Raw genomic sequence first — 72,089 nt, 5'->3', positions numbered from 1 at the left:
TAATGTATGTACAGGCAAGCAGGAAAAAAGAAAGTGGAAAAAAAATATTTTTGATGTGCAATCTCTAAATAAGTATTATAAAATATGATATAGCTCCCTTTTCCGACCTTTAATTGCTCCTTTTTTTTTCCTTTTTTAAAAGGAATCCACTTTCTAAATTAAATGTTCTTTCCTGTCATGTTGGTCTGACACCTAACAAGCGAATCCACTCTCACTCGTGTCTGTTTTTCACCAGTAACAGGTTTATATCTCACTCTGTTTCTGCCTTTTAGCACCTTGGTGCCTCGTATCCGCCTCACTCACATACCGGTTTAGACAGCCACACACACACACACACACACACACACACTATCACACAGAGAAACACACACAAACACACTTGACTTCTCGCCTGTGCCGTGCTGAGCTGCAGAATGTCCTTGTAACTTTGTGTTTGTACCGTATTAAGTGTTATTCTGTGTTTCAAGGTTATATTTTTGCGACCTACAGTGATCCGACAGTCGATGAATACAATCGTGGGGAAAGTAGGAAGTGTACACGAGGGAGGACCTCCTCACGTTGAAGTGGAACAGATGATCTGGAGTTAAACACTCCATCCCGGCTGAATTGAAGAAGTCATACCGTGGATGTAGGGTCGAGGCTAAAGCTAAAGGCTAGGAGATGGAGATATAAGCCTTTTTCTACCATCGATCCTCATGAGGATTGTCAAGTCTTTGTCCGACAGAGGTGAGGAGTTTGAGGCACTTGTGAAGAACCAGAAAGCGTACAGCGAGTGTAGTTACTGAGACCTGGTTAAACAACATCCCTGACTGTGTATGGCAGCTGTTTTTACATTTATTAACTAAGGTTCCACAATTAACATTACAGATATTAACATTGTCATTTGGACTAGTCGTAATTACATTGTGACTAGTCAGAATTATCTGTAATTCAGTTTTGACGAATCCAAATAACGGCTGCAGATATCTCAAACGTCATTATGACTAGTCTGAATTGTTGTGCGTGACGTTGCTCTTGCGAGGCTTCCCATTGGATACGAGCCCAGCAAAGCATTTGAACAGTGTTAGCAGAAGCAACGGCGGTAGCTGTTGTGAATAAGAAAAAGCTTGTCAGCAATCGATTTGTGGAGAAGGAGAGCTCAGAGTTTTCAGAGTTGTGGTAGAAATTTACAGCGTATTGTATATTTATTGTCTTCAGACACACTTGTATGACAAAGTCTGGATCTCAGAACACTGACATCCCGTTACCGGAGTAACGTTAGCTGAATATGTGAGGTTTTCAACACATCGAATTAATTCAGGTGAGTTTATTTCGCTTTGTAAAACATGATGTAACTTTAAATTTGAATAATCAGACGGATCAAACTTGTGAAATGAGCTGTAGACAAACAAACCAATAAATAATGATGAATTAAAAAGTGCATCAGCTTAATTGTGACCAGTGTTGGGATTCTCTCATGACTCCAAGTGTATTGATATTCATGTGACGTTTACTTTAAGGCTTGGTTTGTGTGTGTTTCACACTTTAAATAGTTACTTGTTTATTAACCACAAGTATTTGTTCTGTCTTTGTATTCACTGTTTCAGATGTTGCTCCGTGGTTCATGGTGCCATAGATGGATAAACTCAGCTGATCACTTATTGCAACACTGTCACCACTGTGCTGTCTCACGTGTCTTTATAGACTACCCTCTAGAGTCAGATCAGATTATATGGTGGTGAGAACTTGCAGGAGGCCTTATTCATGAATCTTGTGCGAGGGCAACGAGTGCCGGAGTCTCATTACAGAGGAATCAGTCCACTGATTCCAGAGAATGGAGCGTCTTTGGAGGGATGTATTTTTTTTGCATGTGTTGCAGCACATTCTACTCTCAAGGATTCACAGTTTCTGGATCCCAGTAATGACATCCTTCCTGAGATTCAATAAAAACCCAGAGCGGCGCTTTAGGGAGGCCTGGAACAACATGGCTGAGTGTACAGAAAACCACTGAACACCAACTCAGATCTGGACGGAAGGCTCTTAAATATGACCCATGGACAGTGAAGCAATCAGTGTGTTTGGGGGAAAATCCCTGCAGGCCACACAGTTTGGAGGCAGTTCTTGGCAAAGCATGGGATTTACCCTTTACCCACTACTGATGATGATGATGATGATGATGATCTCCCAGTTGTAACTGTAGAGCAATCTCAGTCAACAGCAACAGGAGTCAGTCTCTCATGCCATCGATCACATTTCTGATTAAAGATAAAGGACAAAAACCATTTTAATTACTACTTGGTTAATCCTGTAAGACACAACTTGATGCTGTATTACAACAGTGGACATACAAGTTGAACAAACTTAATAGTCGAGGTTGAAACAATCATTTTATTTCTACATTTAATGTTCACACTCACAGAGTTGTACCAATAGTAAACAGCAATTCTGTAAAACATTGCAAAACTTTTCAAGTATGGTCTGTAGATCAATCCTGCAACCAAAGAACAGCTTTAATTTACAGCTCACCTGATTAAATATAACAGGACATAAACATCATACTAACTTTGGGTCATTGTGATATAGATAAAGAAAAATCTACACACAGACATACAAAAAAAACAATATAAAGGCAAGTTTAATGAGAAAAGATGGTCTCTGCCATCTGCGTCGATGTCAGGCTCAGGTGGAGATGAGGGTGGGGCAGCTGAACAGGTGACTCTGCCAGCTTTGCTGCTGAATTCCCACAGTCACCACCTGACCTGACCTGACTCATCGTCATCATCATCATGATACAGACGCAGCCAGCAAACCAATCATAATATATTTTCTCATTAGCAAACAAAGTAACTCTGCATTCATTGGTTCATGTTTCAACACACACACACTTTCAATTAATTTAAGGCCAGGATGAGGCCACAGTCTGTGGGGGTTTGGAGGCCCCCTAGAGGTTGGAGGCCCCCGGGCACCGGCCCAATTGGCCCAGTGGATAATCTGTGCCTGGCAGAGCTGGATCTTTTTCCTCAGGAAGTTTAGGTCCTTTGACGTCTGCAGAAAAATGCTGCACTTGTTTTATCAGTCGGTGGCGGCGAGTGACCTCTTTTACACTGCGTTCTGCTGGGGAGGCAGCATGAAAGGCGAGGACTCAGGATAAGCTGGTGAAAAAGGCTGGCTCAACGCTTGGCAGGAGACTGGACTCACTGGGGACTGGGGTGGAAAGATGCACATGGAGTAAGGTGCAGGCCATACTGGGAAATGTCATGTCATCTCCTCCATAACACTCTGGCAGGCCAGAGAAGCAGCTCCAGCAAACGGTTCATCTCACTGTGCTGCAGGACCGAACGGTTCAGGGGATCATTTGTCCCCAACACCTCCAGCCACATGACCTAGGCTCTCCTCTATCTATCTATCCATCTATCTAAAGATGAGTGTTTTCAATACTTCAGGGAACATGGTCTGCGTGTGATAAGAAAGAGAAAAGATAAAGAGAAATCGTTCTTCTCTACATTCACATCTTTCCGTATTTCTCACATTGTACCCCCCCCCCCCCCCCCCCCCCCCCCCCAGCTTCTCTGTCTTGGTGAGAATTGATACATAATGGCAGTGGTGGGACTGTGAAGTCAAAGCCTGCAAATAACAACACGTATATCGCCTGGGTTGCCATGGCGACGGACTCAGAGCTCCACAAGGTGCGACTGGGGAGCTGCTGCAACAGTGTAATGGGTGTAATGTCAGTCGGCTCTCGTGGCAACTTCCCTTTAAGAAGTCCAGCTTTATTACTACTCCACTCGTACTTTGGAATGATGTCTAATTGTTTCTCAATATATGGATGACGTCACTCAGAGGAATCGCTCTGAAAGTTAACTTCAGACTAAAAATACACCTCAGAGTTGGATTTAAGACTGAAGCATCGTGACTGTGAGGAGGACTCAGATAGAAACATACACGACATTCAGCCTTCTTAGACTGTAAACAAGCTATCAGCAGCTAAAGTAAAATGTCAGAAAGTGTCTCACGAGTATAAATTATGTTCAAAATAACTAAAAGCCTCCTCGGTTCAAGTGTTACTCGGCAGACGATGACACGAAGCGTCTCACCTCTTCACCTTTTAAACGATGCAATAAGTCACAGACAGGAAGCACAGAGACGGCGAGCTTGTCTTGTTCATTATTAAAAAGGTGCAAATAAAATAATTTGTCTCTTATTGAATGATTATCGCAGCGGGATGGTTCACTCGCAGGTTTTTTTCTTTCCCCCTCCACCTCTCTGAGTTATGGCTTTGTCATAAATTGATTAACATTTCAAAATAGGCCGTTAAGGAATGTAATTCAGTGGGAGTCTGACTCGGGCGGCTTGATGTGATCATTAATTTGTATTACAGTGATCCTCAAATGCGGATAATTCCCCCGGTATTGTTTTTTTTGACAGTGAACTCGGAGGCAATCATAAATCATACTTTTCTCGTATGAGGTGGTACAAGATGTCCCGTCCAAAAGCAATTCATCATATTAATAAATGTGTCACCGCCGTGCTTCTTTATATTCTCACTTTTTTTTCCCCTCTTTTTCGCTCCTCAAAAGATGGAAGAGTTAATCTGTAGAATTGAAGTGCACAGATTCAAATGAACAGTGAGAATTAAAACAGTGAAAATGTGAAGATTTCAGCAGCTTCTCAGAGTTACGCTGGTTTAAATCAAAGCTCCACCAGTGTGATGTCAGCAGGAAAACTCAAACTTTTTTTTAGGAACTGATGTTCTTAAATGGTTTATTTTAGTTCCTGTGGTACATCATTAATCTACGGTGTTATCTTATTGCATATATTTTGTTGAATGTTTGTTGTAATGGTTTTTTTTGTATCTTGAACCCTATATAGGATGTTTTGCTGTTTTTTCTTTTCCTTCATTTATAAGCTTATTTATTTATTAGGATCCCCCATCATAAAAAACACAGAAACAGTCAGACAACACGACCATCTCAAACCAAAAACCTTGATTCCCCTTCAACCCGCCCAGCGACCAACAGATCACCTCACAGAACTCTCAACTGTAAAAGAAAATCACTCCAATAACAACAACAACAACAATGATCATAATAATACGAACAATAACCAGAGAAAACTAAATAAAATAGAACAAAGGAGGAAGGAAACCGTTCAGGCACAAAATTGAAACAAACAGAGCAGAACAGACTCAAGAAAACGAAAAGATCAGTATGAAGGTTCATACTGGAAAACAACGAGACCAAAAGACACACAGTCAAACACCAGACAACAGCTGATTGGTCATTTATCTTAAAAGAATCCACTTTTTTAAGTGCTTTTTTTAGTTTTTAGTTTTTTTTTTTAGGGAACATGAGAGCTGTTCCATCAACGCAGCTAAAAAAAGCTGCGCTTACTTGAAAAAGTCTGGCTAGAATTAACATCAACTTTCACTTGAGGCTCAAGTTGTTCCACTAACACAGTTTAGCTGCGTCTAGTTAACGCTAAGTCTATCCAGACTGAAATAAGCTTGAAGTGCACGCGTGCATGGACCACATAAGCAGCCCAGAACAGTCGATTGTAGAAAAGACGATACCATGTCGCAAAAAGAAGAGAAAACTAGAGCAGCAGAACAAACCTGCTGATGAAACTATATGAAGAATATAAAAGGAGTTTTCACCAAAAAACTGCTACAATTAACAAGGTGAAGGAGACGACTTTAATGACAGATTAAATATAGACCTGTACGCAGGTAGTGATGGTTTAAAGGTTAGAGGAGTGAACTTATCACCAGAAGGTTGATGGTTCAATCCTCTCATCCGGCTTCATGAGCCTGTGTGGGGAAAGTCCCTGTTCATGGTTTCATCTTTATTTATTAATAAATGAGCATTCAGTTCAGTGACTGTGATTATGTTATCACTAGACTGGATAATATCAGATGTATAATTAAAATTACATTGTCGGCAACTGAAGAGAACCAACTTACCAACATTATCAAACTCTTTGTTGATTATAAATACAGTGGAAACTGCTTAGTGATCACGTCTGTCCGGGTCAAATATCACTATAATATCATCACCTTTTCTTTTTCTTTATTTCTCATGCCGAATAACATCTATCTGACATGTGTATATTTATTACCCTACATGAATACAGAGTTACTGAAGTTTATTGACTGTTTCTAAATACAGTACAGCTGTTTCAAACACATTATGAGCATTTTTGAAGCAGCAGGTTTTGACTTTTGTCAGCGACAAGTTCCTTCTTTTCCCGGCAGCAGAACAGGTGAAGAGAGCGGTGAATGTTGTTACTATAAGCAGTTAATACTGTAAACATCTAAAACACAGCAGAAAGACATGGTTTGGACTTTATTTTCTTTATGGCACTTTTATTTCTTAAATTATAAAACGCTGAGCTTTTGAATAAAAGGGTCCAGTCCAACACAGGAGTGACCACGAATAAAATGGGGATTTACTTCAGTACTTTTGTAAAAGTTCCTCACAGTTCTTCTATTTTATGTTTCTTGAACACAGACAAGTGATGCGAGTGTGAAAAGACACTTGATGGAAGCGTCTGTTTCCGTCTGTCGGACGTTCTTTGACACGCAGCTGAGTTAAGCTTGACCTTTAACCTGCCACAGAGCAGCTAGTTCTGCTGACTAAGTTACCATGGTTACCATGGTTACTGAGCCGGGACTCATATAAGCCAATAAGATGTAGTTCTGTAGAAAACCGTTCTCTGCATAGCACAGGTTCTAGCTGCAGGTACATGACCTCGTGTTACCTGTCTGATAACGTGACTGTGTCTGTTATTGATATATGAAATCTTAGAGTTCAAGCTTTTAGGTTTGGACACAGTACGAATTTAACGAAAGAAAACTGGGAGACTGCTTAAAAATAGATACGCATAAAGTAGATGCGTATTCAGTTTGCGTCTTTATAAATGTGCTAGATGGCAGCTGTCTTGTTCAGCATCAGCCAGCAAGGATTAATACATTTACTGATCATTCTGATTGGTATCAAGTTGTGATGTCACGTTTCACCACCTCTGATTTCCACACAGACATGGATGAAGCTGTAAAAACTTTTACTGGAGAAAAAGTCAGTATGAATCAAGATCTCAAGTTATGAGGAGAATCTTTGAACACATCACAGAGAAACACACATCTGGTTTGACACAGTTCACATGAATTCTGACATAATTATGTGTCTTCATACATCTGCTTTCCTTGTTCTGCATTTTTATCTTTAATTTAGTCTTCTTGGTGCTTTTTAAGCAAAGGAGAAACATCACTTTTAATAACAATGTGAATAAGATCTTTATTTTTGGAAAAGCAGTCGTCCTGTCACCTTACAGGAAACATTTACTGAGGAGCCTGAATCAGTGAAAACTAAAGTATTTTACTGTGTCATAATCTTACTTTGTCCTCCTGAACCTGCCGTGACTGACTGAAGGCTAAGTGACTTCCTTGAGGTCAACAAGGTCCTTTATTTCCTCTCCCAGATTCTTCCAGTCAGTCTACAGATTCAGACCAGTCCATCTCCCACTCTGACGGCTCTCTCCCATTCACAACCCGGAGGAGGAGCGTCACCCGGAGGTGTAATGCTGAGAAGAAACACATCTTTATTCATAACCAGGGGTGTTATCTCCAAAGTGTTAAATACATCAGAGGTTTCCCTGATGACTATGATTGTCATTCTGCGTGTAAGCAGCAGTACCTCAATGTAAAAATACTCCTGCATTTAAAATGTTACTTAAAGCTGAATATTATAGACATAAATGCCACATCGGGTGCTGCTGGTCATTGAATCAATGTGTCGTTGCAGCTGTTATATTGGCTCTGTGTATATTGTGGGAAGGTCGATCTGCTCTTACAGCTTCTTAACTAACTGAATTGTCAATCAATTAATCAATTTTTCCAGCAGGTTGTTACAATATACTAGACCTTTATGTGTAATACAGAATACTTCAAAAATGATCAAATCAAACCAAATGTGTTTAATGCAAAGTAACAGTAGTAAAGCTGAGCTCTTAAGTATTTTATTTGTTTTCATATTGTGTTGTTTTATGGCTACTATGATGATTTAAAAAAATACAGAATAGAGACTCTTTTTTTTTTTTTAAAGTTATAACAATTAAGATTAAATGTCAACATTCTTCACAACTGTGTTTTAATGAAATTTATATTTTCATACACGTTCTACTGACATTTCCCACTAGAGGTGTACTCGAATACAAATACGTTATTCCGTACATTTTTTTTAATGAATATTTGTTTCATACAAATATTTAAAAAATATTTGATTATAAAAAAATAAAAAAACCATGTCAAATACCAGAGTGCAGGTCGGTTACATCACTATCTCAGTGTCTCTCCTCTGCTCTGCTGTGACGTCTATCAGCAGGTCTTAGTGAGGGGAGTCACATCCACCTGCTACATGACGCACATTTTGGACATCAGTCCCAGAGTTGGGGGTGTTCCCCAGAGATAAAGCTGAGCCACTGAGACACGTGAAGTGTTCCCAAGGGACTCTCCATAACCTGTTTTTCTTCTCCTTTCACAAAGTTAGGTTGTAAAAAACAGGCAATAAATGAAAAGTGCAAAGCAATAATCACCTTTAAAGTTCCTCCCTACATGTTACAGGCTGTGCTGTCTGTGTGTTATGGGTGTATAAATAGGTAGAGGTCTGTCTGTAATGCGGCGATGAGTAAAGTTTTAGCTCAGTAGTCAGCGCAGTCGTCTATGATCTGGGAGACTCCAGTTTGAGATTTCCTTCATAAGGTAGTTTATTCATGAACACTTATTGTTAAACTTTAATTTTCTAAAATCAAAAGTGTAATAAAAACAAAAACAGCCTCTTTCCACTTTTGTTCAAATACAAGTACAGATAATTTTGCTGCCTCAACAAATACAGATACAAATACAAATACTGGGCTCCCTGCACATCCATATCTCCCACACTGGTTACAGAAATGCTGCCCACAGTCAGTTGTATCATCAGTTCCAGTGTAAGTCACACTGCTGCTCAATCAGCTGTTTTGTAGAAACAGAACAAAGTTGAGCAAAGCTGAGTTTTTGGCTGCATGTTTGTGTCTGAGAGACATGGTCAATATAAATTAAATCTCATAAGAGTTTAGTCAGCATGAAAGCAGCATTTATCCTTTTGAGGGAGATCATCAGCTTAGTCCTTGGACTCTGGTCGTGATTCTGGCATTTCTTTCTTTAGAAAATCCAAATGCAGCACAAAAGTCTGGTGTTCTGTAATGCAGAGAGAGCACATGTCACAGTGTTGATGTGGTATCTGCGTGTATATATATATATATATATATCTCAGTTAGTTATAACGAGAGACTCTCGAAGGACAGCTATGACTTGCAAGACGAGGGTCATGTGACTGCGGGGGTGAGGTTGCTGATTTGTTTTGTGAGGTTTTATTTGAAAAAATGAAAAAGTTGAAACATGCTTCAGTTGCTATGAGTGGATATTTCAAGAAAGGAAATTTTCACAAAATCATGAAATACATTGTAAGTGAACATTTAAGTGATGCATTCAGTGTCAGTATTTCACAACTTTGTTGACATGTTTCCGACAAAACATATTTGCTGTTGCTAATTAGTTTAATATATAAACATCATTTCTAGCGTCATGTATGTGTCTGTTTGGAGATTTGTTCTACCAGCAGAAACCTCACTGATTCTTTGAGAGATACTTTGAAGAGCAAAACTTTCTCTCTTTAAATCTAACTGTTTAACCATTTTTATAAATGTTCAGTTCCTTGATGTTCAGTGTGTGTAACTGAATTTGTAACTACAGCTGTCAGATATGTAGTTCAGAAAAAAGTACATTGTTTTCCTATGAAATCTAATGCATGTACAATTTAGGGTTTAATACCGGGAAATGGAATTCCCAGGAATACCCATTCAAACCGTTTCCCGAAAATATATTAATGGGAAAACAGGATTTTTTAATTTTGCATTTTTTTTTATTTTAATTTAGAACATATTGGAATATATTTATAAAATATGTAGGCCTACTTTTGGGGAAATATCACAGGATTTTAGTCTGAATTTTGTCTGTTTGGCTCATTTCAGCGCTGACTGTTTCATCAGCCCGGCCCGATTCAATGCAGGTTTTGTGAAGAAGCTACTGATCAGAGACACTACAGTCCCCACATTGTCGGGCCCAACTCCAAATCTGCAACCTATAAATAAACTAGCAATATACTTTATGTTTCCTTAAGGAGGCAGTATAATTGGAAGTTATAATTTTTGCTAACGTTGCAGTTAAGCTGTGCTAATGTAAACATGTTGCTACTACTTTAAATATTAGCTGTTAGCTAAAAATAACTAGCCTAAAGAGTTTGACCCTGAATGAGATGAAAAGACAAACACATGCACTGTCACACTTTTGGTTCTCAAAGTACTTTTCCAAATGTATTTGTACAAAGTTAGCTATCTAAAATGACATTGTTACACTGCTGCTGTTTGTATGATTTCAGCCGTCCCACAGCTCAAGTAAGGTTGTGCGTGCGGCTACAGTAGTTTATGTAACTTAGCAAAACAAGACACCAAGACTGAATGGTACCCAACACTTAACAAAGCAAACATTTCTGTTGACACTGCAAAATTGTTAGTACTGACTCCGACAAAAGAGCAGATACACAGCCAATTTCATACTGTAAAGTTGCTTTCAGCATGATTAGCATGCGTCTGGTTCTGAAACAGCTTACCTACTTGGCATGGCATTATTTGGGTAATGGTAGCAATACAGTACAGTATGTTTGGCTCCAATAGTATTTGGGGTATTGTTCTCCTCTCATTCCTCTCTTGTACAAACTCTTGTCCCAGTAATGGTGGATCCATAACCCTGCACAAAAAGGCAAAATGATAGAGGACAAAGAATCAATGAATTCTTTGTATTTTCTTTATGATGAGTAATTCTTGAGATTTGTTATAAAATTGTAGAGTAAATGCATGTGCACTGCTGGGATAATTTTGTTAGCATATGCTTTTGTATCCTATTGATTACTGTACATTTTATAAATTCAAATCAGTTTGACATGGTGTATGATATTGTTTTTGTAACTTTGGGGACATCACAGCAGGACGTCACCTTCAAACATGTAGGCACCCAAACTGACTCCACCAGTAGGACAACAGATGGCATAAAGCTTTCCATTGAGACACTGGGACAACATGTAAGAACCAAAGGTGAGTAAGATCAGTTTATAAACTAGAAACACATGAAGATATATTGGCTTGCATCACAGTATCACAAACTATATCTATATATTTTTTTTATCCTTTTATTAACATAGATGTCCAGGCAACAGTGTGTTTTCTCAGTGCTGGCACAAAAACCACTTCCAGTTAATCATATTTCATGCTGTCTTCAACACCTGTAAGGGGAGAGGGAGACACTTCCACAGAGTTCCATGCTGAGCCACCCGACTCAAACATATAACCCTGGTGACTCTGTTGTTACACAGGAATCTAAAATGTGGCAAGTTTCATTTTTGGAAATTGGAAAGCTAAAGCACAAATGTATTATATTTGAGCTAAGGTCCACGTATGGTGATATGAAATGCATTGTTTTTGAAAACTGCCTCAGAGAGCTGTTTGACACCTGTCCAGTGTGCATGAGAGAGTGTGATGTCCAGCGACAATGAATGGGTACTTATGTGGCATTCACTCGGCTTTGCCAAAACTGTCATTACTCCAGACAGTGGCAGAGCCAGCCTTTGGTTGGAAGCATCCCCGTTGGCACCCTTCAGATATCAGCAGCCACATATTTCACTGGTGCATCCTTCTTCCAGCTGGAAAAGGTATCCCTATTACCATTCACAGCATATGAAAATTGCAATCAGTTGACCTTTTCTACAACTTTTCCTTTTTTCCATGTATTAATAGATATGCAAAGTCATGCAGCTCCAGATTTTCTAGTTTGGCACCTGAAGGAGGCTTGCTAAGATGTACCTGGAGGCTGCCACAAACGGAAGACGGATCAGCAGAATGTCTGTGAAGATCCTCAGTCCTCCAGGTCAAGGTTATCCAAGGAGGGTTGAAGCGAGGGAAACTGGACTTGGTTGTAGATACTTGAAGATGTTTTGCCTGTCATCCGAGGGACTTCAGTATCTCCCATTGTGACCAACCTCTACATGGAGGAAGTAGAAAGCAGAGCCTTGAACTCCTTCATAGGAACAGCACCGAGTTCATACGAGAGGACGTCAGGAACAACAGCTTGGCCTTTTTGGACTGTGCCACTGAAGAGGACACAAGCTTCCACACTGGAGTATACAGGAAACCCACATACACAGACCAATACTAACTCTTTGACTCTCACCACCCACTGGGTTGGTGCAGGGTTATCGGAACCCTGCACCAACCAAGTTGATAATGTACCAACAGGTGCCCAGGCCCAAGAGAGGGGGCACTAACACCTGAAGGATGCACTTAAGGCTTGTGGACACCTAAAATGAAACTTTGTGAAAACAGCAACAAGATCCAGGAAGAACACAAACGCTGCGGGTGGTGAAGAACATCATCATTCCATGTGTGTCTGGAGTATCTCAGAAACTCAGGAGGATTTTCAATAAACACTGCATCCCTGTGTTTTTCAAAACCAGCGACATACTAAGACACACTGGTCCACCCGAAAGACCGCACACTCAAACACAAGAAAAGCAATCTAGTGTATGCAGTGAGGAATGCACAGGAGGGCCAACTCCTCCTACCTACACCCAAAAGATAAGGGACACTCTTGCAAGGATTGGGGGGACACACCTACAAAGCTGTCCTTTCATCCCTGTAACTGAGTTACAGGTCTGTTATTAAAAGCCTCCAACTTATACATTAAATTTGTGTTGAAAAGCCTTGCCACATTCTCTGTTATGTTTTCTTTAGGGCATTCAGCAAAGTATGGCAGCTACACTCTGATGCACCTGGAGAGCAATGCCATTATGGACCTTCAGCTTGCTCAGGTGTGGTACACTTTTTGGGAAATTATTTTTTACTCTTGCAACATATTGAAACATGCTTTAGTAGGTTTATGCTTCACTTTTATGTCTTTGCAATTTTGTCCACCCAACACCAGAGCAATGAAGTAGGTGGTAATTACTACGTGGAGAAGGAGGGCCTGAAATGATGCCTAGATCTTCTGGAGTCAAATGGTTTGGCTGTGGAATACATTGTTACTGACTGTCATTCACAGATACAGAAGTTTCTGAAGGAACACAACATCACACACTTCTACAACATGTGGCATTTAGAGAAAGGTAAATATTTATCCCTGTATTGTTCATAACTTACTGGCTCATTGACATAATCTGTGTATTTTGTCACTGTAACAGTCATCATCAAGTAATGTCTTGAATATTCATTTATTGCATACATACTTTCTATCAGGTTTGTCCAAGAAACTAAACACCAATATCACCAATGTTAAAAAAATCACTAAAAATCACTAATATCACTTCAAATATCTCTTTTGTAATGACAATGTATTGGTGTCCTGACCATTTTAATGGGCTACTATTTTACAAAATCTTTTTGTAATGTAACTCGAGGGTCAATGGCAGCTGACCCACCACAACCCGACATCATCGCTAGAAGCCTTTCACAGCTTGATCCTGCATTTCACACCCAAGAATGTGGTTTTCCCTTTCACTGGTATGTTGTGCAGGTAATATACTTTATAATGGATTCTGTAAGAACTTATTACTGATTAGTGGCTAATAAGTTTTACAACAAAATTAAGTTCTGGGTCATTGAGTTGAGTCAGTCTGTTATTGTAGGTTGTAACTAGTGGTAATGCATTACAATGAAAATGCAGAGAACAACGTCTGCAGGACAAGGTGTCTTCAAGGTCGTGTTCCCCAAGTCCAAGAAGGGTGAAGGCCTTGCAAAGCCAGTAAAAACAGACCCTACTTACAATAAGTAACGTTGACCATTTTCGGTCAATGTTAGTGCTAAAGGAGCTATTTTAAACCCAGCTGAAGTGTCTGTTAATAGCCCTTAGCACCGACTGTTTGGCTGGGAGGACGGGTATAGAGGGAGAATATTAGTCAAGCAGCATTTCACCAAAAAACACGGCGTGAGAGGCAACTTTTGGGGAAATGGGTTACTGCCACAATGAAGCCACTTTTCAGCAGAGAAGTGAGTAACATTAAGTGCACCACACTCCATTGAAAAAAATGACAATTTAAGATAGCAATTAGTGGTTCGCTTGTTAACTAGTAATTTAAGTTAAATTTTTACTGGAAGTCCACATTTACCTACAAAATATGTGCTGAATTAAACAGCGCCTCCTAACGTTACTTCATCTTTAAAATATCATCCATGTTGCTTTCCTTACACCTACAAACAAAGCCTATTTTAAATGGTGTATTGTTATACAGGAGTTTGCTTTGAGCAGTGTTAACTCAGAGGTTGTTCAGTTGGGCCGTGCTTTCAGCGCTTTCAGCAGACAAGCCCCCAGCGTTTCAGAGCAGAGAGTACTGCTGAAACTTAATTTATATAATTGGCGACTTTTTTTAATCATTCAAATTTGGCTGGGTGGTTAATTACACATTTTTCTGTGGCATAACAAACTCAGAACACATATTTATTATTGCTTTAGATGGACTTTATATATGTACAAGGAAGGTGGAGTAAGTGACTATTTGAATGCAGTATTTTACAGATGTGTGAATGACCTGATGAGACTCGTCTTTGATGAGGTATTTGAGGACCCAACAACATTTGTTCCCTGAGAACTAGTATGAGAGACCATCAAAGGAGGAAGTGTTTGCCTTCCAGGTCTCCCGCTTCAGTCAAGGGGCGATTGGAAGCCAACATATGGACCAGCTGGATCAGGAAACTCCTGGTGTATCCAGAGTACAACATGTGACGGGATGACAACCCTGACCCTCCGTCCTAAATATCCCCAGCACCAGCTGACAAAGCTGAGATGAAAGTAACGTCTGAAAGGAGAGGATCGGACAATATTACCGTTATAGTTAAATGCTGTATTTACTGTGTATATATTGACATATGCATGTAGGCATATTTATACATTTTTTACATTTGCTAAAAATAAAGTTATTTTGAGGAAAACATTTATTTCCCATTTCTGCATTAGTTCTGAGGCTCCTGTGGTATAATTACACTTTATGGTTCTGATTTTATTTTACACAGTTTTATCTCATTACAAGTGATTAAAACGCTTCTTCTAGTCTTTGCCTCAAAAGGTCCGTAGTCAGCTCTGTAAATGTTGTGACCTCTTTAATAGAATGACTTTGAAAATGTCAGATTACTTGCTTTAATGAATTTCGTTTGTTTATACGATGAAGAATAATCAAATATCACTTCCATGAGGCTGTTCTGGGCTGACAGATCACAGGCAATGAATTTGGCATTTCATATTCCTCACAGCTATAGTGAAGTTCAAGCTGCATGCAAAGTTTATATTATGCTCATTCTAATGTTGATTAACTTAAATGGCATTATTTTGCCTTAATAGTAGCACAAAATAATACACTAAAGGTACACTCAGGTTGGGAACCCATAGGTTTATGCATATTTCTCCTTGTTGCATTTAGTGTTGCTTGAAATGTGACCGATGCGTTTTGACTGTAGCTGAAGTTATACCTGAAAAACAATCCCGGCGATAATGTGCTTCCCGGGATAGGAAACGTCTAATTTTCTGGAAAAATATTAATCTCTAGTACAGTATGAAGTTGTATATTTATTTGAGTTAATGTAAATGTACCTTTGACCACTGGACTATATGGACAAGAGGTGTGCTTGAATACAAATACGTTATTCGGCAAAGCACAAATATTTGTTGTTTTTTTTTAACGAATATTTGTTTCATACAAATATTTCAAAAATTATTTGTTTTTGGGAAGGAAAAAAAAACATACCAAATACCAGAGTGCAGGTCAGTTATAGTCACTATCTCAGTGTCTCTCCTCTGCTCCGCTGTGACGTCTATCAGCAGGTCTCAGTGAGGGGAGTCACATCCACCTGCTACATGATGCACATTTCTTAATTTGAATATCACTTTAATTTTCATCTTTAATTTTCTAAAATTATAAGCATAATAAAAACAAAAAACAGGATTTTTAAGCCTCTTTCCACTTTTATTCGAATACAAATACAAATAATTTTGCTGCCTCAACAAATACAAATACTGGGCCTTCTGCACATCCCTAATATGGTTTTGTGTCTCATCACATCAGCACAGCCCTGACATTTACAATATCTTTCTTACTGAACACCATTTAGCAGATTTGTTATAAGTTATTTTGTCTTTAGTGTCAGAAGTCTCAGAGAATCATAATGACCTCAATTCCCAACAATACACCTTCGAGCCAAACAGTAATTTCTTGGCGTAATGCGTTTAGGAGACATTCAGAGAAATCACAGTGACCCGTTCACGTCTCTCTCTCTCTCCTGCTTTTCTTCTCCTGTGTAAAGAACAGTGCCAGCCACATGTGCAACAGAAGCTATAATCAGCAGCGGCAGCCGTGCTATTCTAACCAGATGATTATCACTCTGTCATTCTAATATTGTATTTAAAATGTTGGAACGAGTGCCCTGCAATTAAAGCCAACCCGTGTAGGATTATTCCCAGTAAGTCGAGTGAATTGTGTGAATAGTGGTGACGTGCTGCCGCCTCTGTGTGCTTCTCTCTGAGGGCTGATTTCATTCCCCCCCCACCCCCTAACTACGATTTTCAGTGTGTAACTTCCCAGTGTGCCGCGGGTGGGTGTTTTTCATATTAATCACGGATTTGAAGCAGGAGAGAATCACTAAATTACCAAATGAAAGGACAAAGCGGGACATTTTCTCTGTGATAAGTCTTTTTTCACAGTAGTGTTATCTCTGTGGTTTCTAAAATTGAAAATCCCCCTCCTCTCTCCCCCCCCCCCACCAGTTCTTCTCAGTGTTGATAATTAAACACATGAAACTTTATTTGCCATCAATGAATTTAGGCTTATAAAAGGTGGTTGTTGGATTTTTAACAAACTATCACTGAATTTAAGTAGGATTAATGGTAATCATGTAAGAAAGGTTCACACAGCAGTCAGGTGTCCATATGAACAGTGAAAGAGGTTTTCCTCACTACTGGATATTAAAAGATCCTTCAAAAGTGCTTTCAATGGAAGTGATGGAGGCCAAAATCCACAGTGTGTCCACATAGTCATTTAAAAGTCTGTGTGAAGCTTATATTCAGCTTCAGCAGTCTGAGTTAGTCATATCAAGTGGATATCTGACACATTTACAGTCTTTTTAGCATCAAATTCCCTCTTTGTGTTTCCTCGGACAGTGTTTCCCTGTTGAGCTGCAGGTGGAAGTATAGTAACAAAACTTTGGCACTAAAAAGACTGTAACGTTGAAAGATATCTACTTGATTTGACTCATTTGGACGCTGAAGCTTCATATTAGCTTCAGATAAACTTTTAAAGACATTTTTGAAGGGATCTTCTAATGGTCAGTATGAACAGGTTTCAATGTTCATTTGGGCTCCTGACTGTTGGTTTAAGAAACATTTTATTTTATTATTGACTTACAAAGATACAAACAGAGAAACAGCAAATACAAAATTCTGACAATTAATGAACAAAGAAGTGAGTCCTCCCATCTGTAACCCTCCAAAACCAGCTTGCAAATATAATCCATCCCTTCACCTGCCCCTCAAACAATATCAGTCAAACATTATTACTGTCCTTCACTTCTCAGTGTACAGTTAATACTGTAGAGCAGCACTGACAGAATAAAAAGACTCAATTATTAACTTAATTTTAAAAAAGAGAGAAATAAATAAACAAATAAAAATTGTTTTTTTGTAGTGACATAAAGTACCTTTCCACTGGTGCCCATGTGTGTCAGCATAGTCTGTCTCATTATTTTGAGTTGGTGTATTTAAAACAATCCAGTTATTGAAAATGACTTTCTCTGTGATCGTACATAGCGAGAGAAAAAGATCTTTTTGTTCTGTGAAGATACTCTGCTGATTGTGGTGTCAGTGGAATGACTGTATTAGTTTGGATCATGCTTGCTTTGTTATACCAAACCAAATATTTTATTTTATTGCAGTCCTACAACAGATGGAGCAGAGTTCCTCCAGCAGCACCATCCCATCATCCCCATCATCCCTTATGGCCGTTCTGTATAGTTGTGATGGAGTATGATATATGTCCTATGAGGTGAGCACAAGGTAATAATTGAGGTGGACTTTGGATTTTAGCAGCTGGACAGTCAGAGGACGCTGTTAAGAGAGAATTAAGAAGGAAAATTAGAATTTGGAAATGGATGGTTATTATTGTAATACTGCAGTATTATCATTATCATACTAAAAGTGATATTTATTTAGTGTTAAAGCCCCAAAAGGGAATTTGTGTCAAAAGGTCTTTGCAGGACTCATTAGACATAATTATAATAATATTTTTTCACTAACTCTTCGTGCCGCAGCTCTCTTTTTTCTTTTAGACTGACATGGATGGAAAAGGAGAAGTAAGGAGGACAGAAAGTGTCTTCAGGTGTGCCAGCCATGATGTCCCATTAGTCAGTAAGCAGCAGCAGCAGCAGCAGCAGCAGCAGCTCAGCACAGAGCTTTAGAGACCAGCACCATCTGGCTCGGTGTCACTGCCACACGATGGATGAAGGAACGCTGCCGCCTGCTTCAGGACGGCGTCCTCGCCGTCAGTCACAGTCACACATGTGCAGACCACGTCGTTCCCGTCGCACCAGAAGTGGAAATGAGAGTGTGCAGCGAGGCGAAGCTGGGAAACCAAAATTCCCCACATTTTTAAATATGCTGCTGTCTCCCTACACAAACGTGGAGTTACAGGAAAGAGGAAGCGGCTGCTTGATATCATACCTGTAGTTTCCACCATGACTGCAGGGTGCCCTTAAGCAAGTGCAGTAGAGAGTTTGATTACACTGAAAGGGTACGTCTAACACGCTGGGATAAAAGAGAACCGTGTTGCATACAAAATACTCCAATTAATTTTTGATTTTGTGCAGGTTTTCCACACCTGCGTCATTCGGCTCCTGCAGCAAACTGCTGAACAACACAAGATGTAGGGGGAGCTGCGGCTCTGCTTTTCTGTGTTCCTGCGTGCCGATCCAGCTCGTTAGAACCTTCCCAGATGAGCATTTAAAGCCTGAACACAGTTTAGCAGCAGAGCACTGATAATGCATTCTGTGTCGCTGTGAGGAAATGGAAGACAGCAGCAAAACCTTTCAGATTTTTTAATTATGTATCTGAAGCGTTGGTGCTGTACACTCATACCCATGTGGATTCAAACCTCTCTCCATCCTTTTAATGTGCTGCAGAGGATGAGGTCATGTTGGGGTTTTTTTTCCTCTCCTAGTGGTATTTGTGTTTCATCTGTGCTTCATCTGTACACGGATGAATAATATGTTTCATGTCCATAGAGAGCCGGAGTGAAACTCTGCTCCAGATGTAAGAAAACCTGATTAAAAATCTCATTAACATGTATAACTCTGTATAACTCCAGCCTTGGAATAGAACCTTTCTCAATCATAGGTCACGTGGCTCGCTTCATATGCTTAGGTAACATCTAATATCATTGTTTGTTCAATATTTATGTTCCTTAGCGGCCTTCAATTATGGGCCAGACATTAGGGATGTGCAGAGAGCCCAGTATTTGTATTTGTATCTGTATTTGTTCGAATAAAGGTGGTAAAAAGCTTAAAAATTCTGTTTTTGTTTTTATGACACTTTTAATTTTAGAAAATTAAAGTGTTACAATAAATATTCATGAATAAACTACCTTATGAAGGAGGTCCCCACACCGGGGCTCTAACTGGAGTCTCAGATCAGAGACGACTGCACTGATTACTGAGATAAAACTTTACTCATCACCTCATTGCAGACAGACCTCTACCTATTTATACACCCATAACACACAGACAGCACAGCGTGTAACATGTAGAAGAACTTCAAAGATAATTATTGATTTGCACTTTTCATTTATTGTCTTTTTTTACAGCCTGACTTTGTGAAAGGAGAAGAGGAACAACAGGTTATGGAGTCTGTTGGCAGCACTTTGCTTGTGTCAGTAGTTCAGCTTTATCTCTGTAACACATAACAACACATAACTTTAACATATTTGTATGAAACAAATCGGGCCTTAAAAATCATTGTATAAGAAATAAAACACTTACATGAGGCAGAATTTGTTGTTATTAATATCGACAGATATCATCAGACTTCTGACAGATCCGTGATGGACTGAATAAGAATATAAAACCATAACAATGTAAAGTTTGAGAAAATCAGCTGCAAAGTTTTTTCTCAGTTTACTTTTTGAAATGATCTGAAACCCATTAGATCATTTTCAGAGTCATTTCATTTAAATATCCAAAACATATCAGTGCTTTTTATTGATCTTATTTATTGTTGTTGGCTCTCTTGTTTATTTGTATTTCACTTTGATTCACTGTTTTTATCTTTGAGCAGCTTTTGTTTAATATATAGCTGATGTCATGTTACTGTGAGGTTTTATTAGTGGTGCTACAGTTGTGTTGGTACCAGTGTTGTCATGTTTTTCATGTCTCTTTAAAAACCAGTAGAATAACAGTGGAGATGAGTTTGGTTTCTTGTGTATTTTTTCCATTTGAGATGCAGACAGCTGACAGAGCTTCATCACATCATCATCATCTTCTCTTTGTGCTCTTCCCATGAAAGTTATGTTGACATGATGATGTGATCTCAAAGCAGCGCGACGGATCGTATTCATCATATTTATCATCTGTTCCTTTAATAAGCTCCACCTCTTACAGGATATCATGTGACACAAAGCAGGAAACAGGTTCTTACTGTTCAGCTTCACTGGAAGGAGGCAGACAGACGGTAAGATTTACCTTCATTACAAAACTGTGATTTAAACTGAGAGAGGACAGTTACAGCAGGAAGCACTGAAGACCTGAAGTAGTGAAATAGTTCAACTTCAACCTGCTGCTGACTGAAAAAACACGAGTCAAAGTGACTGAGAAACTTTCAACAGCAGGAAACACAACTGACTTCCTCTTTTAACGTCTCGTCCGCTGTGTTTTACTTTTAAATGAAACACACTCTGTTTTAGTCTGTACAGGCTGTAAAAGAGGCTTTTTGTGTGTACTGTTGGGTACAGCCTTTATAATCTGATGCTCTGTTGGTTGAGCATGTTTGATAGACAGTGTTTTACTGTTATTGACTTTGTGATGCAGAACGTTGTGAAGTCGTCGCTCGTTTTTCAGTTTGTCTGTTTGTTCTTTTTTTCCTCTTCTAACTTTTCATAAGTCAGTTTTTCTGGGAAAAGATGGCCCACCCAAAATACAGTTTCTGCCTACATCACTGCTATGTGAACCTTAAGTTCCTGCACAATAAAAGCTTGTTCTGTACTGTACAGATAGAATCAGATAAAACCTGTTAGTCATTAATCTTTAGAGGAGTTGGTAGGTGTATCTTTGAACTTTTAAATGAAACACACTCTGTTTTACATGTGAAGCAACAGCATTTATCAGAAGAGGTCTGACAAAGCTCCGCCCCTCAGCTGACTCACCTGAGACAAAGCAGGAAACAGCTTATTCTTCGTCTCTAAAGAGACACACAGACTGAAAAACAGACGATCAGATTCACCTTCAGACCAAACTAACAGCTTCCTCTGAGTGAGAACAGCTACAGGAGAGAAAAGTGAAAACTAGAACTCTGCTGCTTCAACCTGCTGACTCTCCACACACTGAATGTGAGTTTGACTAAAAACTGGAGTCAAAGTGAAAGTAAATGTCAGTGAGGTTAGTAGAGGAGGGAGGGGAGCCATGACTGACTGTACTTTCTGTCTGCTGTGTTTTCAGCTTCACTCGGAGACAAAATGGCTTCCAGATCAGAGGAGGATCTCTGCTGTCCGGTCTGTCAGGACGTCTTTAGAGATCCTGTTGTTCTGTCATGTAGCCACAGCTTCTGTAAAGACTGTCTGAAGAGCTGGTGGAGACAGAAACAAACACGTGAGTGTCCAGTTTGTAAGAGAAGATCTTCAAAGGAACAACCACCTGTTAGTCTGGTGTTAAAGAACCTGTGTGAGTCCTTCTTACAGGACAGAGATCAGAGAGCTTCAGAGGCTCTCTGCAGTCTGCACTCTGAGAAACTCAAACTCTTCTGTCTGGACCATCAGCAGCCAGTGTGTCACATCTGCAGAGATTCAGAAAAACACACCAACCACAGATTCAGACCCGTTGATGAAGCTGCACGACAACACAAGAAGAAACTTGAGGAAACTCTGGAGCCTTTAAAGAAGAAGTTAAAGGTTTGTGAAGAAGTTAAAGTGAAGTTTGATCAAACAGCAGAACACATTAAGGTCCAGGCCCGACACACAGAGAGGCAGATTAAGGAGCAGTTTAAGAAGCTTCACCAGTTTCTAGAAGAGGAAGAGGAGGCCAGGATGGCTGCTCTGAGGGAGGAAGAGGAGCAGAAGAGTCAGATGATGAAGGAGAAGATGGAGGCTCTGAGCAGAGAGATAGCAGCTCTTTCACACACAGTCAGAGCCACAGAGGAGGAGCTGAGAGCTGAAGACGTCTCATTCCTGCACAACTACAAGGCTGCAGTGGAAAGAGTCCAGCGCTGCCTCCTGCTGGATGATCCACAGCTACTCTCAGGAGCTCTGATAGACCAGGCCAAACACCTGGGCAACCTGACCTTCAACATCTGGAACAACATGAAGGAGATGGTCTCCTACACTCCTGTCATTCTGGATCCAAACACTGCTGGTCGAGGACTCATCCTGTCTGAAGATCTGACCAGTGTGAGAGGAGGAGAGAGACAGGAGCTTCCTGATAATCCAGAGAGGTTTAACTTCTACTCCTCTGTTCTGGGCTCTGAGGGCTTTAACTCAGGGACTCACAGCTGGGATGTCGAGGTTGGAGACAATACAGGCTGGAGACTGGGTGTGTTATCAGAGTCTGTCCAGAGGAAGGGAGGCATACAGTCTGGATTATGGGGAATATGGTTCTATGGAGGTGAATACTCAGCATGGTCACCACCAGCTCCCTCCACTGTTCTCCCAGTGAAGAAGAAGCTCCAGAGGATCAGAGTGAATCTGGACTGGAACAGAGGAAATCTGTCGTTCTCTGATCCTGATACTAACACACACATACACACCTTCACACACACTTTCACTGACACACTGTTTCCATACATTTACACTTGGTATAAACTCCCACTGAAGATTTCCCCACTGAAGGTCTCTGTGACAGTGGAACAGAGCAGTTAGAGACGATGATGATGATGATGATGATGATGATGATGATGATGACGATGATGATGGTTCTTATAATTACTGTCATTTATTTCTTAAAGGGAAAAGTGGCTGAATTTAACCTCTGAAGCTTCTGTCCTGCTGCTGTCTCATTATTCCAAAATATGTTCATGTTGTTTTAGTTGTTTTATTTTCTGATCTTTATAGTTTATGTCTTCAGCCTTATTTTTAGTTTTTTATTGATACTGTATCATTTTCAATAGTTGTTAATGTTTTCTGATGTCGATGTGGATCCATGAAGACCAGCAGCCAAGAATCAATGACTGTATGTTGAAATTATAGTTTTCAAATGTTAAAGGAAAAACTCACCGCTGTCAATATGAGGATTTCTTTAAACTAGATCACCTGTGTAGTAGAAATGTGCAATTATTTTTGAATTAGGTGCCCTTTGACTATAGAAAACTAAGAACAAATGTGTAGATTATTTATACTGTTCTTAGGGGGGAATCCTACAACAACCAGAATGCATTGCAGACATCACGTCCAATCAGACTGACTCACGATGTGTTTACGTCCAGCAGAGCACCAAAGACAAAGAAAGCAGAGACAAAGTTAGTGAGCAGCAGCATAACATCTCTTTCCTGAGGCTTATTTTCATTTACAAAACGTTTACAAATGGGGGCAGTGGAGGACAGAGGAGGACGGGCTCCTGCTGTCCTCCTCAGGATGAGATCTCCTTCATCAATTTAATGTACTTTGTTTTTTTCATGCTAATCTGTGACACGAGGGATGTGCAGAGATCCCAGTATTTGTATTTGTATTTGTATTTGTATTCCAATAAAAGTGGAAAGAGGCTTAAAAATTCTGTTTTTGTTTTTATTACACTTTTAATTTCAGAAAATTAAAGTGTTGCAATAAATGTTCATGAATAAACTACCTTATGAAGGAGGTCCCCACACCGGGTCTCAGATCAGAGACGACTGCGCTGACTACTGGGATAAAACTTTACTCATCACCTCATTGCAGACAGACCTCTACCTATTTATACACCCATAACACACAGACAGCACAGCGTTTAACATGTAGGGAGGAACTTCAAAGGCAATTATTGCTTTGCACTTTTCATTTATTGCCTATTTTTTACAACGTAACTTTGTGGAAAGGAGAAGAGGAACAACAGGTTATGGAGAGTCTGTTGGGAGCGCTTTGCTTGTGTCAGTAGCTCAGCTTTATCTCTGGGGAACACCCCCAACACATAACTTTTAAAATATTTGTATGAAACAAATATTTGTATAAAACCCACTATTTGTGCTTTGCTGAATAATGTATTTCTATTCGGGCTCACCTCTACTAGACATCATATCTGTAATAAAGTCTTTGCACAGCTCAGATTACAGCTACAAACAGCAACAATGACTGCAGGAGAAAGCATCAAGAAGTTTTATGGATATGGACGAGACCAAGTGATGTAAGTACCCACGCTGCTCCGTTTGTAGTTCTTTTAATGGGAGCTGTAGTTTTTTCTGTGTGTACAATGAAAATGTTGTTTAACTTTGTTAAAATAGCAAAAGGTTTAAATGCTGATGTATGCTGATGAAAGAAAAACTGAATGAGAGATTGTGTCGAGTTACAGAAGCTGGACAGGAAGTGACATCATGACTTCAGCTGAAACTTTGAATGTTTGGAACAGAACTTTAATTTAATTCAAAGATATGTTCACTGTGTTTTAAAGTCACTGGACTCTTTTTGTGTTAAGTGTGATAATAACTGCACTGTGCTGTGTGTTGATTCAGTAGAAGGAGAAAACAGATGAAGGACGTAACACAAAGCAAAGTATTTAGTTAAAAAATGAGGTGGTTGGCACGACGTTGATGTGAGACAACAAGAAAGTAGTGCAACAATCAACAAATCACAGATCTACACAATCTAACTGGTTGCGTAAGCTGCCCGGGGGGAATCCCTCGGGGGACGGAGTGCAGGCAGCTCATGAAAAATGGATGACAAAAAGCGGTGGGTAGCGAGATATCACAGAATGAACCAGAAATCAGTCTGAACAACGACGTTCTAGCAGCTCTGTAAGTTGGCCTCACTTATATCCTTTCATATGAAACCACACAGAGTGCTTCTGCTTTTGAGTCACACAAAGGGAACGCATTAAATATCATCGACTGAATTTTATTATTGAATATTGTCCCAAAGAGCCCAGATACCGAGACATCATAATGTGTTATAATTTATATTTTATACACTTCATTTCATCCTCCATAGCACGGTCCATATTTCAGTTAAAGTTTTATATCCCATTTCACAACTATTATAATTCTATTCTGTAAATAGACTTTGAATTTAAATTTAATATAATTTTTTGTATTTCATTATTTATTATGACTTTTTGCTCTATTTTTATTCTTTATTCTTCTACGTTGCATTTGTGAGAGCAAACGCCAAGACACATTCTTTGTTATTTAATTAACTCAATTATATTTATTTCACACAATCAAGATCAATACAATCAATTTGCCAAACTATGTACAACACATGATCATCATTCAGGTCGGCACAAGCAGCAACGTGCCGTCATGTGCCGAATTTAAATAGAGAGGAAGCTGCATGCAAACAGGATACATCCCCATTCCCTTCATTTCATCCATGTTTCCCTCACTTGCATCTTTTCCTTCTTTTCCTTCTTTTCCGAGGAGAAATGAGATGAACTTAGGCCGAATGTTTCAGGGAAAGTGGAAACGATGTAACAAACCGGACTGAATGGAAATGACTATAAAAGATGTAAAATATAAATGTTTCTTACTGACAGACTCTTCTTCTGTCTGAATGTCATTTTATTGATAATAAAAAGGTTAATGGGGGAAATAACAGATCATGAAAACACTTTAATAAATTAAACTTGTTTTTGGTTGCTCTGTTGATCATAATTCACACATATCCTCTATTTTAACTAGACGGTGAATCAGAAACCTAATCAAGTATAAAATTTGGGGCTTGTGTGTCCTCGATCCTCGATCCTCAGAGCAGAAATAAGCGCTTTGGGACGGCCTTCATGATGGTGGACTGGAACGACTTTGTCAAGCGAGGATTGAGGAATGATCAAATAAGGGAACTGGGACGCAACTCCAGACTAGCGCTCCTGCTTCGATGCTCCCAGGAAGTTATAAAACTCCATCTTCAGGCCTGTGACTCCCTTTTCCCTCCAGACAATCATCGCATCATCAATCCTTTCAACTGTTTTTTTTTTATATATATCATTTTTAACTGAGTTTCATTGTCTTTATCTTGATATCCCTCTCAGCCAAGCTTTTTCATCAACAGTTTGCATGTTTTTCTGTAGGTAAAGTGTCCTTGGGTTATTCATTATTAAGGATAGAGCCCAAAAGGCAGATGACTACTGTAAAACAGTAGTCCTCGCCTAAGGGCGAGGACCCTATTGTTTTTCGTGTGTTTCTTTCTTTATTATTACGCCACTTAAACCCTAAATTTGACCCCCTAAACATGCTCAAAAACTCACCAAATTTGGCACGCACATCAGGTCTGGTGAAATATTTGATAAAATGTAAAAATTAACCCCTAAAGTGCCAAAATGTGATCTCTAGCGCCACCTATGTAACTAAAATGGCTGCCACGGCCCGTAGGAATGTTGTAGAGAGATCAAACCAAAACTCAATTATTTGTCTCACCTACAAATCATACACTGACACCCCTGACCTAAATCCAACAGGAAGTCCACAATCAGACTTTCAAAGTAAGACTTTGCTCCGATTTTGGACCCCAAACAAACGCTATCTTCTCCGAGGGTGTTAATGGTATCGGCTTCAACCTTTAATAGGTGACTTATGACACTATGCTGAAAAAAGTTGTTACAAACTTTGTAATAACTTGAACGGTTTAGATTTTATAAGCCCTGAAAGTTGCAGTGCCACATCACCCTTACAATGTAAACCAATGGGGAGGCAATCTATGGGCATGAACTTTGTGTCAAACAGAGGCTTCTGACATCTAAACTATAAGTCTGACCACTTTCAAACCTGTATCAATGGATTCGCCACAAAATTTCCTACTAAAATATGATTTTTAATGTAAGATTTGGCCAAAGTCATGGGATTTATGAGGAGATTTCACAAGAAGCGTACTCTAAAATCCTCCTCTCCAACTGCTCCTGGTGATGTCACTCCCTCAGTGCTGTGAAACATTCCGCAATACACACTCATTATAAAATCACAGGAGGAGCAAGAAAAGACTTTAAAACTCACACTCTAATATCTCAAAAACAATAAAAGATAGAAAAAACATGTAAATTCAAGATTTGTAGGTCAAAGTCTCGTGACTCATTTAAAGTTCAAATGAAGTTTGTATCTAAAACTATGTGGAAGCAGTAAATGTTCAAAAAGGTGTGGGTTCGCTCACACTCTCCATTCAAATATATGAGTATTTTTCTGTGTCCAGCTGCAGTTACTTATTGTCTCTACACACCTGACAGTACACATGTCAATCAAACTTTCAAAATAAAAGCACACACACAGGAAATATCCCTCATTTTTAAAAAGCAAAATGATCTGATCCCGACGGGCCAGAGTGCGAGGTCCCGACCAACGCTGCTTGCAGCTTTAATTATTCATATTATTAATTTTTTGAGATCTTACAGATTTCTTTTATCGATGCATTTCAAAGATAGTATACTAAATAACTTGCATTATTTTATGCTCCAGCAATTGAACTTCAAAACATTCCCACAGCAAGACACATCATCACCATTGACTTTCTATATTTGTCAAATGAGTCGTAATGAGAAAATTGTGATCACAAACAGGATCATTTAGCCGTAAATCAGCTGTTTCTGCTCCCTCTCATCTGCCGACTGCGTTGACCTTTAATGACGACCCGGCATGTGGTGTGAGGAGTCCTTTGATTAAAAGGAACAAGAGAAACAGGATTAATTTGCCACCCATTGAGGTGAGAGAGAGAGAGAGCAGGCGATGGAGGCTGTGATAATGCAGGAAGGAGTATTGATGGAGCGAGTTAACACAGAGATCAAAGTCGAAAGGGGCGAATCAATTCCGCCTGGTTAGAATACAGAAAGGGCATAAAAACATCAATATCCCCTTCCAGAGTTCATGACGTAAGTTCACAGCAGGAGAATTTAGAAGATATCACTTCATATTTTGTCTTTAATGATCATTTAATAAAACTGACCTAATATTATTATATATATGACATCATTAGATTATTAATAGTGAAGCATCAGTGTTAGAGCAGCATGTTACTGTTGTAGCTGCTGGAGGTGGAGCTAGTTTACACTACTTTATATACAGTTAGCTAGTTTAGTCCAGTGGTTCCCAACCTAGGGGTCGGGCCCCTCCAAAGGGTCAGCAGATAAATCTGAGGGGTGGTGAGATGATTAATGGGAGAGGAAAGAAGAAAAAACAAAGTTCTGATAAACAAATCTGTTTTCAGTTTTTGGACTTTTTCCCAAGCAGCAACCTCCGGGGCTATAAAATGAAGCCAAAAACTGCAGTTCCTTGAACGACCACTTGAGGCTCCAAAAGCGGGTCAATCCCCATAGACCCTCATGTTAAAATGCCCAACTTTACAGCAGAAATAAACAGTCTGGTACAAACAACGGTTTTGGTCTCTGTAGCTAATTTCCTCTTTCATGACAACTGTACGGGGGGTGAATTTTTTTATAACTCACCCATTTAAGTTTTATTAAGCCGTAAAGTTCTGCATAATGAAGGACATGGCTGCTTTGAGTGACAGGTCCGCCAGCCGCTAGGTGGCTTGTTTCAGCCGTTTGACCCGCCTCTTTGCCCATTTTTGATTGGCTGGGAGTTAGGCAGCGTCACACACTGCCAAGATGGCGACGGCCGGAGCGGCTCGCTTTGAGCTTCAAAACCACTCTTCAGAAACCAACGAGTGACGTCACAGTAACTACGTCCATATTTTTATACAGTCTATGCCTTTTCTCTAATCTTTGATTTTTGCTGAAATATTGGATCATTTGAACATTTATTGAAATGAAAGCATGTGAGAAGTTTAGAGGGAAAAATCACTATTTGGTGGAGCTGTTAACAACTCATAGACATGTGAAATGTGACCCCGACTACACACTGCTTTTTGTAAGACGTCAAAAGACAAAAAAAGGTTGGAAACCACTGGTTTCATCTTTAACAATGTGTTGTATTTTAAAAGCTTGTTATATTATCCATTGTGTCAAATCTTCATCTGAAAAGTAACTAAAGCTGTCAAATAAATGTAGTGGAGTAGAAAGTACAATATTTCCCTCTGAGATGTAGAAAGTAGCATCACATGGAAATACTCAAGTAAAGTACAAGTACATGAGTAAATGTATTTAATTACTTTCCACCACTGGTAAATAAAATCCTGTTGACTGAATATAAAACTATCAATAACTGCCTCATCATATGAAACACACATCAGCTCCAGGTGTTTATATTTCCTCACAGAGTCTCAGCATCAGAGCGAAATCATAACATTTGGCTCCATCCGGTCAATACTGCAAGATTCATTACTCTCTAACCTTCCTTCCTTCCTGGTTCAGGCTATTATCGTAAAGTTGATCTTTTTATGGTTGTAAAATTAAGTATTTCTGAGAACAAATCAATGCTTGACATTTGTTTAGCTGCAAAGAATCAATATCTGGCCAATGGGATGACCCAAATAACCGCAGGTTAACACTACACGCTGCAGAGATAATGCTGAGGAGATTCTTTTACCTGCTTTTAATCTCCTTTTAATCTCATATGTGAAGCATTCCTATCAAGTGAATTTAGTGTTTCACAGTTTTATCCCAGAAATGTGTTGCAGAGAACTCAAAGCCTTGTTTTCCACTGCTGGACAGTGAGCATATATAGTAGAAATAAAGTCATGTATCTCACTCAAAAAGGCACCTTGAAAAAGTAAAGCGAAAAAATTTAATGTGATTTATAATTCTGTTTTGTGATGCAAACTCAGATGTATAGGTTCAAGGCTCAAGGTTAATTTTATTGTCATTATACAAAGATATAAAGATGTATGAAAAACCTCTTAAAACTGACCTTTAAAGTTAAAATGAGTTAAAAGTGATCTGACCTCAGCTGGATCATAATATTTGCAGCTCTTGACATTTTCCTGTAAAGTGAATCCAAAGTTGCACAAATTAAGTCATGAAAATAATTTGGACTCTGTTAATCCTGTCATGTTATTTATAATAATTAAACACATGCTTTTAAATGTTTAATATATATGTGTATATGTGCATGGACTTTAGGATTTTCTGAGAAGAAATACATGTGAACAAATGACAGAAAACAAATTTTATCTTAAACCTACAGTAACATAATAATGAAAAAAACTATCATGGTTCATGTGGAGTCGTGTTTCTGTCCAATATTCACTCTCTTTTAGCTGTTTTTACTCTCTACCAACTCCTGAGGGAAATATCTGGCTCTTTAGCTGCTAAATGCTCCACTATGTTCACCAGCTAGTCTACAGCTAACTGTGAGCAGGTAGTGTTCAGCGGCTTTTTACAGCTTGAGCTTGAGACGCTGAGAGTGAACCAGAACAGTGAAAGTTGCAGCCGGACAGATAAACAAAGAGCTGAAACTCACTATAAAGCTCCGTAAAGCCGAGAGGAGCTGCAGAGTCGAAGTCATTTCATACAGTGTTATAAAAAAATATTTATTGTAGCTGCTTTACACTGAACTCTACTCTTCTTTTGGACTTGTAGTCTGAAGCATGAGCGTATTAAATGTAATGTGCCACAGAAGACAGCTGCTCTCAAAGTGTGTGGATTAATAAGAGAGGTGAAAAATAAACAGTGTTCGCTCTAAGCTGGCTGCGGTGGATATCCGTGGAATTAAAATCCCTGATGAGCATGTAGTATTGCTAATTACAGCAGGGGTTTAGGGATTTCACATGGACATGTAACATAAACTCCTTAGTGTTGTGCTGATGACTCAACATCTCATATCATCCCCCTCGTCCAAAAAACTGTGTGTGTGTGTGTGGATTACGAGGGATTATATGCGGTCCAATCATCTCATGTATACAGATTCACACCTTGTCGAGGTCGCGGAGTGCAGCGCCGCCGCTTCTGCTTCTGCGTTTTTACACTGATTACATTTGTGGACGACGTTCAGACTGCAGCCGGTCGATGATGACGTAAACTGAAAATTATAACTGAGCCGCTGCACCTGAAACACACAACCCAGGAAGAACTGGTTCAAAATCCCAGTAGACTTTATGTATCACCCAGTAGCCCATTTACAAAATGAGTCCAATGTTAAGAATATCAACATGTAATAGGTCAGACATAAATAACCCAAAATGTCACGCATCTGTTTTTAATGACAAGAACACTGTCAAAATAAGAGCTTAATTATTGATTTTTATTATTAAAATAGGAAACTAACTGTTACTGAGTCCAACTGAAATTAAACTGCATTCAAGGGAAGATCACATAAATAACAGGAGGAGACATGTAAACAGTTAATCATGTATTCTGCTGGATTTACTGACCGACACACACTGATAAAGAGCATCAGTGAACTGTTAATATTTGTTGTTAAGACATTTAAAACATTACTTTTTCATTCTTTATGCTGATGTTACTTTTTATACACATTTAAAAATGAATTTCAGGCTTCAGAGATGTGAGCTTCTGGACATCAAACTTGTTTTTGACTGTTTGTATTTTTACTTGACAAAGTCAAAACTGTAAATACTGTCATTTTTTTTTTTTTTTTTAACAAGACATATTGTCCACAGAGCACCGAGGACAGAGCAGGCCGGGACATTCACACAGATAAAAAACCAGAAGGGACAAACACATTGCAACACTTTAATAATTGATACCAACAGGACACATTTTCATCAGTCTTCCTGCTGATTCAGAGGCTAAATGTACAAAAAAAAAAGAAGATTTCAGATGTGGACGGCTTCCTCTGAAGAGGCCTTTTCAATCAGCAAACACAACAAAAGCTGCTCTCCCTCCTCTGAGAATCCCTTTTCTTGGTGTGAAAGGCCGTCTGGCCCTGACTCCCTCATTGTTGACTTTCTGAGAGCCTTCACAATCGACAGCGCCGCTGCCAGATCTCGATCACAGCGAAGCCTCGTAATGATGTGATTATTTTTCAAATTGCATTTTAAGCTTCAAAGAGCAGCTGGAGAACGGAGGTGAGCTTCAGTGTCCTTCTTAACAACTCCCATAACTCCCATAATAACCTGGACAAAACTAATAGAAATATCTGTTTATTCATCAACATTAATCCATTTATCCAGCATCCATGACCAGTTTATGCTGCTTATATAAATGTCACACTGGTGCTGTCATGAAGTGAATAGAGCAGATGACAGCAGACAGGCAGGATCAGATACAGACATTAAAACCAGAGGGGTGAAGCAAGTTCAACATATCCAGGCTTTCTTTGTGTGAGCTGGATCGATAAACCCTAAACTCGAGATCAGAGATAAGTGGTATCACGACTCAGGCTTCCTGCGCGTTCCCATGAAAGGGGGCGTTCGGTGCATCATTTGACTCTTTTTCCTGCACAAAACGGAGCGATCGCGCGTCTCCTGCTTCAACCAGGAGGAACAGGTCATTATAACGGAGAGTTATGAATAATATAAATACATTATCACTGCATAAAGCAACGCTGTCGCTACAAATAAGGTGAGAGAGGAAAACTGGCAGAAAATTGCTGATTGTGTAAATTTGTTAATTAAAAAAACTAATTTGTAATTAGTTAAGATATTTATTTTACCACTCAGTGCCTCCCACATCCAGAGCTCTTAAACTTTAAACTTGATGCTGCAGATTTAAACATTAAACTCAAGAAGTGCATTCAGGTCTGACTCTGTCCCATAATGAAGGATTAAGGTTAAGTTTGCAGTTTAAGTTACCATGGTGATGTAGCAGGTTAAGAGAGAGAGACCTGCATGACATTAAAAACCCTGCAGGCTCAACACACTTCACTAACCCACTAATCTCACTTCATAGTAAAAACTCCTCAAGACTGAACTGATAACTGGACTATAAATACACAGCGTCTGATTACAAACTCAACACAGGTGAGTGAAATAAGACTCAGGTGAAACACATGAGGTGTAAAGGTAACACTACAAGGAGAAAACATTTCAAAATAAAACAGGAACTAAAGTAATCAGACAACGAACAGGTGGCAACACAAAGGCAGACTGGGAGCTGATAGACTGGGGAACTGGACTGGGAGCAGGGCTGGGCTCGTCCACACCACACACACACACACACACACACACACACACACACACAGAACGAGAGGCAGAGGAAACACTGAGAAGACAGAGAACGGAGCAGCCCATAAGTCAGAAAGGCCCAGAATACAAAACTCAAGTATACAACACTACAATCTAACTGAGACTGGAAGTCAAATAACAAACGATCTTAACCAAATGACAACATCAGTGTATCACAGAAAACCAGAAAGGACAAAAACACGGAGGAGTCCAATAGGGATGTGCAGAGAGCCCAGTATCTGTATTTGTATCTGTATTTGTTGAGGCGGCAAAATTATTTGTATTCAAATAAAAGTGGAGAGAGGCTTAAAAATCCTGTTTTTGTTTTTTTTACGCTTTAGAAAATTAAAGATGAAAATTAAAGTGATGTCTAAATTAGGAAATGTGCGTCATGTAGCAGGTGGATGTGACTCCCCTCACTGAGACCTGCTGATAGACGTCACAGCGGAGCAGAGGAGAGACACTGAGATAGTGATGTAACCGACCTGCACTCTGGTATTTGACATGTTTTGTTTTTTTCTTCACAAAAACAAATAATTTTAACAATATTTGTATGAAACAAATATTCGTTAACTATTTGTGCTTTGCCGAATAATGTATTTGTATTCGGGCACACCCCTAGAGTTCAAACACAACAGGAATTCCTGGCAGGATGTGAAGCGTACAGCCACGAGTCATTTCCTGTCTACATGTATTCTTTGTTTTCATGTCTGGATAGACTTCGGCGTGTTGTCCCAGCTGATCCTGACTTTGATTCTCTGGCAAAACCTTAAACAGAGTTCACTATAAGGGGATAAACCCCCCCGTCACCTGCAGCTGAGACCTGACGCTCGTCAATATCAGGATTCTTTTTCCTGCACCGTTTCTGGTTGCATCATGAATCTAAAAACATTTGCAGAAGCTTTATTTGTCTGAGTGAAAGTAATGTGAAGATAAACTACAGAATGCTTTTTAAAACTTCTGCTCCTTTAGTGTGACCGTCCTGTTGAAGCTCCTCTGATTTCTTCATCCCTGCTCGCAGTTGTTAGCGTCACGTGTTCACTGAATGAAGCCTCAGTAGATGGAGATCACACTGAGCAGCTGCTGGCTCCAGACGTGTTTTCCCACATTCTGTATTCACATTTAAATCACTTAGTAGAAACTCAGATCGCATAGGTTTCTGTTTGGACCACTAGTCTTCATTATTTCAACTTTGTTTATGAGAAATCACGTTTTGTGGGAGGAGATATTTCTGGCGCCACTGGTTGCAGAAGTAAAAATGCCATTTATTCTTCCCCCATAGATGATGTAACGTGACTCACAGTCAAAGCTTTTCTACAGTTTGGATAAAGTCTCCTGGTTGAATCATCAGGACACAAGATGAACAACTGTGTTAGAAAATATCTGCTTCTTTGGTAAAAACAAGTCGAAGCTACAACATTTTATACTTTAAGATTTCGTGGTAGAAGTGAACTACGGCTCCCAAGGTGCATTTCTGCAGGAAACATCCAATAAGAGCTTTAACGGCGAGCAGAAGCTAAAGATGTTGAGAAAACAGATTTTACAATCTGCAGCGTGAATCTGTTCACTTTTAATATCTGGGTCACTTTTGTAACTATGGCGACACTTTTTGTTTACAACTTCAGCGACGAAGCATTTTGAAGCAATACGCTCTGATTCACACTTCTGACTGGCTTCTTCTCCATAGCAACAGCAACTGAGGCTCATGGGTAATGTAGTAGTCTGAGCCGCCAGTTCTGAGTCTCTGTGTTCAGTAACATTGACGAGATTTAAAGAAATATTTGAAATTTGAAAACAGAAACAAGAAAAACACGTCAGGAACAAGGTGAGACTGAATGAAAAGTAACATCTGAAAACAAGAACTATAACAACATGCATAACTTTTTTTTGTCTTATATTTTTCCTCAATAAACAAAAACTAAATGATGTGAAAGACGCCGTCAGTGTAAAGTGAAGACTGTTGAGAGGACAGAAGTTAAAATGATCTAAATCAAACTCAGGTACCAGAATTAACACTGTAATATCTTTGCTGTGTTGACGTTACTGACATTTGTCTTCATGATGGTCAAAGTTTGACCGTCTGGCATTTCTTACATTTCTTTGGACGAAGCGCATCAGTCTGTTCAGCAGACTAACATCCACAAGAAGAAGAAGAAGAAGAAGAAGATGATGCGTTTAGCTGTAGTGCTGTCGGCAGTCTCATCTCAGTCTGCAGGCTCAGTGACAAAAGTCAACGGAATAAAAACCTTTTGGCTCCTCAAGGCTGTTCATCATCTTACAGCCGCTGCTGCAGGCAGACGACGCAGAGAGAGAAAGATTCGTTTTAAATATACGGACAAATGATATTGAAAGTTTCTCCGATGTGATTGAATTATGAGTCACTACCTTCCTTATATTGAATTACAGTTATTAAAACATTTAGTGTTTATATAACTGAAACAGATTAAAAGTTTTAACATCATCACAGTTTTACATCATTTACACCCAAAAGCAAGCAAGAAGCACACAAAAACCCTCAATAATAACAATAAAAACCAGAAATAAATCATTTCAACCAGAGATTCCATCTTTGTCAGACTCGGGGAAGCAGGAGTGGACCCAAACGCAGAGGCCGGAATGCAGATATGATGAAAAAACTCTCCTTTAATCGTGGATGGTCATGAACAGTCAAACAGAGCAGAACAGAACTGGCAGATGCAACAACACAAAACGATCCAACCAGGACTGAACAGAAAACCAGAACTTAAAAAGAAACTGAACTAACAAGGAGATGAGGTGCAGGTGGGGAGATGGGTGGAGAACTCAAGAGAGGGGAGTGAACATACAGGGAGCTGATTGGCTGAGGACACACAGGGGGCGGGGCAGGGCTGACGAGTCCAAATGCAGGGCAGGTGTGGAGGAGCACATGAACACACAAGGGAAACAGAACAAAAACCCAGAACACAAACTCAACGCCATCTATACTAACCCATCCAAAACCAACCACAAACACAAACCCAAGCACACAACCCAACAAACCAGTGATGCAGTCCTCTAAAACCCACCACCCAAATCATACAAGAAAACCCTTATGAACCGAGGGACTAAACAGACGTGCAAAACCAGGAGACCCCACAGAACACAACATTAGACCAAAAAACACCCAAAGTCCAGGCAAGATGTGACAATCTTATTTCTAGACTTGATTTATTTTCCTTCATGTCCTCTAGAATAAAATGATGCTTCACAAGTGAACAATGAGCCACAAAAGTCAAAAACCCTTGTTCATGTGTTACATATCCAGACTGGACCTATAAAGATGAATTAATACATTCATTTCACTGTGATGTTTTACTTTGATGTTTTATTGATTCTGTTGTTGTTGTTGTTGTTGTCTGTTTGTCTTTGAGTCGTGTCAAAGAGGAATTTCTGTTACTATGTGACAGAATAAACAGTTGAATTTGCTTGTTTTCTTTGTCTTACATCATCATAAACTGAATATCTTTCATTTGGCTGGACAAACAAAGACTCCGGGAAAATGTGACGGGCATTTTCACGATTTCCTGACATTAATTAGACCAAACAATGAACTGATTAATGGAGAAAATGGTCTGCAGATGAATCGATGATGAAAATATTCATTAATTGCAGCTCTACTTTAGTAATCTAGTCTAGTCCCAGGTCTTGTTCCAGTGTCCTCAGGCTGTCCCAGTGTAAAATGAGCAGGAGAGATCTCTCTTCTGTCAGTCTGCCTGAGGGAATATCCCACGAGTCATAGTGCAGGGATGTTAAAAACAAGGTTGACATGCAGCCCAGAGGCATCCTTCAAAATAAATGAGTAAAAAGATAAATAAATAAAACATGGAAGCAGCCAGTGAGATCATGTTTCCATGTGCGTACTGTAGCTCGGAGCACATGTGATACGTGTGCCGGGATAACATCACGTTACACGACGACGTTACTTCTTGTAAACTGGGAGTGAGGAACATCTGACGCTCAAGTTAAACTGATTTATGAGATATGAGCTTCACATTAAAAGCCTCCGGTAACATTACTGATGTCACAAAGCGCTGCGACGTTCCTCATGCAGATTTTGAAGCCTTTTACACCCTCAGACATGTCCTCCGAGCCGGCAGGTGACATCAGTTAAAGTGTGTTCAGGTTCAGAGCTTTGGGCGCCGTGAGGCTGCAGTTTCACCTCCACTTCCTGTGTGTGTGTGTGATCCAGCTACACTGAGCACAAACTGTGCAGGAGAATAAAGGACTGGAGGATGTTAAATGTGTCAAACTACACACTAGCTGCATGCAGTTTACACTAATCTTCATAGTAGATTGTTTTGTGCAGGAATCGACATGCTGTGTTGTTTTATGATGCACAAAGACAATCAAACCTGCGACTTCAGAGTTACAAAACATTTTTTCAAACATTCAGTTTCTGAGGTGTTCATGGAGCTGTTTCAGTGTTGTCAGACAACTATATGCAGCGGAGAGTAGCTAAAGGCTGCTCATCACTACATGACATCACATGCTAATCTGCATATTCATGACGTCACGTAATGTAACTACATATATACAAGATTTTTTTAAAAATGACAGTAAATAAAATGAAGTGATGAACTCAACTTAACTAACTCTATTTGTATTTTGATCATTATATTATTATTGTTTTCAAGCATTAGTTGCTGTTTGCATCTAAATCTGCCTTTAATATTAAAAGACTTTTATGCAGGTTGTCGTACATGAATAGTGTGGTGGAAAATCATAATGTAATGCCTATAAACTCTTTAATACATATATAATACATATTCTTAATGTACTAGATATATGTTCTTCATTTGATTGCTCTATACATGTCTTTTAAGGCTCTCCTGTTTTGAATGATGTTCATCTGATATGACAAACAGATCCTGTCTGTGGGTTTGATGCTCCAGCTATCAGACACAAATCCATAGTCTGTTAAAGCAAATAAAGCAAGTAAATAAACATGTGAGACATTCTTTAATTTGACTACAGCCTACGATATTTTAGGGAATTTTCTGTGACAATAAAAAGAATAACTCAGATCTTTGCTACTTTGTCAATTCAATAAAGACCTTATACTCCTCTGACAGACTTCACCTCTGAATGTTTTTCTTACAACAATAGAGAGATGATCCAAGAAACATTCACCTGGCAAAAACTGATGAAAATATATTGGCATATAGTAGGAAATATAAACCAAACATGTACAACAACGCTATGACACTTCAGCAGCTCTCCATTATTTTTCCAAAATGACACATCTCTTTATTAAATGATTACAAAAGCAACCCCTTTAAACTGCAGAGACAGATTGTGGAACAGTTGTTCCATTGAAATAAGTATAAATATTCAAGAGCCATCAGAGAAAAAAAAGACTGAGGCAGCTTTTGTCTGCACCACAATAACGCTGGTATTTTTCGAGTTATTCCACACTGATATACTTTATAAAGTGGTATTTAGTAATGAAGCAAACACTCAATTCATCTACTCTGCTGCTGTTCATGCATTTCTTTTTTTTTTTTTTTGCATTTTAAAATGACACAGTAGGTGGAGAAAAACTCAAACTGGCAGCAAAATTACTTTGACTGAAAAGTATTATGTGTGTGTGGAGGGAGGAGGTGCCAGAAGATGAACGCGTCTCATCTCATTTTGTTTTTATGAGCGTCTTCATTTAATGGGACAAAACCAGTGGAGAGTGACAGCAGCAGGATGCAACATGTGATACAGGATGTATCATAAAGATCCTGATGTGTGAGCAGCCAGACTTTTGATTATTTCATTTTATTTTTATTTTCAGGAAGAAAAAAATCTTTAGCGAGAAGAATTTTTAGTATTTTTATATGCACTTCCATATATTTTGCACTTTTATCTGTTTTATATTCAAAGTTTGCTCTTTTTTACTGGCTTTCTGTCTGCTTCACATGAGCTTGTTTCTTTTATTTTCATTTTATCTGCTTTATATGAGCGCATTTCTTCTAATTTGAACTTTCATCTTTTTTTATGTATGAGCTCAGTGCTGCTGGATATCTGTGCTCTAATGTTCCTGTTTCTTGTATATCATACATTCTGATTATTTATGTTTTAAATTCTATATCTATATCTATCTATCATTTTAATCTGGAAAGATTTATGCTTATGCTTGAAATATGCTGAATAAATATGGTTATTATTATTATTATTGTTATTATTGGTCACATTCTGTGTCATACTGGTACCAGTTTGTCAGATTGTGAGATAAATGTTGTTGAATTGTGGTGTTATGATGGAAACTGCAGCAAAGTCACACAAAAGTCTTTTTTATTTCACCACAGACGTATGAGTGTGTTTTCTCCCATAAACTGCATTTATGAAATGTCACACCGGCCAGTCGTATTCTGATTGGCTGATTGATCTGGTTGGTTTGTAGTCGTGGCTTGTAGCAGAAGTCACACTGTGAGAATTTGGTCTTAAATTTTAAAGCTCCACATCGGTCACTGGTAGGGATGGGAATCAAGAACCGGTTCCAGTTGATAACTGGTTCCATATTGTCCAATCCATTGGAATCATATGCCTCCGAGCTTATCAATTCCTCTTATTGATACCCAGACATGTGATGTTGACGGATGTGACATATACTGTGAACGTTCTACGCCGTCACTCACAGACTGATGTTAGCAGAGCAGCGATCAGCAGCAACAAACGAGACCAGCTGACCAACACACACTGCAGCATTAAACAACTTAAAGCAACTCTGAGGTGAGAAAAAGAAAAGAGAAAAGAAAATAAGAAGAAAATAACTCAGTGCTCAGTCTGTTTCACCTCAGAAACCCTGCGGCCACTAATCCTAACCCTAACCTAATCCTACCCTAACCCTAACTCCTAACCCCTAACCTTAACCCCTAACCCTAACCTCCTTACCCTAACCCTAACCCTACCCTAACCCTCTAACCCTACCCTAACCCTAACCTAATCCTAACCCATCCTAACCCCCTAACCCTAACCCTAGCCCCCTAACCCTAACCCCCTAACCCTAACCTTAATCCCTAACCCTAATCCTAACCCTACCCTAACCCCCTACCCCTAACCCTAGCCCCCTAACCCTAACCCATCCTAACCCCCTAACCCTAACCCTAATCCTAACCCTACCCTAACCCCCTAACCCTAACCCCTTAACCCTAACCCTACCCCAACCCACCCTAACCCTAACCCCACCCTAACCCTAACCCCCTACCCCTACCCCTAACCCTAACCCCCTAACCCTAACCCTAACCCTACCCTAACCCCCTAACCCTAACCCTAGCCCCCTAACCTTAACCCTAACCCCCTAACCTTAATCCACCCTAACCCTCTAACCCTACCCCTAACCCTAACCCCCTAACCCTACCCTAACCCTACCCTAACCCTAACCCTAACCCTACCATAACCCCTAACCTTAACATTAACCCCTAACCCCCTAACCCTAACCTTAACCCCCTAACCCCCTACCCCTAACCTTAACCTTAACCCCTAACCCTAACCCCTAACCCCCTAACCCTAACCTTAACCCCCTAACCCCCTAACCCCTACCCCTAACCTTAACCTTAACCCCTAACCCTAACCTCCTTACCCTAACCCTAACCCTACTCTAACCCCTAACCTTAACCTTAACCCCTAACCCTAACCCCTAACCCCCTAACCCTAACCTTAACCCCCTAACCTTAACCTTAACCCCCTAACCCCCTACCCCTAACCCTAACCCTAGCCCCCTTACCCTAACCCTAACCCTACCCTAACCCCCTAACCTTAACCTTAACCCCTAACCCTTCTTCTTATTCTCATACAGACAGGAGACTTTATGATGCTTTCAAATGAATTCATTTATTAATTAATGCAGTTAACTTTTGTTTGCGGCCCATTTATCTCATCTACCTGTTATGTTTCATATATTCATCAGCATGCAAGATCACTGATAAACAGTGGAGATAATAAAACAGTTGACACTGAAACCCTGTGTAGGCCTACTTTTTTTCTACACAGAATTGATCAGGAATTGATAAGGGAATCAATAAATAATTGGACCGATAAGCAGAATCAATAATGGCACTGGTATAAATAAAATCTTACTAATTGCCATCCCTAGTCATCGGTGGATGAGTCTCACAGTGAGATCTACTGTAGAAGCAGCGTTTTGGATTGACGACCAAATATTTCACCTACTTTCAAAATCACACAGGTTGAAAGGACCTTTGTGTCTTTTTCCATTCAGTTTGTGTGCAGTTGTTCCATCAGTGGAAGTTTCTTCATGTTCTTCTCAGGATAACATGATACTGTGCCGAATAGTCATTCCTAATAATTAGTCTGCATGCTGGAAGAATATTTTACCTTTTAGTTCAGGCTAAATTCGTAGCATATTGCTGCCACCATGACAAAAATATATTTGCTCAGTTTCTTGTTATAACATAAAAATAGTCTTGTTTTACATTCTTTCCATGTCACAAGATGAACAACATAAACTTTCCTTGTCATAACAACAAATCTCTTTATCATCTTAGGTCACAATTATCTTCTTATAATAGGAAAATGTGTCATATTAACATGAAAAACATCTTATAATGTGAAAAGGATCTTGTTACCCAAGAAAGGTTTCTCATTATAATAAGAAACTGAGCAAAAACAAGTTGTCATGGTGGCAGAAATAGAGAGCCGACGTGAAACCAGAACCTCTGGAGTCCGCTCCACATGTAAGAAAACCTCATTAAAAACCTCATTAACGTGTAACTCTACTAATAAGTGAAAATCCAGCCTTGAAACAGAAGCTTTCTCAACATTAAATCATGTGGCATGTGCATATGTTTAGATAAGGAAGGGAGTTTTCTGGAAAACCATCTAATATTGTTGTTTATTCAATATTTATGTCTTTCAGTGGCCTTTAATGAGCATCAATTCCCATAAGTCCTGGAGGTTTGTGGGCTAAACGTCACGGCTCGACAGTGGAGACGAGTCCATGAGCGAGTGGAGGGCGGCGGCGAGTTCAGACATGTCGGTAATAACAGCAGGACAGACAGACGTCTTCACACAGCTCAGATTACAGCTGCAAACAGCGACAACGACGTTGTTTAACTTGAGTTACAGAAACCGGTGGAACAGATGACACAGGAAGTGTAGAATTGGTCCAAATTTGCACCTTAAACTTAAAATGTACTCATGTGGTCTCATTATGTTAAATCAATTAACAAAAAAAAAAAGCTTTTCGGTACCAAAGCAGGTTTTCTACCCACAAGAAAGACTCTAATAGTGAGCATAGTTTCCCTTTTTTAAAACTGAAATAAATGTAATAATACCGCGGCTCCAACAACCCACACAAACAACTCCTCTGCTCTCCCTCGAGGACACGAGTTAGAGGCTTATGGAGGGTTTTCATTCAGACTCGGGAGGTTGAATAATCTGTGTATAATTATGTGCAAAAAAGACAGGAAACCGCAGTAATTGGCACCTGATACTCCCCTCTTCCTCTCCTGTAACAGAGCTTGAATTTGAATAATCTTGACAGTAGGGCACACACACGCGACAGATAAGTGCTTCACGAGGAAAAAGAACCGGAGGTCTGGAGATATGAGACACACATTCACTGTCATACACACATTCAGGCTCTGACAAACACGAAATCCCTTCTACTGTCTGTGCAGCTTTTATGTTTATTGCTCGTGTGAATACAGAAAAAAAACGGTTGGAGACTTCAGCTCTTTAGTAGCTACTGCTTGTTGGTTATTGATAATCTAGGAACTGAAGCTTCCTCTGGATGCTGAGTCACATAAGTAATCTAAAGAAGTCTAAAATACGAATGAACAGGCACAAAGTTTCATCTCATGTCATTAGTTTTGCAGGTATTTGGCCGTAAACTTAAGTATTTTGACCTTCAGTTCAGGGATCACCACAGTTCATTTAAATTTCTTCTCTTGGGAACATGAATATCTGTAGTTAATCTCACAGTAATCCATCCACTAGCTGCCAAGATATTTCACTCAAAACCAAAACTATCAACCTCATGGTGGCGCTAGAGGAGAAGTCAGAGGATCACCCCAACATCAGTTTCATTCATCATCTGGAAACCATGAACGTCTGACCCATCTAAGACCACGTCTACGTTAAGCCAGACAGACGAGCAGGTCAGCCACAGAAAACCAGCGAAGAAGAAACAGTGTACTGTTTCCTGACATTTAGTTTATTGCAGCAGATTCCAGCAGTTTGAGCAGAGAAAGGAGGCAGATAACTACATTTTAATTTACATTCAGCCGTCTGCTATTGATGTTATTGTGTTTCTTCTTCTTCTTCTTCCAATGAAACGCCGCGCTGCTGCCCCCATCTGTTCTGTCAGTGATATGACGGCTCTGATTTTCACATTTACACACTTTGGAGGACGTTTGTAAAAGGCTCTTTGTTTTAGTCTGGACAGAAGAACAAACGGAGAGAAGAAGAACGTTTGAAACAAACAGAACACCGGCACTCACAGATCAATAGTCGTCTTATTTATTTTAGGCGTTTCAGCTAGAAGCCATTATCAGCAGAAATGGCCATTTATATACAAAACAGATGAAGTTCAAAGAGAATTTATAATTACATAATAGGATCCATCTGTGAATGAACCGGTGAGCGCTGGTGTGTGTTTGTTTTTGATCGATACAGTGTTCTACATTTGGAGCTGTGAGCTCTGGTACTTTTCACAATAAGATGCGTTTAACCGGCTCAGTGTGGACGTTTCAATAAAAGTCATGAATGTCAACCTCATGGTGGCGCTGGAGGAAATACACAGACCTTTCTTTTTAATGGTTGGCTTTTCATTAATTGTGATGTATTTATGAATTGATATGTTTCTGGATTATTGGTATTTATTTTTGAGCTTTTGCTGCCAGGACCCCAAAAAACTCTAGAATACACTTCCTGTAGAGCTCAGCTGTGTCAACATTAAAAAAAACATTCAAAAAACCTACTTCTGTAGGATGTCGTTCTTGTATTTATGTTTTTGTGGAGATATGTATCCATGTGTGCACATACTTGTGCTACTTATTGACTCACTTCAGAGCTGTTCTGTCTTATAATTATTCGACTGTCTTTTCTGTTTTTATACTGGTTTTAAAAAGTACTATAAAAATAAAGATTAATGTTGTTATTATTTGGTGGGTGAGTTTAACATTTATTTGTTATCTTAAGATTTTTAATGATTAGATGTTATGATTCATTGTGTTATTATATGTTGTTACTTTCCACTGCTGATGTTATTGTTCTCTTCTGTTGCTAAACTGCCTCAGATTTGATAAATGGGTTAAAAAAAAAAAAAATCAGGCTTCATGTAGTTTGATAAACACGAGCAGTAACAGAGAAAATCCATTCTGGCCCGTTGGGAAAGATTATTTTGAAGTGGTTTAAAATGTCAGTTCATATTTTATATTAAAACGGTTTTGGATCAGAAGAATACAAATGCATTTAATACAGATTTGCTTGGTTGCATCATGCTTTGGATCCCTTAAGGACCAAAAATATTTTATATCACAATTTTAAAAACTCCCTTCAGTACATTAATCTGCTTTTCTATGAATATTTGTTTCTGCGCTCATCACTTTACTAAAATGTCGATATTTCCCCAACTGGAAATCACTGTTGTGTTGTCATCAAAATTAGTCTCCGACGGCAACGTCGTTGTGTTTACTGTCTGGTGTCCAGCAGACACCGGAGGCGTCCTGGTTTTACAGCAGGTCATCACAGCTCGGAGCGTCACCAGGAGACTCTGCTGTGAGACGACTGAGGAGAGGAAAGAAAAGACTCATGTAAGAAGCTCTCGTATAAACTCGTTTGAGTTGTTCTTAAGAGGCACGTACAATTTAATAGATTCACCAATTTTCTCTTAAGTATGAATTAAGAGTTCAGAGCCGTCGTACGAGACCTGAACTGACAGTCTGACTCTCTTTTCACCTCAAATCATAATGTCTTAAAGGACGGGCTCATCATTTTTCAAGTGTCTTAAAACAACAGTCAGGAGCCCAAATGAACATTAAAGCTGTTTTTCTTGCTGTAATCATTCCTCCTGTTCATACTGACCATTAGAAGATCCCTTCATAATGACCTTACAATGGAAGTGATGAGGGACAAAATCAACAGTCCTCCTTCTGTGCAAAAGATGTATTTCAAAGTTTATCTGAAGCTAATATGAAGCTTCAGCGTCCAAATGAGTCAAATCTCAGATTTCTGAGATGTTGAACAGGAGACGATCATCAGGCTGAAACCAGAGATTTACTATGAGTTTAACAAACCTCACAGAGAAAAGTCAGAGAGCTTTAGGAGAAGGAAGTGTTCTTGCAGGAGGCTGATCTTTGTTGATTGATTGATGATTGATCAGTTTTTATCCTTTAACACACTTCGACGCACTATCCTACAGTGTCGGTTTGGCGTCTGCTTTCTGCTCTCATCACATGAACAAGAGATGTTTTAATAGAGGGAGGCTGTTGGGGCATCTGGAAGATGAAAGAGGAAGTTGTTGTCTACTCTGTCCTGACTGGCAACACACACACACACACACACACACACACACACGCACGCACACACACACACGAGTGCACTTTGACCATACAAGTTTCATGGCTTTTCAAACTGCACGTCTGCATTATTCAGGATGTTGTTTATATGCTACTTTGCTTCAAACACTGATAGGCCGTGCTGCTCTGAAATATTCATCGGCGCTGTAAAAAAAAACAAACAATCAATACAGGAAAATCCACGAGAATACACAAGTGGAGCGGTGTTTCCCTGTAGAAGCAGACTGTATCTTTAACTACTACATCTTTGAAAGAGACATGTTTATTGGATTTTCTGAGATGGACGACAAAAATCTGAGGTTCAGTGGTAGTAGAGGTACTGACTGTTCTTCCATCTGCTCTGTGAAGCTACAGCTAATATCCTCTACTAACTTTAACTTATATGTTGAACTTGAGGGAAATATTGGATCCAATATTCCAATTGATCTGATTTGTTTTGAGATATATTTGATGGCCTTTCATATGAAATAACATTGAGGTGTGTTTTCAAACCACATAATTCTCAAAATACACTTAATAAAAAATGTTTTGCTGTATCAACCTAAAAGCCTCGGAGCATCTGGACATCTGTGTTTTACAGCAGTGGTTCCAAACCTGGGGGGTGAGGCCCTGCAAAGGGGTCATAAGATGAATCTGAGGGGTCATGAGATGATTAATGGGAGAGAAGAAAGAAAGAATATTAGGAAACATATTCTGCTATACAAAATGTTTTTTAGACTACTGTCATATTCTCTCTTGTGAAATACTGATAGTTTTATCCTCACAGCTTCTAAAAAATATTCACATTAAACAATCTGAGAACTGCAAATATCTCCGTTAACAAATTAATACTGAGTCAAAACAGGTTCACATTGTTCTACAGGACAAATACTGTTATTTTGATGTTATTCTTGTCTTATTGCTTTCTTGTCATTTTAGTTCTGTGTGAATGTTTTTGCATAGAGCTCTATTCTGTACACACAACATCTATTTCCTGTCTGTCCGTCCTGCAGAGGGATCCCTCCTCTGTTGCTCTTCTTGAACTTTCTAACATTTTTCCCTGTTAAAGGGTTTTTTAGGGAGTTTTTCCTCATTTGAATCGAGGGTCTAAGGACAGAGGATGTTGTATTGCTGTACAGATTGTAAAGCCCCCTGAGGTAAATTTGTGATTTGTGATATTGGTCTATATAAATAGAAACGGCCTTGACTTGATTTGAGTTCAACTTTGGTGCTGTTATTATTTATTTTACTGAAGCTCCTCTGTCAGAGTAGAATCTGTTCCACAACAGAGAGCTGGTTTACACACAGTCAGGAGGCAGGAGGCCACTCTGATCTGTGTGCTGCTGGTGGAGAAATTTACCCAACAGAGATCAATAAAGTATCACATTAATATTCTTTATCTTCTGACCAACAGAGGGTCAAACTGCAGCCATCAAACCAACCCAACTTTATTTTTGCTCTACGTACATCCAAAAATAATCTTCTTACTGTATGTACATTATCAATAATTGTGCCTCATTTACATGTGTTTACACTCTTGGTAGATTATGATGACTGCATTACTGTGGAAGTTATTATCTTACACTTCCTAAAAGAATCACTAAGAGAGATTGTATGCATGGAGATGTACAGGACTTTATTTGGGTAATGATGCAGAAACATACAATTATCATGTTAAAAACATCACCCTAAACCCATAAACACATTCATGGTGTCTAATTCATTTATTTAATTCAGTTAAGCCTTCAAGTTACCGCTATAACTAATTCTATTGGTTTTAAACAAATATCTGCTGTCAAAGCCAACCTGGAAAGCTTTACAGCCAGTTTAATGTGTTATAGTGTACCGTCCTCCTGGCCCGTACTCTGAACTCTTATCTGAATTCTCAGAGTTTTTGTCGAATTTAGTCCTTAGTACAGATAAAGTAATTATAGTAGGTGACTTTAATATTCATGTGGACGTTGATAATGATAGTCTCAGCACTGCATTTATCTCATTATTAGACTCAACTGGCTTCTCTCAGTGTGTAAATAATCCCACTCACTGTCTTAACCACACCCTCCACCTTGTTCTGACTTATGGGATTGAAATTGAACATTTAATAATTTTTCCATAAAACCCTATTTTATCAGATCATTTTTTAATAACTTTTGAATTCCTATTACTGGATTACACACTATTAGACAAAAATGTCCTCACTAGATGTCTCTCTGATAGAGCTGTAGATAAATTCAAGGAAGCAATTCCATCAGTACTGAATTCACTGCCATGTCTCAATACTACAGAGGACTCTTATGTTAACTTTAGTTCCTCCCAAACTGATAATCTTGTTGATAGTGCTGCAGGCTCATTACGAATAGCACTCGAATCCATCGCCCCCTTAAAAAGGAAGATAATAAAACATAAGAGGTTAGCTCCATGGTTTAACTCCCAAACCCGCAAATTAAAGCAAACATCGCGAAAATTGGAAAGGATTTGGCGTTCCACCAAACTAGAAGAATCTCGCTTAGTCCGACAAGATAGTCTTAAAACATATAGGAAGGCCCTCTGTAATGCCAGAGCCGCCTATTACTCAGCATTAATAGAAGAGAATAAAAACAGCTCTAGGTTCCTTTTCAGCACTTTGGCTGACAAAGAGTCATAACTCTATTGATCCATGTATTCCTATAGCTCTCAGTAGTAACGACTTTATGAGCTTCTTTAATGATAAAATTCTAACTATTAGAGACAAAATTAACCACCTCCTGCCCTCAACAGGCACCGTTCTCTCCCCAAACACAGGACCCTTAGAAACAGCTGTAAATCCTGACATATATTTGGACTGTTTGTCTCCAGTCGACTTTTCTGAACTAACTTCAATGATTTGTTCATCTAAACCATCAACCTGTCTCTTAGACCCCATCCCAACTAGGCTGCTTAGGGAAGTCTTACCCTTAGTTAGCACTTCTTTACTAGATATGATCAATCTGTCTTTAGTAACAGGCTATGTACCACAGTCCTTTAAAGTAGCTGTAATTAAACCTCTTCTTAAGAAGCCTACTCTTGATTCAGGTGTTTTAGCCAATTATAGACCTATATCTAACCTTCCATTTCTCTCTAAGATCCTTGAGAAAGCAGTCTCTAATCAGTTATGTGACTTTCTACATAAAAATAGTTTATTTGAGGATTTTCAGTCAGGATTTAGAGGCATCATAGCACAGAGACAGCACTGGTGAAAGTCACAAATGACCTCCTGACTGCATCGGACAAAGGATTTGTCTCTATACTTGTCCTGTTAGATCTTAGTGCCGCATTTGACACAATCGACCATCAAATCCTTTTGCAGAGACTGGAACATTTAATTGGCATTAAAGGAACTGCATTAAGCTGGTTTAAGTCCTATTTATCAGACTGATTTCAGTTTGTACATGTTAATGATGAATCCTCCATGAAGGCAAAAGTTAGACACGGAGTTCCACAAGGTTCTGTAGTTGGACCAATTCTATTCACCTTGTATATGCTTCCTTTAGGTAATATTATTAGGAAACACTCCATAAATTTTCATTGTTATGCAGACGATACCCAATTATATTTATCAATGAAGCCTGATGAAACCAATCAGTTAAACAAACTCCAAGCATGCCTTAAGGACATAAAGACCTGGATGACCTGCAATTTTCTACTATTAAACTCAGATAAAACTGAAGTTATTGTGCTTGACCCTAAACACCTTAGAAACACATTATCTAATGATATAGCTACTCTGGATGGCATTACCCTGGCCTCCAGCACCACCGTAAGGAATCTGGGAGTTATCTTTGATCAGGATATGTCCTTTAACTCCCACATAAATCAAATCTCAAGGACTGCCTTTTTTCACTTACGTAATATCACAAAAATCAGGCACATCCTGTCCCTAAAAGATGCAGAAAAACTAGTTCACGAATTTGTTACTTCTAGGCTGGATTATTGCAATTCCTTATTATCAGGCTGCCTTAACAAGTCTCTAAAGACTCTCTAGCTGGTCCAGAATGCAGCTGCATGTGTTCTGACTAAAACTAGAAAAAGAGACCACATTTCTCCCATTTTAGCTTCGCTGCATTGGCTTCCTGTAAAATCTAGAATAGAATTTAAATTCCTTCTCCTAACTTACAAAGCCCTTAATGGTCAGGCACCATCTTATCTTATTATATGATGGTGATCATATCTTAGCTCATAGTACCGTATTATCCCACTAGAACACTGCGCTCCCAGTATGCAGCTTACTGGTGGTCCCTACAGTCTTTAAAAGTAGAATGGGAGGCAGAGCCTTCAGCTATCAGGCTCCTCTTCTATGGAACCATCTACCGGATTCAGTCCGGGGTGCAGACACCCTCTCTATGTTTAAGAGTAGGCTTAAAACTTTCCTTTCTGATAAAGCTTATAGTTAGGGCCGACCAGGCTCACCTTGGATCAGCCCTTAGTTATGCTGCTATAGGCCTAGACTGCTGGGGGACTTCCCATGATGCACTGAGCCCCCCCCCCCCCCCCCCTTCCCTCTTTCTTTCTCTCTCTTAACCCAACCGGTCAAAGTAGATGGCCCACCAAGAGCCGGTTCTGCTTGAGGTTTCTACCTGTTAAAGGGGAGTTTTTCCTTACCGCTGTCGCCAAGTGCTGCTCATGGGGGGAATTGTTGGGTCTCTGTAAATTCAAGAGTACGGTCTTAACCTGCTCTATGTGAAAAGTGCCTTGAGATGACTTTTGTTGTAATTTGGCGCTATATAAATAAAAATTGATTGATTGAAAGTGATAAAATTGTTGATTTTTTTCCCCAGCATGCAGGTAGCAGGTAATGTTGTGTTCATTTTGTGTTACTGACACTGTAAATTATTGCTGTCACAGTTCATGAAACAGGTAGGACTCAAACACATGACTCAGAGACAAATGCTGTAATTAAAGAGTTCAACTTTACTGAAAATAAAATCAGTGGCAAAGAAACAGGATGGCAGGAGAAGGAAAACAATACAAAGGTACAAAGCACAGCAGACGAGACCTGAAGATCTCAGATTGTATGTATTATGTAGCATATTTAGTGACGTTATTGATCTTGTTGCTGCTAACAGTGAAGCTGACGTCACCCACAACTGCCGAGGACAAGAGCAGACTGCAGCGTATCATCGTAAAATCTTATTATCTTCTATTTACACATCTGTGATCTTTGATCTAACATGATGCATTACATTTACACAACTTGTTTTATAATTATTATATTATTATTAATTGCGCACTTCATTTACTGGTCAAAACTTTGTACATTTCTTTTTTTCTTTTTTCTTTTTTTTTTTGATTTGTTTTATTGATTGTGACAGTGTGCAGTTTTTAAACATTAAAGATGCACTGCACCGGAGTTAGCTCAAAGCTAATTTGCATCCGCAGTCCCCCACAATCAAAACATACAACAGCACAACAACAGTACAAAGCAAAAAACACACCGAACACACCATGCAAAATACAAAATACAAAGCTAAGCACAACAGCACATCACATACACTCACAATGTCAATTAGAAATTAATAATGTAAACTTAAAAGCAAGACTACCTACACTAATGAGTAGACCACAGATGGAGCTTAGTTTCATTCACTTCAATTTAAAATTTAAACCTGTAGCAGCTCTTTCTTCTTTTCTTTTTTATATTATTTAAGATGACTTAATTTTTTTGTATATTTTGACCATGTTATGAACCACAACAACACCATTTATCATTTATCATTCTGATAAAAATCAATTCATGAGAAATCTTCTCATCTCATCATGTCAGTTCACAAATCAGTAATAACAAACTGATGAAGAATAAAACATGTTTTTCTTTAAAATAGTTTTTGCCAATTACTGTGTTACGTTTGCAGGATCAGTGATATTTAAGGTGAACTAGAAGAACAAAAATTAACTATTTTTTCACTCACACTGACTCTGACACATTCACTGTGATGGCAGAGTGAATGTGTCACGTTGGTTGATCAGAGAGTCAATGTTGTTCCTCATATTTGAAAAATGATCCCTCAAGCTTGTGATTGGTTCATATTTTGAGAAAACATGATTTATATAAGCCTCAGTCGTGTGAGAAGTTGTCAGTTCACAGGGGCCTTGCATGGTTTGTGGATTTTGAAATATTTTACAATTATTTTCAGTATTTTCAAGCTTACATGTCTGGTGGCACCCAAAACCATAACATGATCCATCCAGATATAATGAAGTAGTACTGGCCTTGTAAGTCTTGTATTTCTCCAGCAATTGACCAAGGTTCTGCAAACACTCATCAATGGCAGCTCTGATTCTGTAATCAAAGTCTGATGCAGGTTTTCCAGCCTGAATGTCCAGCCGTGCCTTGTGGATCAACATCTGGAGGTGGAAAGAGGCTCCATTGACCCAAATTTTGAACCCTCTGGTGCTCATCTGTCCGTCATGCAGCAGGGAGTTTCTGAGGATGGTGAGTTGGTTGCTCAGCTGCTGTTCTAGTCTCTGTATTTCCCCCACTAATAGCTGGTCATTATTGATGAACAGGCGATGACGCTTCAGATACTCTGTCATCGTGTCCCGAACACTTGAAGCTTTCTCTTCACCAAATACACGTCGCAACAAGCTGTATGAATCCACACCTGTTTGTGAGCTCTTCATTACGATCTCCATAATCATGGAAATTACCAATGCTCCAATTCCAACAGCATTCGGGACTGCAGTCAGTGCTCCAAAAGAAGATCCCAGCCTGTCGATGAAGGCTGGCACACGGTTAACCAGCCCATTAGAGTAGGACTGCAGTTCAGCGTTGGAGTTAATACCAGAGTATTTCACCAAGGACTCGTCTATGCCGACATCAGGTAGGATGCATTGGCTATTTAAAGCATTTTCATACCAACTAAGGGCATACCTCTCATAATCTTCTTGTGAGTGTCCACCTCCCATGTTCCAACACTCGATCTGTGAGGCTCAGAGAACGAGAGAGAGATTCACAAAGAGCAAATAAAGTTCAAATCTCAGTACGACCAACAGACTGAACCAGGTTCTTCAGAATGAATCCAGAGTCATCGGCCTCAGATATAGCTGGGAGGATGACACCAGGAACCAACAGGGTCTCTGGAAAGTTGGGCGTATTTGATGATCCCTCCCCTGATGTCCCAATGTGTCCAAGGTCCAGAAATTTAGAGTCAAATCAAATAATTACCTCAGCAAAAGACAGAGACGCTTCAACACGTATAAACCAGATCTGCAAGTACAAAAATGTGGTAACAGAGCAGCTTGTGGATTTTTTGCACACAGGATATGTCTCATTTCACCCAATGCAATTTGGTTTTACAAAGCATCACTCGACTGAGACTGCAAATTGTTATTTCATATAGCAAATGAAGTCACAGCTTGACAGGGGTAGTGTTGTAGGAGCCGTATTCTTGGATTTACACAGAGCATTTGACAATTAATCATCATATCTAAACTTTCACATTTTTTCTGAAGATACTGTGAAATGGATGCAGTCCTATTTGACAATGTGAAGGCAATGCACACAGATTGGAACACAGGTCTCCTCACAAATTCACTGCTACTTCAGTGTGCCCCAGGTATCTATCTTGGGCCCCTTACTCTTTAGCTTATATGCTGACAGCTTTCCTACTGTATGCCCTGATGTAATGACTCAAATTTATGTGGATGACACCTTCATTTATGTTTATGCCAAAACAAAACAGCAGCAATATCTAGTATCTGTGACCGGCTCACTCAGTCCTGTCTCACTTTAAATATTAGTAAGACTGCACGTATGTATTTTTCAATCAGGAGGAAGGATGTTCATCAGCCTGAAATCGTTGTTAAGGGTGAAAAGCTTCAAATAGTCTCAGACTTTAAGTACCTTGAGATAATTATTGATTCACACCTAACCTTTGAAAAACAGGTGAAAAGGGTGATCCGTACAAACTGAACCTCAGAAACTTCAAATTTATAAGGAGCCAAGTGTCAACAGATGTTGCTAAGTTGTACATGAACTCTATGATTTTCCCACACCCGTCATATTGTATTACCACTTGGTCACAAGCAGGAAAAAATATTCTTAGGCTCATGCATGTTTGTACAAAAGAACACTAAAAATATTGGACAAAAAGCCTAAAAGGTATCATCACTGTCATATAACTACAAAGAACAAACTTTTGACATTTGATAATTTTGTCTACCTTGTAAACTCCTGCTTAATGTACTAAATTACCCACAATCCTGCTCCTCCCCTGCTGACAGAGTTTGCTTCACTATGCTCAGATAACATCAGACAAACGAGCATCTACCAGAGGCAACTGTGTAGTGCAGCACAGGTCCACTGGCTTTAGCAGGTCAGCTTTCTCCATTAGGCTGCGTTCAGACCAGACCAGAATGGGGGCGGTGCATTTACGTTGCGGGGGTGGGGACCGCATAGGGCTCAACAAAAATCTGCAGCTGTGATGTCATCCGACAAGGCGCTACGTTGGCGAATTACATAAGTGGGCGATCAGACCGAAGACACCCATAGGATGAAGAACCTCATTAAGACATAAATCGCCTTACACTTGCTAGGTCTTAAAGTGTTGCAAGTCGGAAATTCTGGTTAGTATTTCTACTTGTGCTACAATACAATATGTGACACAAATGCGCCATGTGGTGACACGCCCACACCTCCACAGAACCCTACGTGGTAGTGTCACATTGCCGGTTTAAAGGAATTAAAGGGGGTGGCCACCAAACACTTTCTGATTTTATGCTCCCACTGACATCATCAGTCAAGTAAGGGGGGAGTTTGTTGTTTGTTAGAGGAGAGAGAGAAGGACGTCCATGTAGCTGTGTGCATGTGAGCACACCTTAAGTTTGTTGACGTCTGACCTCCTATCATCTTCCTCGTTGCTCTAATTAAACTTCTCCACATGCTTCCTTGTAAAACATGACTTCCTGCTGACATTTGAAACAAGGACATACATCCACTGTTCAGTTAGTGATAAATACACAGAGTATTAAACAAAGTCAGATTGATAATGGATTTTTAAATGCAGATAACAATATAATGATTTGAGAGAAAAAAAAAAGTTAATATGAATAGCTGAACAAAACAAACATCTTTCAGTAAGGGTGCCTCAAATGTGCTTATTAAAGATGACCCTAACATTAAACAAAACAATTTTGCAATGTAAACTTGGGTATCAAATTATACTAAAATCTGATTCTGGTTCTGATTCTGATGAACACAAGCTCTGATCCAGCAAACTACCCTGTTTGTGTCCTGTGTGGGGCCACTGAGGGCTGAAATGCATCATTAAATGGTGTCCACATGTGGACTCCAAGTTATTGGGCCCTAGTGGGCAGCCCACACCAAGCCCAAAAGGGTGGACACAGTGTGGACTGGACACTAAAAGCCCATTCCACTGGTGGTGTGGGCCCACTGAGGGCCCGCTTTGGGCCCACAGCTTATTTTACAGTTGCGACTGACCAACAGTGGGCCAAGAGAATCCCAATAAGACAAGCAGCTTTTTCAAGAAAATCAAAATTTATTTTAAAAGTTTTTAAATGATATAATACAACATAATAAACACAATTCAGTATAACATAGGCCTAAAACTCTCAATAATAATCATAAAACATTCTAATAATCATAAAAAGGAACAAAACAACAATGAACCCTTCAAGGCACCAGGAGGCAGGAACAGAGAACAGTCTGTTGTAACGAGGACCAGATGTGGCATCTTAAACCTGAAACATTTACACACACACAAAAAAGTTCACCTAAATCCATACTGTGCATGTGCCATACCCCGATCACGGCTAGTGTCCAGAGCTAGCTAGTTATGGGTGGATACGGTAGGAAAAAAAATGCACTTATTCTCTGCTGCACCAATTTTCTTATCTCATACACAGATTTTCATGTTTTGAGCACGGTCCTGGCACATTTTGGATAGTTGGAGATATTTTTTCTGAGAATGCTGATAAGGTCATCAACAGAATTTTGGGTCACTCCAAATTGAACTGCCAGTTGAGAAAGGTCTCCAAGTAGCTCATCAAACTTCTCTCTGTGTTGTTGTCACTCTTAAGGTCACTGGAAAAATCAACGTTGTTTTCTACATTACACTGTTGATTATTCACTAGAAAAATCTATAAACTGTCTGGACATTACTCCCAGGTGTCCGTAAGGTCAGTGACAGTCTCAGTGTTCATCAGATTTGCTGGAGGAATTAAAGTAGTTTGTAGGTAACTGAAAAGTTTCTGGACTCTTCTTCATTTTGTCACAGAACTCACATCTCCAAAATGTTCTATGTTTTCTATGCATATATACTGGAGATCGTCTGTTTTTTCTCTCCTGAATGTTTCCTAAAAGCTGTGCACTTGTATATTTTAACAAATGTTTATCTTTCATTGTTTCACTGTATTTGTTAAAAATTGTTCAAGACTACAGGGATTATTTTATCATTTCCTCAACCAGTTTACTGAGTCTTGTGATTCTGATTCTGTGCACAATGAGTGGAGCCACATTTAAAAATTGTGATCTTGTATTGTTAAAGGGCCTAATTTTTGCTTTCAGTCTCTTTTGGAGTAACTATGCTAAAACAAAATCTGAATACACTTCTTAACAACAGTAGTGGGATATAGGGAAGGGTAAAATAGATAAAATAGTAGTAAAATAGTTAATAGTTAGTTATTAGGAAACACTCCATAAATTTTCATTGTTACGCAGACGATACCCAATTATATTTATCAATGAAGCCAGATGAACCCAATCAGTTAAACAAACTCCAAACATGCCTTAACGACATAAAGACCTGGATGACCTGCAATTTTCTACTACTAAATTCAGATAAAACTGAAGTTATTGTGCTTGGCCCTAAACACCTTAGAAACACATTATCTAATGATAAAGCTGCTCTGGATGGCATTACCCTGGCCTCCAGCACCACCGTAAGGAATCTGGGAGTTATCTTTGATCAGGATATGTCCTTTAACTCCCACATAAATCAAATTTCAAGGACTGCCTTTTTTCACTTACGTAATATCACAAAAATCAGGCACATCCTGTCCCTAAAAGATGCAGAAAAACTAGTTCACGCATTTGTTACTTCTAGGCTGGATATCGCAATTCCTTATTATCAGGCTGCCCTAACAAGTCTCTAAAGACTCTCCAGCTGGTCCAGAATGCAGCTGCACGTGTATTGACTAAAACTAGAAAAAGAGACCACATTTCTCCCATTTTAGCTTCACTACATTGGCTTCCTGTAAAATCTAGAATAGAATTTAAAATCCTTCTCCTAACTTACAAAGCCCTTAATGGTCAGGCACCATCATATCTTGAAGAGCTCATAATACCGTATTATCCCACTAGAACACTGCGCTCCCAGTATGCAGGCTTACTGGTGGTCCCTACAGTCTTTAAAAGTAGAATGGGAGGCAGAGCCTTCAGCTATCAGGCTCCTCTTCTATGGAACCATCTACCGGATTCAGTCCGGGGTGCAGACACCCTCTCTATGTTTAAGAGTAGGCTTAAAACTTTCCTTTTTGATAAAGCTTATAGTTAGGGCCGACCAGGCTCGCCTTGGATCAGCCCTTAGTTATGCTGCTATAGGCCTAGACTACTGGGGGACTTCCCATGATGCACTGAGCTCCTCTCTCCTCCTCCTCCTCTCCATCTGTATGCATTCATGTAACATCAATGCATGTCACTAACTTTGCTTCTTCCCCGGAGTTTTTTGTGCTTTCTCATCTCACAGAAAAACCTGACTCCCAGGCCGAACCTTCGCGGTCCTTCACAGTCCTGATGGCATCCTTCCCTGGCTGTTGCTGCTTGTGCTTGTTGTTGTTTGTTGTTGTCATTGTTTTTCTTCTGTCCCCCCTCCCCCTTTCCCTCTCTCTTTCTCTCTCTCAACCCAACCGGTCAAAGCAGATGGCCGCCCACCAAGAGCCGGGGTCTGCTTGAGGTTTCTACCTGTTAAAGGGGAGTTTTTCCTTACCGCTGTCGCCAAGTGCTTGCTCATGGGGGAACTGTTGTTTCTCTGTAAATTAAAGAGTACGGTCTTGACCTGCTCTATGTGAAAAGTGCCTTGAGATGACTTCTGTTGTGATATGGTGCTATATAAATAAAGATTGATTGATTGATTGATTGATTGAGCTCTCTGTGTCCACAGTACAGTCAATGTCACAAGGGACATGACCAGGTCTATGAAAGCTCTGGAGAGAGAAATAATGGAGCTGCAAGATTTGGCAGAGTTAAAGGAGAAAGAGAACATATTAAACCTCTCAAAAGCAAAAAGTCACTTCTATCTGATCTGCTGGGTTTTTCAGCTTGAGGTGCTCTGGTTCGCTCCCGTTTCCAAAATGCTGCCAAAATGGATGCTCCCTCTATCGTTGTCTTCAGCTTCAAATGCAGGAATGGACAAAAAAAAAACTTGTGCAAACCCAGTGGTCGGACACTAGGCACCTGCTGCAGGAGTCTGCAGAGATTTGCAAATCGCAGTCACCGTCTATGAGGAGCTCTTCAAGAAGGAGTTCCAGGAGAGACCAGAGGTGGTGCAGTCATTCTTCGAGGGCCTACTCAAGGTTCCCATGGAGGCCAATGCAGACTTGGATGCACAGAACTCCACTGATGGGCTACATGCCGCACTGCAGAGCCTTGAGAGTAGTCAGGCATTGATGGACTTCCTGCAGATTTCTACAAGGTTTTCTGGCCTGTGATTGGCAAGGATTTACTGATCTTAATAAAGGACAGTTATCTTTGAGCAGCAGGGGAGCAGTCCTCACCCTTCTCCCCAAGAAAGGGAATGCATACAGATTGGAAGAAAGCTCTTCTCACAAATTGACTGCTCCTTCGGTGTGCCCCAGGGATCTTTCCTGTACCCCTTACCCTTTAGCTTATATGCCCTGATGTAATGACTCAAATGTATGCGGATGACACCTTAATTTATATTTATTCCAAAACAAAACAGCAGCAATATCTAGTATCTGTGATGTGTGAGTGGAGACGTAGAAGTTTGAAGTTTGTGAAGGTGAGTGTGCAGTTATGCATTTGTGTTTACAGTTTTGGGAAATGGAGCATAATTTCATGAAATGTGTCTTAGAAATCGAGAAAAACTAAGTATCATTAAGAGAGAAATAATCCAGACACTGGAATAAACTCACTATTGTTAACTCTGTCTGTTTTGACAAAACAAAATCAATCTTAAATAATACGGAATAAAAACAAAGGAGGGGTTCCTCACTCAAACAATGGGGATCTGTGATTGGTTTTTAGGTTCGCACATTCACAGCTTATTCACGCCTCTGGCTGATTGGTCGACTGAAGGTGCTGCTGCTACAGGTGCAACACTGCAAAATATATTCTGTTAACTATCATAGAAGACTAAAAGTAACCAGAAAATATCCACATTTAAGGAACTGGAACCAGAGAATATTGAGCAAAAATGACTAAAAACAATTAATCGATTATCCAGATAGTTGGCGATTAATTTTCTGTCAATCAGTTAATTGACTTATTGTTGCAGCTCTACTCACCACACTCTCCCAGGAATTAAAGGGGGTGGCCACCAAACACTTTCTGATTTTATGCTTCCACTGACATCATCAGTATATTTATTCTCTTGTGTTCTCTCACATTCTCCCCCTAAAACTTTCAACAATAATCATAAAACATTCTAATAATAATAAAAAAGGAACAAAATAACAATGAACCCTTCAAGGCACCAAGAGGCAGGAACAGAGAACAGTCTGTTGTACAGAGGACCAGCTGTGGCATCTTAAACCTGAAACATTTACACACAATTAAAATGCTGGTGGTGATAATCTTAAAAAAAGAAAAAAAAAATCACACATCAGTCTTCTTATATCAGATGTATTGTCAAATATTGCATATACTTTTAATCAAACATTTGGTGAAGAAATGTAGTACAAATTACCTGAGATGGCAAAATAAAGACAGCAATATTAAGCTAGCTACAGGACATTTTTATGCCTCTTTAGTATGGTAGCAAGTGTGTTTTGGGTCCAGTCTCCATTAAAAAACATTCTATACCGCAAAGAAATTCTCAATTTACCTTGAATGTGCACTGCATCACTACATGGTCAAGAATCAGGTCCAAATTTTTAGTATATAGATTAAAAGACGGGTTCACAATTTTTCAAGTGTATCTTAAACCAACAGTCAGGAGCCCAAATGAACATTAAACCTGTTTTTCTTGCTGTAATCATTCCTCCTGTTCATACTGACCATTAGAAGATCCCTTCATAATGACTTCATAATGGCTTTGACTACAAGTTTGGCTATCAACAATAATTAATGATTATCAAGATAATTATTAATTATTAAATTCAAGAAAATTATTAATAAGAAGATAGCCAATTCAGTCTCAAAGTGTACTAATGTATGTATTAACAATTAACTTAATAACTACTAACACAATCACCATATCAATAGCTAGTTAAGGTTGAAGGATTATGGAGTTCTTTGCAGAGCAGAGGTTGGCAAAACTCATTCTTGAGCAACATTAAAACAGGCAACAGGTATGTCCAAAAGCATTTATTTAACAAACAGGTAAAAGAGCAAAACACACAATATTAATCTAGCTAAGCCAAGTTCTGTGACAAAATGGAGAAGAGTCCAGAAACTTTTCAGTTATCTACAAACTACTTTAATTCCTCCAGCAAATCTGATGAACACTGAGAGTGTCACTGACCTTACGGACACCTGGGAGTAATGTCCAGACAGTTTATAGATTTTTCTAGTGAATAATCAACAGTGTAATGTAGAAAACAACGTAGATTTCTGTAGTGACCTTAACAGTGACAACAACACAGAGAGACGTTTGATGAGCTACTTGGAGACCTTTCTCAACTGGTAGTTCAGTTTGGAGTGACCCAAAATTCTGTTGATGATCTTATCAGCATTCTCAGAAAAAATATCTCCAATTTTCCAAAATGTGCCAAGACCTTGCTCAAAACATGGAAATCTGCATAGGAGATGAAAAAAATTGGTGCACCAGAGAATAAGTGCATTTTTTTCCTACCGTATCCACCCATAACTAGCTAGCTCTGAACCCTAGCTGTGATTGGGGTATGGCACATGCACAGTATGGATTCAGGTGAACTTTTTTTTTTAATTGAACACTATAAATGTACAAACAAAATGAGCAGCTCCATCAAAGAAACATAACTTTCACAAGGACCTGTAGTCCATTCTGCTAAGGAATTTTACCCATCCTATCCAGTCAGTTATTTACAGGATGTAATGAAGTTTAATTATATAAAATGGTGTAATTCTTGTAACTTTGTGCAACATTAATCATGTCATGTTTTTTGTAATATGTATATTCTCATTTTTCGTGCCCTTTGTAAAATATTCACTTTGAGAAAATGAAGACTGTGATAATTAGTCATGTGACTCAAATGTATTTATCACACCTGCGAGTACTCAGCAGTTGTATTGAGTGAAACTGAAGAAGCTACAGGCGAAACGCGTTGTTCACTCTCAATAAAGTCACAGTGAAGTTATTACAGTGTGCGGTGGTATATTCTGATTTTCACCTTATATGTTCCTGCGACCGACCAGCACCTGTCTGAAAATACTGGCTGTGCATGGGGAGTTCTGTGCTTTTATAACTTTCACAAATTGAGAAAATTGACCAAAACAGCATCACAAAAGTATTAAGAAAGAAGGCGAATAAGATTTTTAAAAAAAAATTAAAAAAGAATGGTCAGGGTTAAAGAAATATAAAACAACTAAGACCAAAGTTTAAGGGCTTTTTTCCCCTTTTAACACATGAAAAATGTCAAAATTTTCAAATTGATGCAAGTTTATTATTTATTACTAAGCGTGAAGCCTTAAGGGCCTGTTCGTTATTCAGGGGTGCAAAACGGGGGAGCACGTCAAATAATTTCTTAGGCACTGGGGAGGGACTTATGTTTTTTATTTTGGCTTAGGGGAGTTACGTACAACTTTAATTGGTTGCATTTTGTATTTATTTTAAATGTTTTTTTCTTTTTAAAATACATCTTTTACTGCTGTATGGTGACGAGACTCACAATGTTTCTGAGGAAATAAACCATCAAACCTGCCTTTTCAGTTTGTGTTGGAATGTGAAGGGTTAAATGAAAGAAGCCCCGTTTATCAGAATTTTGCGACTCCACAGTTGCTGGGAAGGACGAGACCAAAGCTGTTTACTCTTCACTTCACTTCTTTGATCCGGTTTGTTTTACTATGTTGCATATTCATTGTGTTGTTGAAATGTTCCTCTCAAGGCCATGCAAGGCAACAGGAAAACCTGAATAATACAAATAGATTTTTGATCATTCATCCATCCACTCATCAGCGGAATAACAGAAGATTCAAGAGATTAACTGATCAAATCTGTCCTTGATCAATCTCTCATCTATTAATTAACCAATCAAATATTATCAAGAAGTGTTATCTTAAATATTCAGTGCACTATAAGGACTTTGTGAATTATATCCTGGTGCCCATCTTTGGTAATTTCCTCTAGAAAAGTAAGATATAGTTTATATCACTCTAACTGAGAGTCTCTTGGAAAAAACAAGCCGATTTAAGATCTTTTTAGCATCTTTTAGATGATAAGAACTCAATGGTAAATTAACCAAACTGAAACTGTGAAGTGAAGAGGCCTAAAATAGAAATTACACACTTACATCTATCTTGTGTCTGTTTTTTCAGACACAAGATAAATAATAAGGAATATTAAAGGTCAGGTTCACAATTTACATGTGCTGCATGAACCAAAGTTTGCAAAACTAAATTTTAAACCTCTTAACTGTGTGGTTCTCTGTTCAAGGCCAATTGGTGTAGGATCAAGGTGCAAGGTTAGGAAGAGGTTAGTTGCATGCAAGGCCTAGTTGCTGGATGTAACATGGGTTAAACATGCTAACATTAACCTAGCGGTGTGGCTGTGACTATGAACAACAAGGACATCACAACAATAGTTCAATGAATAACCTTAGCCAAATCAATACATGTACAGTACATTGATTAAGTTAAAAATTCTTGCTTAGCCATGCTATGCTGCACTATATGTTGCTAGGTTATGCCCAGTTGTTACCAGTCCATGGAGGGAAAGAGATGCTTTGTGATGTTCCACTTCTTCGCTGGTGAATCCGTGGAAGGGACAGGCTGAGAAGGGTTTGGCTCCAAAGCTGAAAGATGCAGGTGTTGCTGGGGAGACAGCACTCCAGTCGTGCAGGTCAGAGGGCCCAGTTCACTCCTTTGTGTAGAGTTAGCGGCAAGCTAACTGTTTTGTGGTTCCTATACTTGTTAAACCAGCCAGCAGACTTGTGTGGTAGCTGCTGGCTCTAGATAACTTTAGTTTCTGAGTCTTAGGCAGGCTCTCGCGTTTTCTGCCATAAAGGAAGAGTTCTGTGGGTGTCTGCTGTGAGTAGGCCACACAAGAGAGCAGAGAGCTGTGAGGAGCAAGAGAAGCAGAGAGCTGCTCTAGCAGAGAGCTGTGAGGAGCAAGAGAAGCAGAGAGCTGCTCCAGCAGAGAGCTGCTCCAGCAGAGAGCTGTGAGGAGCAGAGAGCTGTTCCAGCAGAGAGCTGTAAGGAGCAAGAGGAGCAGAGAGCTGCTCCAGCAGAGAGCTGTGAGGAGCAAGAGAAGCAGAGAGCTGTTCCTGCAGCTGGAGGAGAAAAAGAGCAAGGAGCTGCTCCAGCCACAGCTGGAGGAGAAAGAGAAAGAGAGGAGGGGGCTCTCTGGTTTTGTTAACCTGGATCCGTGGGTTGAGCTTCACACTTTAGGCATGAACAACCAAGGTCTCAGGTTTCTTGGAGTCTTGAAACATGTGGTCCCCTAGTAAGTACCAACAAAAGTTTATTTGAAGCTAATATGAAGCTTCAGCATCCAAATGAGTCAAATCAAGTAGATATCTTTCAACGTTACAGTCTATTTAGTGCCAAAGTCCCTCTTTTTGTTATTATTCTTCCACCGCAGCTCAACAGGGAAACATTGTCAGAGGAAACACAAGGAATTTGATGCTAAAAAGACTGTAAAAATGTGTCAGATATCCACTTGATATGACTAACTCAGACTGCTGAAGCCTCATATACGCTTCACATCAACTTTTAAATGACTGTGTGGACACACTGTGGATTTTGGACTCCATCATTTACATTGAAAGCACATTTGAAGGAGATCTTTTCATATCCAGTATGAACAGGAGCTATGATTATAGTGAGGAAAACCTTTTTCACTGTTCATATGGACACCTGGCTGCTGTTTTAAGACACACTGGATAAATTGTGAACCTGACCTCTAATGTTCCCTTCTTTTCTTTCTTTATTATTACGGGATATCAGACCTAAATTTGACCCCCTAAACATGCTCAAAAACGCACATTAGGTCTGGTAGAAAACTTGATAAAATGTAAAAATGAACCCCCAAAGTGCCAAAATGTGCTCTCTAGCGCCACCTATGTAACTAAAATGGCCACCACGGCCGGTAGGAATGTTGTAGAGAGATCAAACCAAAACCAACTTATTCGTCTCATCAAGACCTACAAATCATACACTGACACCCCTGACCTAAATCCAACAGGAAGTCCGCAATTAGCCTGTCATTATAAGACTTTGCCTCAATTTTGGCCCCCAAACAAACGCTATCTCCTCCGAGAGCGTTAATGGTATCGACTTCAAACTTTGATACATGACTTATGACACTGTGCTGAAAAATAACTCAAACGGTTTGGATTTTGTAAGCCCCGAAAGTTGCAGTGCCACATCACCCTTACAATGTAAAGCAATCGGGAGGCATGACCTTTGTGTCACACAGAGGCTTCTGATGTCTAAACTATAAGTCTGACCACTTTCAAACCTGTATCAATGGATTCACAATGAAATTTCCTACAAAAAATATGATTTTTAATGTAAGATTTGGTCAAAGTAATGGGATTTATGAGGAGATTTCACAAGAAGAGTACTTTAACATTCACCTCTCCAACTGAGAGGGAGAGAAGAGGGAAGAAAGGGGGAGTATGTGTCACACACAGTGGAGGCTGGTCCATAGAGGCAGAGGAGGTTGATCCTCCTCTATTTTTTGAGAAGCAAGAAGGAGATCAAAATATAAAAAAGAATATTTGGTTGAAATAAACCATCAAACCTTGCATTAGCCAATGCAACAGCTGGCTTGTGTAAGCAGCCTGAAGGACTCTTTATACATCCATGGAAGGACTGTTAAGGACTGTTGTTAAGCTAATGGGAGAAATTATCTGGACTGTGCAGCGCAGCAGCAGCAGGACACCGCCAGGAAGCGGCTGGAGAGAAAAGCAACCGGAGAAACAACCAGGAGAGTTAGCTTGTTTGTCATTGTTGCTAATGATATCAGACTGGTTAAGCAGCAGCCATTAAGTTCTGTTAACTAACATACAAGATGACCAACAGTCACAAATGGATGTTATGACATGATTACTTCATCTCCATGATAGAAAGAAGAAGACATCAGATAACGTGAGTCAGAAACAGCTTCTCTCTCTCTCTGTCGCTTTGGTCGCTAATTTCATCTCTGATGGTTAAATGTCTCTCTGTGGCTGTTGTGTGAATTTATCTCCTTAACAAGAATGCAGCAGAGATATACATATAATGTGTTGTGGGTAGTTTGCTTGTTGAAGTTACAGTGAGCTGTCTGGACTCACTCATTCATGCGGAATTGATCCCGTTTTTAATTGAGTGGTTGTTCAGTCACCTGTTGATGTTGTATGATTAGTGAATGAATGTGCAGGAGGTCTGGCTGCTTGCTTCTGACAGTTTCTTTAGTTCGTTTTTAAGCTGAGCCGTATATTGAGTAATAAGCTTAAAGTAACTAGAATAACAAGTGTTAACTAGTGGTGTAAAACTTTGTAATAACTCGAACGGTTTGGATTTAATAAGCCCCGAAAGTTGCAGTGCCACATCACCCTTACAATGTAAAGCAATGGGGAGATCCATGATCCATATGGATCGCCCCCCACGGTTCGGCAGGCATATGAACGCAATTAATTGCAAAATTTGTCTCATTTAAGACAAAGTAAATAAACTGCTGTAAGTACAAGTCATGGGCAGACATCTGTAGGTATGTTTACACACTGTTTGATGTGCTAAAGCTGAGCAGCTAATTAGCATCTAGCTGCTAACTGATGTTAGCAGTGAATGTTTGTTTGGTGGCTCGTTCAACAAGCTGCAGGAGAAGACGTGTGTTCATGTTTCTGAGATATCAAGTGATCATGGAAGGTATCATGCCTCATATTGCAATAATTGAGCATTGAATATTTCATATATTTTATTTTATTTTATTTCGGAATTGGACATTTTAAATGTTGTTTGTCTTGAATGTTTTCATTTAAGGCTATGGGCAAAAGTTCATTGTTGTTTTGTGCTGTAAGCGTGTTACAGAATAAATAGAAAACAAAGTTTTTTTTGTCTCCCCCTTTTTTTTGCTGATCCTAAAAATGATCCGATCCGTGACTCAAATCCGTGATACGATCTGAACCGTGAGTTTTGTGATCCGTTGCACCCCTAGTGTTGACATGTCAGCTTTGTAGACTATATTTTGTATGTCGTGCACATAGATAAGAGTGTGTAAGTCATGTATTTGATACGTGCATTAATACTTTCTGATGTGAACCTACACTTTTAGATCTGTGAATGTTTTTAGTGTTCAGTCTTTCTAGTATTCAGCACTGATCTGTTCTTGTATCACATTATAAGCTTTGTGGTACTTTATATATTTCTGTATACTAAGAAAATACATAGGAAACACGTGTAAATCATGTGACATCTTGTCTGATGAGAACATGAATCTGTTGTCACAATAGAACAATACTATAAATTTGAATTTCACTTTGTTGGTAAAATCACACATCTGAACCAGTCCATGGCTAAAATGAGCTCTTCTTTGTTTAGAAACAATATGTATATGCTAAATAAAGAAGCAGCCTTTACACCACTCAGGGGTTTTTGTTTTTGAAAGCAAATTGTTTTATTGGCATATAAAAAAATACCCCTCCACCCCTCAGATTTCATCAGGTGGGACAATGATATAGTTTGATGCAGTATGTTGGTTTTCCTCCTGTCCTCCCCAATTTTTTGAGTCACCAGCTGCCACTGGTGTGGGGGTTGAATGCAGCTCATTTTTGTAGGATACAGCTGAAAGGCCTATATACATACAGTACATTATATACAAACTTTGTATGAGGTTTGGTGTTATTATCATTTATTTTACAATAATTATAGGTCTTATATTTATAATTCAGTAGTGGGGATGATCTATGAGGGGAAGGGAAAAAATGGAGTGAGGGTGACAGTTTAGTGATAAAGTGCTGCAGAAAAATACCATCAAAACTAAAATTTGTAGCTCTGTACTGCAGTTTTTCCTTTATTAGGGCCCGAGCACCTAGCGGTTCGCTCACACTCTCCATTCAAATATATGAGTATTTTTCTGTATCCAGCTGCAGTTACTTATTGTCTCTACACACCTGACAGTACACATGTCAATCACACTTTGACCAGGTCATGTGGGTTAAAAGTCTTTACTTTTCTAAAAATAGACTTGATGAAAATTAGGAAAATAATTTGTTTTACACACAAACTCATCAAGAGTTTTCAATTTACTAATTGAAATTCAAGTGAATGGGCCCAAAACTTGCATGATTTTGATGACATAGGTGTGAGTAAGACAGACATGTCTCACCCTGCAGAAAACTCTCATCCTCACACCAATGAGATTTGGTGTTTCGCCATGACAGAGGAAGTTGCTATAACTTTATTGTAAATGCTCCAGTCTGCACCAAACTTCTCCCGGCCTGAACACGTCTACATGACAATATTCCATCAGTGATGCAAACTGGCTGAGTAGCGGCCCCTATGAAATTTCAGCAAAGCAGCCCCAGCAGCAGGAAAAATAGTGGACAAAGGAAGTGATGTTTATCTCCTTCTTGCATTGTCTGAAAACAGCCCGGGTCTGAATACATCTATATGCCCGTGACAGAAGCCCTTCGATTGCACCGCAGCCCGACGGGAGGGCCCGTTCAGTGCTGCTTGCAGCTTTAATTTATCTTGTGTCTGAAAAAACAAACTTAAAACTGCTTCATAAGACTATTAAGTCTATACTGCTGCTATACTCAAACTGTCTTCTTCTACACATGATAACTAGTAGAAAATAAACAGTTTCCTTCCTAAAAGATAGATGTAAGTGTGTTATTTCTATTTTAGGCCTCTTCACTTCACAGTTTCAGTTTGGTTAATTTACCATTGAGTTCTTATCATCTAAAAGATGCTAAAAAGATCTTAAATCGGCTTGTTTTTTCCAAGAGACTCTCAGTTAGAGTGATATAAACTATATCTTACTTTTCTAGAGGAAATTACCAAAGATGGGCACCAGGATATAATTCATAAAGTCCTTATAGTGCACTGAATATTAAAGACAACACTTCTCGATAATATTTGATTGGTTAATTAATAGATGAGGGATTGATCAAGGACAGATTTGATCAGTTAATCTCTTGAATCTTCTGTTACTCCGTTGATGGGTGGATGGATGAAAGATATCCATTTCCATGATCAAAGATCTATTTGTATTATCCAGGTTTTTTCTGTTGCCTTGCATGGCCTTGTGAGGAACATTTCAACAACACAATGAATATGTGACACAGTAAAAACAAACCGGATCAAAGAAGTGAAGTGAAGAATAAACAGCTTTGGTCTCGTCCTTCCCAGCAGCAGCTCTCAGCCTGAATATCTGGATCGCAGAGGAAGAAACTTCTGACAGCAGTGACACAAGATCACTTGTTGCAGCTTGTTTTATATATTTATTTACCTTTGATGATTTCTGCTTCTTGTGAGCGAAGGTAGATTTCTACAATACTCTACATGAAGGAGAATATCATGTAAAATGAAAACTAATTTGTGTCAAATAACAAACCTCCCGTGTTTCAGGTCTCCAGTTTATTTTACTAATCATTTTATGACTGAACTGAGAATGTTGTTAGTTTTTTGTGGTTTTGCACAGAAAAGAGGCACAACAGGTTACTGCTATGTGTCGTTCTGGAGTCACATGATCAAACCGCAGATCTGGAGTTTAGTTTGGACGACTTGTGGGAAGGAATCTGAAGGAATCTCCTCAGTATTCTTCAAACAGGCTGTAGTTCAGCATGTATGAGAAGTGTGGAGGGCAGTGAGTGAACTTTGTCACATGTTACTGGGTGAGTTTTGTTTTTAATTAAAGTTTAAGTTGATTGCTGGCAGTTAGTTTGGTCACATATAACAGCAGAGTAGGCAGGAAAAGATGAGAGCATCTGTCAGTGAGACTGGATATTTCCTGGAAGCATCACTTTGTACATCACTAACACTAGTCGGCTGGCTCACAAGTATGTTAAGAGACAGTCATGCTTTTGTACCCACACACTCCTCCGCAAGGTACTTAACCTTTGTGTGTTTCTGACCAGACAGTAGAAACTCCTTCTCTATGGATCAATACAGTTTACAGTTCAACCGTGACAAGAAATTGATTTCCTTCTCTTGTGTAATGTTTCTTCTTTTAGACATCGTAGCATGAAACGTGTTCAGTATGTATGAGAGCGTTCAGGTTTGTCAGGTGGGCTGGAAAACGTTTCTGACTCGGACAACTTTTGAACCTGAAGCGACCATCATGTCACATTTGTTAAAGTTAGTGTGAAGCTGTTTCTGCAGGGAAGCTGCTGCACTTCTGATCTGTTTCCCCTCTGAGAGTCCTGACACAGCAAGCAGCTCAGTGGAGTTTTTTGCAGCGTGTTCGGCACAGTCGGCCGTTGTCGGCCCGGCTGAGCGAGTTAAATCATCGCTGGAGGAAAATCCCTGAGAGCTGTCTGACCGACTGTTCAGCTTCACAAGTCACTGATTTCGCCTGTTTAGTGTGGTTTCTCCCTACGATTCACCTCCACCTCATCTTTTCTTCTTCCACAAGCAAAAGGTCTGACCAGCAGATTTATTATACTCACATAGACACAAACAACACCTGCTTTTAAATTTAAAGCAGCATCACACTGGAATAATGTGTCTCAATCACTCAGATCTGTTACTTCTTTTCATGACTTCAAGACGTCTTTGCTCAAATGTCCTTGTTCTTGTTTTTAACTGTATTTACCTTCATCTTTAATTACTATTTTGTACTTAACTATTTATTTATTTATTTATATTTTGTCTCCTCTCCCTCCCTGGCCTTCAGAGGTGATTCAGAGGTGAAGGTGAAACTTAAACCTGCATCATCATCCTTTAACCTTCCTGTTGTCTACGGATCAAATTTGACCGGTTTCAAATGTTTTTATATGAGAAATATGGATTTCTTTCATCTCATTGCCACAGAGTCGGTGCTGATGCTCAGTAGTTAAAGACAAATGTTCGGTAGTTGAAAACATGTTAAAAATGTTTGTTTCATGTTCACATTCTTTGGTAAAATGTAAAGTGTTCTCATTCAGTTATGTATCGAATGCGTTTGTCTTTTTGTCTTTGTACTTCCATCCAGCAGCTGTTTTTATATTGTTTATTTTGGTAAAACTGTTTATGTTCAGGATGCAATTCTTTGGCCCTGAAAGTTATAAAGGTCATGTTAAAAATATACAAACTTTCAGTATCTGCTTGAGCATTCATTCTGAAAAAAATATACAATCTACTGCCTGCGTTACCACATTTATACAGAACAGCCAATAAACTCAAATATGCTCAGAATGTTCCCCCAAATATAAAAAATATAAATAAACAAACATGCACACAAACACTCACAGTGTGATGTGATCTTTTGAAATGTAATGCAGATGGTTACTGAGTGAATTACTGTGTTCCTACTTACGATCAATAACAGGACTGTTGTCATCCTTCCCTAAACATAAACCCTTCATCATCACACACACATACATACATACATAGGATATACTGTATATATATAACTAATATATATCAATATTAATGTTGTGTTATTGTTCATGTTACTGTTATTATCTTTGATGCTTTGGCAATATTGTTCTTGAAACCTTTGTGCCAGTAAAGCCCTTCTGAACCACACAGCACCTTCTGAAATAATTAAAAGAATTAGCAAACGTAATCATAATCATAACTAAACTTAACGAATTGCCGGTTCTGGGTGTGGTGGACCCGATCCAGCATGCACGTGTGTGTGTGCAGGTCAGATCGGGCAGCAGGTACGGATCAGATAGTGACAGGACGATGCTGATCCTGGAAGTAGTCTGAAGCTCCACACTGATGACTAATCTAATCTAGATTAACAGGGAGACTGTAAAGACTGTCTAAAACACAGTTTCAGTATTGTGAATGCTTTCACTGCTTCTTTCTGCATACAGATCACATGAGACCAGGTCCAGATGAAAAACCACCTGTACTGTACTAGATTAACAAGTAGACTCCAGAGATTGTTCAAAACACAGAATCAGATTAATCAAAGCTTTGTTGTATTTGTGAAAACAGGAAAAAGTTACATTAGGACACACACACACACACACACACACACACACACACATATATATATATATATATCATATATTAGGGATGTGCAGAGGGCCCAGTATTTGTATTTGTATTTGTATCTGTATTTGTTGAGGCAGCAAAATTATTTGTATTTGTATTCGAATAAAAGTGGAAAGAGAAAAATCCTGTTTTTGTTTTTATTACGCTTTTAATTTTAGAAAATTAAAGATGAAAATTAAAGTGATGTCCAAATTAAGAAATATGTGTCATGTAGCAGGTGGATGTGACTCCCCTCACTGAGACCTGCTGATAGACGAAACAGCCCACTATTTATACTTTGCCGAATAACGTATTTGTTTTCGAGCACACCCCTAATATATATGTCTTTTAAGTCACTGAGTCTCATGGTTTTCTCTTTTAGATGTCAAATACAGAATACTGACTAAATGTCCTCTTACACATGTTCAGTGAGCTCTGTCAGTCAGGCTCTGTCTGCAGCGGCTCTCTGAGGTCGGCTTGGTGTGTCAGCATCTTGTAAGGGTCAATTATCCACTGGAACAACACATACAAAAGCTCATTCTAGACACTCGTGGAGATCATAAATATAACGTGTTAAAATATGTCACTATTGTAGTGGTTGTTGTTCAATAAGAGTATTTGTGG

The 72,089-nt window shown here is 39.2% G+C and overlaps 1 protein-coding gene and 1 long non-coding RNA gene across 3 annotated transcripts; both read left to right on the top strand.

Annotated features, from left to right (window-relative positions):
- Positions 1–10,137: 10,137 nt before the first annotated feature.
- Positions 10,138–13,220, top strand: LOC137182202 (uncharacterized). The gene is made up of 3 exons (XR_010928271.1): positions 10,138–11,163; positions 11,675–11,777; positions 11,863–13,220. It is a non-coding gene; the product is annotated as an uncharacterized lncRNA (long non-coding RNA).
- Positions 13,221–20,081: 6,861 nt separating this feature from the next.
- Positions 20,082–24,047, top strand: LOC137180863 (nuclear factor 7, brain-like). 2 transcript variants are annotated; one of them, XM_067586133.1, is made up of 2 exons: positions 20,082–21,692; positions 21,802–24,047. In XM_067586133.1, the coding sequence occupies exon 2, from the start codon at positions 21,819–21,821 to the stop codon at positions 23,211–23,213; it is 1,395 nt and encodes a 464-aa protein (XP_067442234.1). In that variant the 5' UTR covers positions 20,082–21,692; positions 21,802–21,818; the 3' UTR covers positions 23,214–24,047. The 2 variants fall into 2 exon arrangements, with proteins under 2 accessions (XP_067442234.1, XP_067442235.1); XM_067586134.1 differs by having other exon boundaries at positions 20,083–20,818.
- Positions 24,048–72,089: the final 48,042 nt, after the last annotated feature.

This window comes from Thunnus thynnus, chromosome 4, assembly GCF_963924715.1.
Source record: "Thunnus thynnus chromosome 4, fThuThy2.1, whole genome shotgun sequence".
Lineage (NCBI taxonomy): Eukaryota > Metazoa > Chordata > Actinopteri > Scombriformes > Scombridae > Thunnus > Thunnus thynnus.
This window is presented reverse-complemented; position numbering and strand designations above follow the sequence as displayed.

Excerpts from the sequence above, each read along its gene's own strand:
- LOC137180863 (XM_067586133.1), top strand. The coding sequence starts at position 21,819 with ATGGCTTCCAGATCAGAGGAGGATCTCTGCTGTCCGGTCTGTCAGGAC.